Source organism: Citrus sinensis, chromosome 7, assembly GCF_022201045.2.
Source record: "Citrus sinensis cultivar Valencia sweet orange chromosome 7, DVS_A1.0, whole genome shotgun sequence".
Classification (NCBI taxonomy): domain Eukaryota; kingdom Viridiplantae; phylum Streptophyta; class Magnoliopsida; order Sapindales; family Rutaceae; genus Citrus; species Citrus sinensis.
This window is the reverse complement of record NC_068562.1, coordinates 16,708,484-16,778,642: the sequence shown is the minus strand read 5'-3', so window position 1 is coordinate 16,778,642 and position 70,159 is coordinate 16,708,484. Positions and strand designations below refer to the sequence as shown.

General features: G+C 31.5%; 4 protein-coding genes and 1 pseudogene across 4 annotated transcripts; 1 reads left to right on the top strand and 4 right to left on the bottom strand.

Annotated features, from left to right (window-relative positions):
* Positions 1–23,153: 23,153 nt before the first annotated feature.
* LOC127903668 (probable disease resistance protein At5g63020) lies at positions 23,154–26,021 on the bottom strand. The gene has a single exon (XM_052444043.1). The coding sequence runs from the start codon at positions 25,946–25,948 to the stop codon at positions 23,282–23,284; it is 2,667 nt and encodes an 888-aa protein (XP_052300003.1). The 5' UTR covers positions 25,949–26,021; the 3' UTR covers positions 23,154–23,281.
* Positions 26,022–40,624: 14,603 nt separating this feature from the next.
* LOC127898843 (disease resistance protein RPS5-like) lies at positions 40,625–42,401 on the bottom strand (annotated as a pseudogene).
* A 3,271-nt stretch (positions 42,402–45,672) lies between these two features.
* Positions 45,673–46,728, top strand: LOC127898842 (uncharacterized mitochondrial protein AtMg00820-like). Its single transcript, XM_052431335.1, has 2 exons — positions 45,673–45,973; positions 46,670–46,728. Exons 1-2 carry the CDS (start codon positions 45,673–45,675, stop codon positions 46,726–46,728), a joined length of 360 nt encoding a protein of 119 aa, XP_052287295.1.
* Positions 46,729–59,365: 12,637 nt separating this feature from the next.
* LOC127898841 (probable disease resistance protein At1g62630) lies at positions 59,366–60,350 on the bottom strand. The gene is made up of 2 exons (XM_052431334.1): positions 59,943–60,350; positions 59,366–59,767 (listed from the first exon to the last, which is right to left on the bottom strand). Exons 1-2 carry the CDS (start codon positions 60,348–60,350, stop codon positions 59,366–59,368), a joined length of 810 nt encoding a protein of 269 aa, XP_052287294.1.
* A 3-nt stretch (positions 60,351–60,353) lies between these two features.
* On the bottom strand, positions 60,354–66,670 carry LOC127898840 (probable disease resistance protein At5g63020). The gene is made up of 3 exons (XM_052431333.1): positions 65,838–66,670; positions 64,795–64,800; positions 60,354–61,217 (listed from the first exon to the last, which is right to left on the bottom strand). Exons 1-3 carry the CDS (start codon positions 66,606–66,608, stop codon positions 60,354–60,356), a joined length of 1,641 nt encoding a protein of 546 aa, XP_052287293.1. The 5' UTR covers positions 66,609–66,670.
* Between the last annotated feature and the right edge of the window lie 3,489 nt (positions 66,671–70,159).

The window sequence follows — 70,159 nt, the reverse complement described above, 5'->3', positions numbered from 1 at the left end:
AAAATAAAAAATGTATTTGGGCTTTGCCCACCCCTCTTATTTTTATTTTTTAAATAAAAAACTAGCTCCTTTAAAGCCACATAAATGTTTATGGTTTGTGGTTAACTATTATAAGAATATATGTCTTCTGCCTCTAATTGCCGTTATGTTATTATTATTATTATTATTATTTATTCAATGGGGACTCTATTAAAAGAGCTACAAGGACACTATTCGGGGGTGAGCCGCCCCATACATGTCGTGAAGAGAAAAGGAATGACACAAGCCGGGGAACTACTCAAATTGTGAAGGCCAATCAGAAGGTTGGAAGCATAATTCGCAATTGAGTCTGTAACAAAATTTGCCTCTCTGTAAACATGGTTCACAGAAATGTGCCAATTCCTGTGTATAAGCTCTTTGATGGATGATACCAGCAGAGAGTATTCATTAGTCATTTCTTCAAGATTATTCAACATTTGAACAATGCACTGGCTATTGACCTCAACAAGAAGCCAACGAATACGATGGTCCCAAGCCATAACCAAACCTTGATAAACCTCCCATAGTTCTGCAACTGTGATCGAACAATATCCAATGTTCATTGCAAGGCCACTAACCCAATTCCTGTTAGAGTTCCGAAGAATTCCTCCAGCAAAAGAACCCCCATTTCTTTTACATGCACCATCTGAGTTAAGTTTGCACCAAGGCCATACAGGGGTTGCCACCCAATCCATTTTTCCACTTTTCTTGTCCGACCATTTAGGCCAGACTTGTTCGAGCTAGTGATTGTTGTGCAAATTTTAATGTACTCACAAGCGCACGATTCTATTGTAGTATAGATCAATGGTGACGAGTGTCGATCCCACGAGGAGGTGGATTTTAATTGTGTATATAATTAATTTTGCAAATGGTTGATTGGATTTGTGGTGGAACTTATTTGGAATATGCTAAAACTTAAATTAAAATGGCGAGAATAAATTCTAAAATTGGAATTGAAATGGCGAGAATAACTTGAAAAGGAAATCTATTAAATTGACGTACTTGGGTATCTGGATCCGTATCAACATGCATCATAAGCTAAATAATCCGTATTAATGCCAATTAAATCATGAGGGGAGAATCCACACCTCATGAACCACGCTCTAATCAATATGGTGCTAAGGGCTTATCGTGCCAAATAATAATAACCTTGTACTAGAAGGCCGGTGAAACCAAGGCGGTACTAGACAAGATTAGTATTATTGGTAGACGAGAAGTCAAAACATCCACAAAAACTAGAGGGGAAGAGAAAATAAATTTACCAAATAAAGCCCATGACACATGTTGAGACTTCACCTTCAACCAAAGCTTGAAAGAAAATTAGCCGCTCATAATTGAACTAGGGGCAAAATGAGAATTTATTAAAATATGAAAAAAAATACAAGATGGAGAAGGAATTACAGAAAATGGATCCCAAAAGTAGATTCAGAGATATTCAATTAGGGGGGAGAGGCCCCCTTTTTATAGATACATGGAGTAAATCATGGCCATCGGATTAAAAACAGTTTGGACGCTCAGGATTGCGCCACATCATCAATCAACAGTACGTGGTTTGACCACGTGGATGAACAGTAACACGGTTTGACCTGGATGAACAGTAATGCAGTTTGGTTGAAAATAATCTTGTGTGATGCATGTACCGTACGTGAGATTTTTCGTCCATTGATATGCTGCCACGTCACCATCAACAGTACATAAGAATTTTAGCCCAACAGGATCGTGACACCTCATCAGTCAATGCCACATCATCGGTCAATGTCATGTCATCGATCCGTCTATGTGAACAGTGTCGTGAACAATATCGTACACGTGAATAGTACCGTACACGTGAATAGTACCGTACATGTGAATAGTGCTATTTTCCTTTTATGCTCCTCCTAAGGTTTTCGACCGTTCTGAGTTCAAAAATGATGTCCGTTTTGCTGTCTGATCTCTCCATTATTGTGAAATGACTATAATGCCCCTAAAATACATAAAATACTTAATTAAAATAAAAACACGTAATTAAATCACAAGAAGGTTAAATACATAAAAGTAAAGGTTGTTAGTAAGACTTGAAATGTAAAATGACGGTTTTCTCCTTTATAAATATACATTTTTCTAACACTCAACAGTGATCTCTTCTGCACGAATAAGAACATCTTTAGCCATGCCAAGTGAGTTCGTTGAAACCTTATTAAACTGGTACTGATTCCACCAAAACCATAGTCTCCATATCGCGACTCCTAACATACAAGACCACTCCAAACCATTCTCCATGCATTGGTTACTTCTTAAATTAAGAGTTAACCAGTCAATAAGATTTGAAGAGAAAAAAGCTTGACGCCACTCACTTGGGAGGAGTTGGTTCCATAACCTTCTTGCCATAATAATAATAATAATTATTAATTATCGTTATAATTATTTGTCTGGAGGTTAATTTAGTTTAATAGGAGAAAGAAGGACACGTGTCAGCTGGAAAAGACGGATCAAGAGGATGTGTCCGGTTAATTCTATTTAACTTCTTTATTTAATTTTCAATTAATATTTTAAATTATTTAGTCCTTAGTTTGTTCCTCGAAAGAAACCTATAAACTCCTGTTTAGGAGATTTTTATACCTTGCTTTCTTTATTTGACTAGATATTTTGATACAGAATATGAAATTCTAAAGAAACATGAACACATTATCAAAAAGTGTTTTTTGAATTATTTTATTTTTATTATGTTAATAAATGCTTATTTAAATTAGAAGTTTATGTAGATTTTTTTCTTTTTTTAAAAAAAACTCCTTGGCAACTTAGGTGGCGTCTATTTTTTTGCCTGAAATCTAAATAGACCTAAATTAATTTGAATTCTAAATAGAGATGAATGTGAATGGTATGTTTTTTTTTTTTTTTATCTGAATTGCTAAAAATAAATATTAAGTTGTTTTTTTAACTTAAAAGATTTGAAAAATAATATTTTTGGATTTATGTCCTTACAAATTATAAATGTTAAACAAATTATAAACATCTCAAAGAATATAAATAAGATAATTTATTATCATAACATAAATCATATTCAATTGAATACAAATTTCTCATATTCTATATCATATATGTTGATCAATTTTATTTTAGTTTATGATGTTTCTATATGAAAAATATTTTAAAAAATTATGAAGATAAATAATGCTAATTTTAAGAAAATAAAAAGATAAAAATAATAATAGTCTACCACTTTATATTATCATAAGTTATATGAAGATAGGTATTAGTGCTAATTATTAAATTTTATTTTGGTAAGGATGAAAAGTAATTAATTAGATAGAGATATTTTGGAAAATATAATATCTTTTAATGATATCATCTAGACTTTTTATACTAAGCAAAAAGTTAAAAAAAATTAACTTAATAACTTAATAACTGAAATTTTTCATTAAGTTGAAAAAACAAATAAACTTAATGACTTATGATTAATGTTAAAAATTGTATGTTTATTAAGGGGTAAAAATGTTATTTTGTGCTATTAATATAATTTATATTTGTAATTATATAATATATTGTGAATTTCTAATTATTTTTCTAAGTATTTGATTTTGTGTATTTTTGTGTGTTTATTAGGTAACGATAATAATTTCATGTAATTCGAAGATTCAAATAAATATATGGATGTCAAATTTGGATTCCGGAAATTCGAGAAATTATGTCATTGTCGAGAAGGATCCAAGACTTTTGCTGTAAGTTTTTAAGTTTTTACCACGATAAATGTGGTAATTATAAAATTATAAGTTTTTATCATGTTAGGTATGATAATTGTTAGTGGAATGTGTTGGATGTGCTTAGTGGATTAAGTTATGTTTATGTTTATGTTTTATTAGTGGGACAAATGTAAAGCTAAGACGTAGTTAGATTTATTTATTTGTATGGTGTGGATTTACTATGTTTTAGTTTAAATAGAGAGGGGGTGAACACACCTCTTCACACCTTCTCTTCTTTTCTTTCCCCCCAAATTCTTCTTCTCATCTCTCTTTGTAATATATTTTCAATCAATAAAATTAGTTTTATTTCAATTTTCAATTTCTATTTTTTAATTATGTGTTTTTCAATTTTAATGATTTCCTTTATTTAAAAAATGTTTAACTAAATATTCATAGTTAGGGGAAGGTGAAACTCTTAGTAAAAAATATGGTTTAATCAAATTCTATTTTTAATTTTATAAATTAAATTGTTTTCTATTTAATTTTATCCGTATTTTATATTTTGAAATTTTGATTTAGTGTAGACAAAAATAAGAATTTGGCACAATAAATTCTTAATATCTTAGTATAAAATATGGAAAAAAATGGTATTTTGATTTAGTGTAGACAAATTAAGTTTTGGCACATTAAATTCTTAATCCACAATAAAATAAATGGGAAAATAATTTTAATTTATACAGTTAATCTTTTGGGAAATAAAATAAAAATAAAAATAATTTGTTAAATTGTATTTATTATTAAGAGTGGATTCATAACCCTAATTAATTCAATTTTATACTTTTTAAAATAAATTACACATTTATAAATTTTATTTTTATTTGGATAAACTTAAGTAAACAAATTAAATCTTTTCTATGTGGATCAACCTCAGACTCACTGAGATATATTATAACTATGCAATCTTATACTTGGGAGAAAATCAAACGCTTTTAAGTCGTGTCAACTTAACTGATTAAAATTAAATCAATTAAGGTATTAAGTCAAAAAACAAATGGTCCCATGGTGAAATCTAACAAATGGTTTGAAGATGGTAGGTTTAATATGCTTGAGACTATTTGGTTTATCGCTATAAGTCAAATCAAATAAAGCTCCTGGGAAATTACAAATTCCAAACTAGCAAAGAAATTAAAAGGGATAGCAACAAAATTATCTTATTTATTTATTTCTTTCTTTTTGGGGGGGGGGGGGGGGGGGGGAAATTAGAAGAAGATTTCAAAGATGGAAAGCTTCTCCATCTTCATCACCACCAACACATCCATAATCTCTCCTCTTAAGTCTAGGACCCGGTAACCAAATGTACTTGTTCTTGCTGTCTCTAGCCGCCTCCGTCTAGATGTGTTAAAAGTCTAACACCAATTTCATGACCCAATCCAATTACACTTATCCAAGCCCAATTTCAAAGCACAATCCATGGAAGTTTCAAGAATTGTATAGAGAATGGGAGATGACTCTAATATATAAAAAAAAAAACTCTAATAGAGGTGAAAATATCTAAAATTAGAAAACTCTTGAACATTTGATGATATTTATAAAATGTGGTTATTAAATTTTTGTAATTTAATATTTGAGTGGTTTGTATTAGCTTTCAATTACTATAAATACCTCTAAACTCTCTGTTGTGGGTATTAAGTGAAGAGTGAAGAATTAGTAGAGAGAAAGAAGAGTGAGTTTCCAGCATGTTAGTGTTTCTTTTGTAAACTATCAATAAAGTCTTTTAATTAGAAAATTCTTCTGTTGCCTTAATAGTTTTATTCTTGAGCAATTTAGTCCTCCTCTATTTTCAACAATTATTACCATAGCGAGGTTGGATGGGGACTACTGTAGTAGTGTTACTAGAAGTTCACAACAATCAAGGACTATCATCGAGAAGTTGTAAGAGTACAATGAGGATGATCGAGGATCGTTTGGTGAAGCTTTGTTGCATCGTGAAGAATTCAAAACTCTACAAGTTTATTAGTGAAAATCAACCTTGTTTGGCATTGTCAAAGTCCTGGAAATATAATAGTTGACTGTCAAGCAGTTAAAGGAGTCAAACAGCTCAATAACAAAAGCTACCATACGTGGGCAATATTGATAAAGTCCTACTTGCAAGGCCAGGATCTTTGGGAGGTCATTTGTGATAACGATGTGAAACTACCAATTGATGATGCCACTTTGAAGAAGTGGAACATTAAAGTTGGGAAGGCCATGTTCTCCATCAAGAGTACAATTGAATAATAAATGCTGCAACACGTAAAAAAGGCTAAAGCGCCTAAGGAAGCTTGAGACACTTTTGCAACGATTTTTTCAAAGAAAAATAACAGGGCTACAACTTCTATAGAATGAGTTATTGTTAATATCACAACGAAACATGACAATTGACGAGTACTTCAACAAGGTAAGTTATCTATGGTGTGAAATTTTTAAGTTTGATCCTACAATTATAATTTTTAAATCTAAAATAGAGAGAATTATTATACATGATTTGAGACTTGAGTTTAGGAGCTTTGTTACAGTTGTCCAAGATTGGCCAACTGAATTAACCATTAAGGAATTTAAAAACTTATTTGTTGATCAAGAAATGATTGACAAACAAATAAATGGGGGCTCAGTAAAGATCGACGAGGAAGCGCTCTCCATTGATGAAAAGAGATATCGATTAAAAGGACATAGTGGTGGAGGATCTAAAGGAGATGTTGATAAGTTAAGAAATCATCAACAAGAAGGTAGCTCACAAATAAAGGAAGCGCAATGAAATTGCGACAATGGTGGCCAATATCAACTAAAGAAAAAGTTTAAAGGGAATTGCTATAACTGTGGAAAGAGGGGCCACATGGCAAAAGATTGATAGTCTAAGAAAAAGTTTGAGGAGAGTAATGTTGCTACTCCAATCAAAAGAAGGATAATGATGAACAATGGAGAGTTAAGGCATCAATCATCATCGAGGAAGAAGAGCTAGCCCATGTAGTTGCAATACCTGACCGGATTAACTACGAGAGTGATTGGATCATTAACTTAGGTTATTCAAATTATATGGCTGGTGATAGAGAGATGCTACATGAAATGATCAAGTACAAAGGAGGTCGCGTGATAGTAATAGCAAATAACTCGCGATTGCCAATAGCTCATATTGTCACTATAGTACTTACACTTCGATATAGTCTGCACAAAGTATCACTTCAAGATGCGTATTATGTCCCAAATATCAATAAAAACTTACTCTTAATATGAAATCTTGAAATACTATTTAAGCAACCCAAGAAGAGGGGTGAATTAAATTTCTAAAAATTTATGCAATGCTTGAACAAAACTTATTGGAAATCTTAAACGAATTTAAAACAATAATAAATAAATAAACCAAAATGTAAAAAGATAAGGGAAGAGAAATTCAAATACAGAGATTTTTACGTGGTTCAGCTAACCTTGCCTACCTTCACGGCTCCAAGCTTGCCGAGTTTAGAGGATTCCACTAGTCAAGCCTCCAAGGCTTTAAGAACACTTACAATTGACTTCACATGTGTCAATCAACCTTTACACCAAGATAGGCTTGGCAATTTAGCCCGACCCTATTTTGGCCCGATTGACCTAACCCGAACCCCAACGGCCAACGTACAAGTTCCTGGCATTAGCTATTAGCTTTGGTAATTTTAATTTCATAAATATTTAATTAATGTTTTCCATTTAAGCTTATAATTTAATCTATAATTTAATAATTTTAGCTAAATATATTCATGTTAATTAATTAATTAATTATGTAGTTGATGTGAATATTATATTGTGGCTACATATAAGGCTATATATCGGGTTTTTTTTAATTATTATGTTATGATTGTAAATTAAGTTTAATTATATCATAAGTTTATAACTTCATAAATATAATTAATTTTTTTCATTTAAGCTTATAAATTTATTTATAATTTTAGCTAATTATATTCATAATGATTATGTAGTTACTATAAATATTATATTTTAGCTAAATATAACCTTATATAACATTGTAAATATTAATTATTATGTTGTAATTGTAAATTATGTTTAATCACATTTTGAGTTAATAAATTAACTTAAAATTTATAAGTTCAATCATATTTTACGTCTATAAATTAATTGCAACTTGTTACACATTTAATTTAGGTCATTACTTCAAATTCATGTGAGGATTCTCATGTTGGCGAAGAGAATAGAAATGATGCCATTCCTCTTGAAGGGGTCCAAGAAATTGAAGGAATTAAAGAGGCATCCCGTTGTGATCATGGGGTACAACAAAGTAGTAATAAAAAAAAAAGCAAGGTGTGCAATAACCTTCTTATGTTTGGGGACACTTCACCAAGGTAACCGTTAATGGTGAATTGAAGGCGAAATGTAACCATTGTCAAGCTAAGTTGGTAGCATCTAGTCATAGTGGAACCTCACATTTGGATTGACATTTGAAAAGATCATGTAAGGCAAAGGGTGTTCCCTCAGTTCTTGATAGCTTACAAAAAACTCTTAGCATGACGAGGAAAGATGATGGAACAAGTTGTATTGAGATAAGAGAATTTGATCCAATTGTTGCTCGACAAAAGATAGCAACCTTGGTTGTAAAGCATAAGCTACCACTTAATTTTGTGGAATATGAGGCATTTAAGGATTTGATGTCTTATGCCAACCCTTTGGTGAAGAATATGAGTAGAAACACTTTAAAGAGTGAGATTATTAAATTGCATCAAGTTGAAAAGGCAAAAGCAATGACTTTGTTGGAGAATAATGATAGTAGGGTGGCAATTACTACAGACATGTGGACTGCGAGTAATCAAAAGAAGGGGTACATGGTTGTTACGAGACATTTTGTGGACAAGTCTTGACGGTTACAAAGTCAAATTTTAAGGTACTTTTCTTATTAATTGATATTTATTTTAATTCAATTTAATTAATTCTAAAATTTAGATTTTTGGTGATGAATAGGTTTATATATTTGCAAAGTCGATATTATGTTTACTTATTTCTAATTCAATTTAATTAATTCTAAAATTTAGTTTTTTGGTAATTAATAGGTTCATATATTTGTCGGTTCCACATACCACTAAATTTCTTTTTGAAGCATTTTTTAAATGTATGTTGGATTGAAATGTGGATAGAAGGATATCGGTTGTAACTTTAGATAATTGTTCCACCAATGATGCTATGGTTGATAGGTTGATGGGATTGATTCCAGGTGATTCAATGTTAATGGGTGGGGATTTTTTTCATATGAGGTGTGTGGCTCATATTTTAAACCTAATTGTGAAAGACGGGATGAAAATGATTGAGGAGTGGATTAAAAAGATTAGGGATGGTGTGGCTTATTGGACGAGCACACCAAAGAGGGTAGAAACTTTTGAGATGGTTGCGCGGCAATTACAAGTTAAGTGTGAGAAAAAGTTGGTACTTGATTGTATAGCTAGATGGAATTATATATATGTTATACTTGATGTTGCTGTGAAATATAAAACAATCTTTTCTAGACTGCAGCAGAGTGACAAACACTACACCTCTTTACCAACAGATGAGGAATGGGGGATGGCAGAAAAGATATTGGAATATTTGCTGCCGTTTTACACGATGACAAAGTTATTTTTAGGTACACAATATCCCACATCTAATCTTTTTTTTCCAATGATATGTGAGATGAGGATTAATTTGGATCACTGGGAACTTTCTGATGTGCCTGTGTTTAGAGAAATGGCTGGTCAAATGATTATGAAATTTGATAAATGTTGGGCCCAAATTCATGGGATTTTGGTGATGGCGGTTATTCTTGATTCGAGGTTTAAGATGCAATTGGTTAATTATTATTTTCCACAACTTTATGGTGAGTGTGCTGCAAATGAGATTCAAAGGGTACGCAATTTAAGTACGATTTAGTTAAGTTTTATGAAGGTAAGAATGGGAATGTAAGTGATGCGGTTGTTGGTGAATCTTCTTTGGTCAATGTTCGTTTTAATTTTAATATAGGAATTGGCCTTAAATGTTTTGATATAAGAAAGTTTGAGGCATTTGCAAGCCAAAATAGTGAGATCATAGTATCGAAGTCCGATCTTGAGAGGTATTTAGAAGAACCTTTAATCAAATTCACTCCGGACTTTGATATTATGAATTGGTGAAAGGTGAACCAAGACAAATACCCTATTTTCGCTCAAATGGCCAAAGATATCTTAGTCGTTCCCGTGACAATCATTACCTCTGAATCTGCATTTAGCACTGGAGGTAGAGTATTGACCCCACATTGGAGTAGACTTCATCCTACGACATTAGAAGTGCTTATGTGCACTCAACATTGGCTATGGGCAAACTCCAAAGGTATGAATACAAATAATGTACAAAATATTTAAATAATTGGTTCAGTAATAATTTTATAAACCTAAATTATTTTCTCACTTTCTTTTTCTTTTTTTATAGGTAAAATTCTCGAAAGTGAAATTTTTAGTGGACATGAATTTGTGGATGAAGATGAAAGTAGCCCACAAGTGTTGGAATAGTTCTTTTTTAAAAATGTTTGGTTGTGGAATTGAATTATGAGTTTTTATTTGTATAAGACATTTTTTTAATGTTGGGTTATGGTACTAAATTGTGTGTTTTTATTTGTATAAGACATGAATTTTTTATTTTTTATGTTGGGTTGTTAAAAATAAAAAATAAAAAATAACTATTTCGGATGTTGACCCAATTCAGGTCGGGCCTAACTAAAAAGTGTTTGGGCTTTTTTAGGGTTAGGTTTCAAATTTTTTTGATCTGGTCGGGTAGGGCTTGGAAAAGCCCGAGCCTAACCTGACCTTTTGCCAACCCTACACCAAGAAATTATCCTCAATCTCTTAACTCAAGTGTCTCCTAACACTTAATCACTCAAAACAAAGATTATAAATGTATTTTTCTCTCACACAAAATATATGATTAAAAATCAATGCTCAATGTATGAATAAATCAAATAAGAACAAATTTAAGGCTCAATGAATATTGTATTCTCAATTACAAGCTCAATGATAATATTTTGATCAACCTTTGTTTAAATTTGATTGAACTTATTTATAGTTGGAGCTGAAAACTATCTATTATTGACTTTTTGCACACTATTGGATCGTCGTTTATCACTTATCGAATCGCCATTTTGACTTTGGCAAGTTACCGTTGTGTCAAAATTAAAATTGTCAGATCACCATTTGCAGAATTACCAATGTCGTTCCAAAAATTGGCTTAGAGATGTCAGTTATCTGTTTGACATAAATGGTTTACCGTTTGCAAGATGATTGTTCTCTAGAATGTTATCAGTGGACCATTATCAATAAACGATATGCCGTTATCTAATATTTACTCTCTAGAATGTAGTTGGATTACTGTTATCCATAAATGGTTTACTGTTATCTGAGATTTGCTCTTTGGAATTGGTTTACCATTATCCATAAATGGTTTACCATTATCTGAGATTTGCTCTTTGGAATGAAATCGGTTTACCATTATCCATAAACGGTTGTCCATTATCTTTGATTTGCTCTCTGGAATGAAATTGGCTTACCGTTATTTGTTAACAGTTTGTCGATATTTGAAATTTGCTCTTTGTAATGTTTTCGGTGTACCGTTAGCCATAAACGGTTAATGCAATCGGTTTATCATTTTCTGGAAATTTACTTTTTAGAATGTAATTAGTTTGCTATTTTCTGTAAATGGTTTGCAGTTTGTTTCCAGAAGGTTTTACTTTGGTTTGAATAATATATGGCTTAAAAAAGTGATCCAATTAACAACTAATTTTAAAACTTATTAATTAAAAACATGTTTGTTATCATCAAAATCATTATTATAAAAACAAAAGAGTTAACAATCTCCCTCTTTTTTATAATGACAAACATTTCAAGACTAGGCAAGATTACTCCCCCTTAATGTATACTCCCCATTAGTAAGTGACCAAAACATTTTAAAAAATAGTTTGTCACTAAATTTGTTTAGTGGCCAAAACATTTCAAAAACAGTTAAATAGTTTTGCATTCGTTTATCACAACAAAGATGTATGGTATGTATTTCTCCCCCTTTATCATTAAAAAGAAAAAGCAATGAGAAAATTTGGACAGAGTCTCCTCGTAAAAGTAAATATATCCTCAAATACAAAAAATTTTAAAAAGCACTCCTAAAGATGTACAAACCATCTCAACTCCATTACTACTACAAACAACCAACTCCTCAAAATCATCTAAATTAAGAAAGAAGGAATCGGTTAACTTACGAGTCATAAACCGAGTCTAGAGTCTCCTAGCAAGAGGAGGAGAAAGGAAGTGGACCCTTTCCAAATCAGGAACAGGAGGGGGATGAGGAGGACTCCTACTAGCCCTCTATTTGAATTGTTTCCTTGGTCTTGAAGGTCCTTCACCAGCCATGGATAACTTTGGAGGTACAAAAGAGTGTTTATAGACTTAATAGGATTAAGAAATAAATGAATTTTTGGCAAATTTGAGGACCTATGTTCGGTTTGCCCTAAGGCTTTGAAATTGGGAATTTGCAATTAAAGGCTTAAAAACATATTTGAATTAGATGAAAAAGTTCTAAACTAGTTAAAAAGGGTTTCTATGGCTTCAATTTGGAGAGAAATTGCAAGGAAAATGAGTAATTTGAGAGAGAGAAAGAGCTGTAACCACGGTTGAGGGTTAAACGGTCCAAGGGCAAAAGAAAATGAAAGAGAAAACAGTTTACGATGCTCTTATTACGTGATAATAGTGAGCTGTTATTAAGATATCGATAGGCTGATATCGTTTCAGAATGTAACTAATTTTTTTTTTGAAAATGGTGAACCGTTAGGGAAAAGCTGGCGAACCGTTATCTTCCTGAATATTTTCCCTAGTTTCTATCCCAAAAAGGGTTAACCGTTTATTGAATAAACAACAATCTGTTTTCTTTAACTAATGATTTCGGACATCTACTTTAGTTTTTGGTCAACAATTAATCTATTTCATGATCATTTCATTGATTTAAAATGTCTGAATGACTAGTTTAATGCATGATTCATGAACTCACATGTTTTCAAACAACCAATTCATATTTTCAAACACATCACTCATCCATCATACTCAAACACTTTATAAACATAAAAAATCAATCAATTTTAATAGACTCAATAACATGATTAGAGATATTAATGTAAAAATTTCATCATTCCAAGTTCATGTTGAATTTTTGAAAATTGTTATTTACAAAGAGGTTTTGTAAAAATATCTACAAGTTATTTTTCTGTAGAGATAAACTCTAATGCAATATCTCCATTTTAAACATGATCTCTCAAGAAATGATGTCTAATTTCTATATACTTGGTTCTAGAGTACTAAATGAGATTCTTTGATAGATTTATAGCGCTAGTATTATCACACTTTATAGGAATTTGTCCAAGATTAATGGCATAGTCTCTAAGTGTTTGTTTCATCCAAAAAGCTTGTGCACAACAACTACTTGAGACAATATATTTAGCGTTAGTGGTTGAGAATGCAACCGAATTTTGTTTCTTACTAAACTATGAAACAAGTGAATGACCTAGTAAATGGTAAATTCCACTAGTACTTTTCCTATCGACTTTGTAACCAACAAAATCCACATTCGAATAACAAGCTAAATCTATATGAGTTCCTTTAGGATACTAAAAGCCAAGATCTATGATTCTACTCAAATAATGAAAAATTCTTTTCACAGTAAGCAAATGAGATTCCTTGGGACATGATGGAAAACTTGCACATAAATATACACTAAACATGATATCAGGTCTATTTGTAGTTATGTAAAGTAAAGAGCCTATCATACATCGATACATTTTAATATCAACTTCTTTGCCTTTTTTATCTTTATCAAGCTTGGTTGTTGTGCTAATTGAAATTCTCTTGGTCTTTGAGTCATCAATGTCAAATCTCTTAAGTAGGTCTTTCACACACTTGGCTTAATTTATGAAAATTCATTCCTTATTTTGTTTAATTTGCAGCCCAAAGAAGTACTTCAACTCTCCCATCACACTCACCTCAAATTCTTTACTCATACAAGATGAAAATTCTTTACACGACAATTCATTAGTAGAATTAAAGATAATATCATCAACATAAATTTGAACAATAAGTATGTCTTAGTTCTTATGCTTAACAAAAAGAGCAATATCCATTTTACCTATTAAAAAAATTGTTATCCAATAAGAAAATTTTAAGCCTATCAGACCATACTTTAGGTGCTTGTTTTAATCCATACAATGATTTTGACAACTTATAACATAATCTGAAAATTTTTCATTTTCAAAACCAAGGGTATGTTTCACATACACTTCTTCGATTATATAACCATTTAAGAAAGCACTCTTGACATTCATTTAAAATAAAATGAAATCTTTATAACATGTAAATGCTAAGAGCATCCTAATGGATTCTAATCTAGCTTCATATGCAAATGTTTTATCAAAATCAATTCCCTCTTCTTGGTTGTAACTTTTAGCCACTAATCTAACTTTATTTCTTACAACTACACTGGATTTATCCATTTTATTTCTAAATACTCATTTAGCAACTATAACGGATTGATTTTCTGGTTTAGGAACTAATCTCAAATTGATTTAACTCCTCTTGCATTGCCATAATTCAAGATTTATCATTTACCGCATCTGCAAAGGATTTTGGTTCAATTTGAGACATAAATGTAGCATGCTCACAAGTATTTCTAAATAATGATCTTGTTGTTATGCCTCGTGAGGGATCTCCTAAAATTAAGTCTTTAGGATGAGAAGAAACATATCTCTACTCCTTGGGGAGTGATTAAGAAGTATCTTCATTTTGCTCTTCATTTGTTTCTTCATGTTGCATCTTGATTTCTTGGTATTGTATTCTTTTGGTTATCCTTTGATGACTCTTCTTGTAGTTCTTCATTTGCATTATTATCAACAACAACTTTCTCTGTAAATGAGGGATTAGATTAATCAAACATAACATGCATAGACTCTTACACAACTAGAGTTCTTTTTTTATAAACTCTATAAGCTTTGCATGAGTTTGAATACCCAAGAAAGATGCCAACCTCAGATTTTGGATCAAATTTACCAAGATTATCTTTTGTATTCAAAATAAAACATTTGCATCCAAAAACTTTGAAATAACCAATGTTATGTTTTCTATCTTTTTAAAGTTCATAGGGAGTTTTATTGAGATGAGATCTAATCAACACAAGATTTAAAACATAACAAGCGGTGTTAACGGTCTCGGCCCAAAAATATTTCGGCAAAGAATTTTCATTCAACATGGTCCTAACCATTTTTTGAATCAACCTATTCTTTTTCTCAACAGCTTCATTTTCTTATTGAGTTCTAGGTGATGAAAATTGATGCACAATGCCTAAATTGTTGCAAAAGGTTTCAAATGCAATAACATACCCGTTTTCATTTTGAATTTTCTTACAAAACACTTTAAAATAATCAAGAGTATCATCCTTATTAGCTAAGAATAATACAATGTATATATTGAAAAATCATCAACAATTACAAAAGCATAATACTTCCCACTCAAACTAGCATACTTTTAAGGACCAAATATGTCTATGTGAAGTAGTTACAAAGGTTTTGAAATAGAAATATGATTTTTGCTTTTAAAAGGGGTTTTGATTTGTTTACCAAATTAGCATGTTTCACAAATTCTATCTTTTTTAAATCCATATTTTGGAAGACCTTTAACTAAATCGTTTTTGAAAATCTTTGAAATTAAACCCATGCTTGCATGTCCTAGTCTTCTATGTCATAACCAACCATCATCATGCAATGCGGAAAAACATTTATCATGGTTAGATGCACAATTTATATCATTGGTATAAACATTAACACATCTATTTCTTACAAATAAAATCTTGTCATCACATGCATTCTCAATAACACATCTAGTCTTATCAAAAAGTACTTTATAACCCTTATCACACAATTTACTAATGCTAAGCAAATTATGTTTTAAGTTTTCAACCAAACACACATTTTCAATAAGAGTAGAGGCTACATTACCGACATTATCAATATCAATTATATTTCTTTTTGAATTATCTCCGAAGAAGACATTTCCACCATTCTCGATCTTGGTAAAGCTTGAAAACCAAGAGTAATTCTCTGTCATGTGTCTTGAACATCCACTTCCAAGTACCACTTATTTTTCTTTTTCTTTGATCCCTGCAGAAAATGTTTCTATGTTTTAAGTACCCAAAACTTATTGGGTCCTTTAGTGTTAACAATGACTCCTTTTGAAACCCAAATACATTTAATACCATAATATGCATATATTTTCATTGGACATCTATTTTTCGTGTGACCATCTTGATTACAATAATGACATACAACTTGATTGTTAATGAAGGTACTCTTCACAAAGTAATTATTTTAATACTTTTGTTTCAAATTTGGCTTATAACCAATACCTCCTTTGTCAAACACACATTTTTGTGAATTAAGCAAGTTATCCAACACCTTTTGCCCATTTGTGAATTTTAGCACAATTTTATTTAGCTCATTATTCTTCTTCTTAAGCACTTCATTCTCTTTTACCAATTCATCAACATGTGATTTTTCATGCTCATATGAAGTACTTTGTTTACCCTTAAAAGATGCAATCCTATCATGCAACATTTTATTGTCTATTTCTAATTCTTTTATCTTTTCATTCAATGAATCATTGCATTTTTGCAGGGCATCCTTTTCATTTGTAAGTTATAGCATTTTCTTTTTAAGGCATGCATTTTTTTTTATCAATTTTTATCCACTCATAATGCAATTCTTTAAAGGCATTATATAACTCATCATATGTTAGAAGATCACTTACTTCATCCAGTTCATCAAATGATTCTTCTCCAATTGCCATGAAAGCTAAATTTGTCATCTTTTAATGCTCTTCATCATCACCTGTTTCCTCATCGCTATCAACCAATGTGGCTACCATTGCTTTTTTCTTGAGCTTGTTGAGAATAGGACATTCCAATCGTATGTGTCTGGGTTTCTTGCATTCGTAATAAGTAATTTGCTCCTTCTTCTCCTTTTGATTTTTGAGGTTTTTGAACTTTCTCCGCACTAGTTTTTTTTTAGAATTTTCTGAATTTCTTAGTCAGCATAGCCATCCCTCATCATCTAGCTCACTTTCCTCATCACTTTTACGTTTTGAAATTTTGAGAGCAATGTTTTTCTTCTTCTTCTCTTCATGTATTTTTTTTGCTGCCAAGTCTTCTTGCTTTTTAAATGGCAGTCCTCTTAGGTCTCCATTCTTTTGGAAGTAACCTAATGATTTTCTGGACTTTCTCGCTATTTGAAAAAAATTTTCCTAAGACTCCTAGAGTGTTCACTATGTCCATAAATCTTGTATACATAGAATATACACTTTCATTTTTGTTCCATTTGGAAAAATTCATATTGATGAGTGTATCTATTGATTTTAGACTTTAACTTGATTTGTCCCTTCATAGATAACCTCAAGTTTATTCAATATTTCTTGAGCACCTCTTACAACTAGGTACTCTATGAAATTCTTTATTATCAATAGCACAAAACAAAACATTCATTGCCTTGGAGTTTAAAGATTTTTTTTTCTAACTCACTCCATTGACTTCACGGTTTTGGAATATCATTTCCTACTTCATTTGTAGTCATAGGCATGAATAGACCATCACAAACAACTTCCCAAATTTCATAATCTAAAGCTTACAAATAAATTCTCATCATAGTTTTCTAATATAAGTAGTCATTACCATCAAAGAATGATGGCCTAGTTGTGGATTATCATTTCCTAAAAGTATAGTCATTTTAGGTTGTCATTAATATTTTACTCTAGACGGTTAAGTCCTAATAAGAGAACCTTACTCTAATACCAAATAAAATACTATTTAAGTAACCCAAGAGGGGGTGAATTGGGTTTCTAAAAATTTATTCAATGCTTGAAAAAAAACTTATTTCATCTTAAACGAATTTAAAACAATAATAAATAAATCAACCAAAATGTAAAAAGATAAGAGAAGAGAGATTCAAACGTAGAAATTTTTACGTGGTTCGACCAACCTTGCCTCTGTTCATGCCTCCAAACTCACCAAGCTTGAGGATTCTACTAGTCAAGGCTTCAAGGACACTTATAATTGACTTCACAGGTGTCAATCAACCTTTACACCAATAGATTATCCTCAATCTCTTAACTAAGTACTCCCAACACTTACAATCACTCAAAACAATGATTACAAATGTATTTTTCTCTCACACAAAATATATAATTAAAAATTAATGCTCAATGAAGCTCAATGAATATTGTATTCTCAATTATAAACTCCATGATAACATTTCGATCAATTTTTGTTTGAATTGATTAAGCTTATTTATAGTTAGAACTGAAAACTAACCGTTATTGATTTTCTGCATACTGTCAGATTGCTGTTTATCACTTATTAGATCATCATTTTAACTTTGGCAAGTTACTGTTGCGACGAAATGCAAATTGTCATATCACCGTTTGCAGGAAGTCGGATTACTGTTATCGTTCTAGAAAGGGAAATTATCAATTTGATTTAAACGACATGGTTCGATTGTTGTTTTGATGGCTAAGGCTTATACAAATGACACATGGAGCTTGGCTATTCAAATGGTTGTTATAAGCTGTTGAAAAAGGTAGAAAAGTTTTGGGTTTGTTACAAAACTAGGAACGGATGTTGACAGAAATATCCATATTTGATTGTCTATATAGCCTTAGAACTTGTTCTTTGGCTCATTCAGTTTCTTTACACTTCCTTGATAACATTGTATCTTGTATTCTCATCAAATAATGAAAACTCTCTTCGATTTTCACAGTAGATGTAGGTTGCTGATGGCCGAGTTACTCTAATCCTTTGTGTTGATTTTGTGATTCTTATGCTTCTTTGTGTTTAAATCTTATTAGTTTGCATTGATCATATTTGAGACACGTCGATTAGGTAATTAGGTTTTGAATTGGGAGATCTAAAACTTGAAATTGAATCTTAGAGGAGACTTGAATCAGTAGTTTGTGGGTTCAAGCTCAACATGTATGGAAAAAATATATTATATTCTTTTAATTTTTATTAAAATTATATTTATTATATACTATTAAATTTTATTTTATAATTATATTTTTTTAATATAATTATATCTTAAAAATTCGAACACTTTAATATAAAACACTACCTTAAGCGGTAAGCACAAGTTTATCAACAAAAATAATGGTCGCATTCAAGCAAATGAGACCTTTGGACATTAGCGGCAACTTCTAAAGTGGTAACAGTAACATACAGCTCAACATAGATAATTCCTGCACTTTCATTAGAAGATTGGAGAAGATGCTACTTGTAGCACGTTTGAAAGTGTAATGAAATAGTTGGGTTGTCAAAGTCCAGCTATTAATATATTTGGTAATACTTATACCTGGATTTTGACAACTTAACAAATTTTTTTTTCAACTTTTAATTCACAGTTGTAACTTTTACTTTACAGTAGCTGTACCTTAAAAACTACATCATCTCACTTTCAAAGACACCCTTAATTTGATCGCAAGAACGATAACAACTTCTAAAAAAACAAACCCAAAATAAAATCTTTAATTATTTCACAAAGTGGAGTAGTAATTATCGTCCACAATTCCCTTGTTTCAAACATGCATGGAAACGTGACACGTGCTTTTCCGCACATGACAAGTCAAAGTGTAGCTAAGGCCAAGTGTATCAATTTTCTACGAGTAGCGAATGAGAAAAATTGTCTTATTCTTGACTGCTAATCAGATCTCTGATTATTTTAAATTTAGTATGATCATTAATATTATACATCTTAAATTTTTATCCTAAAAATTTATTTTGAATAATATAGTATTTATTAATTAAATAATAAAATAATAAATCTAATTTATTTAAACCTTATATTAAATTATTAATTACTTAACAAATACGACATTATATATTCTATTATTTAAAATAAATTTTTAAGAAAAAACTTAAAATACTTATCGTCATTAAAAAAATATTTTTCTTTCACTAAAGTTATTTCACAAATATAATATAGAAATCTGTGATCATGCACACGGTAATAGGACAATCATTGAAGCAGAAATGATAGTTGTCTATTGCCCATCTAAAATCTATTACTAATAAAAAGGAAAATAAAAAAGCTTTAATTTTTTTTTCATATAGGGCCAGCCAAATGTTACCCTCCAATTAAATTAATATTTAAAAAGGAATATGCCCTTTTCACCCCAAAGATTTGATGTAATAATTCATTTCATCCTTATTATTTAAATAACAGCCTATTTCATCCTTATTTTTTAAGCAATAGCCCAAAACACTCTTTCATTAATTTACTACTATTATACTATATAATTCATTCAGGGTAAAATAGGATTTCTAAATAATAATGAATTATTTTAAAATAAACTCTCTAACACAAATAAAAAAATCTAACTTTAAGGATAACTTAATAAATAAACAATAATAACATTAAATAATATGTAAAATATATATTTAGGAAAAAAAACATGGATTTCACAGGCACTGGAGTAATTTTTTTTATCCTTTAGCTTATCCTTAACTTTAATATGGTCGAGATAAATAAATAAATAAATAATCAATCAGTGTTGTTATTCTAGCAAAAGTAATTACAAACTCCTTCATTTACTTAGAAAATATGCACTAAATACATTACAACATATATTTAAAAATACTACCAAATAAAATACACTACATTGAATTGTATTTTTTTAATCTTTTAGCTTATTCTTAATCTGACTATAGACAATGATTCCTGACTTAAAAGAATTATTATTATTATTATTTAGTTTACTTCATTAAAAAAATTAATAAACACACACACAAGTTACAAATTCTTTAGTATTATTTTTGTTTCATTAAGTTATCCTTAAATTTTAAATTTATACAAAAAGTCAGATGTTCTCTTCAAATTTATATTTTAAAAAGTTTTGTATTTATTCAACTGAAAATCCTATTTTGTCCTCAATAAATTATAGAGTAAACTAATTGTAAATTTATAGAAGGTTATTTTGGACTATTGTTTAAAAAATAAGGATGAAACAAGCTATTGTTTAAAAAGTAAGGATGAAATGTGCTGTTTTTTCAAACCCTAAAGATGAAAAGAGATTTTTTCCTATTTAAAATTATCCCATCAACTGTAATTATAATAAATTAAATTAATATTTATTAAACTTTCGAGTTCCCACTCCGTAAATACCCCTGGATTTAATCGATGAATACAACTTTGTCAACGAATATAAAAGTGAAAAGTCACGTTCCAGCCAAATGTCACCTTTGGACATACAGCTCAGCAAGACGGATGACCACCGATCACAAGAACAATATTTCAAACATGCATTGGAATCTTTAGTTATTTCACAAAGGGAAAAGGATAAACACACCCCCAACGTTTAACCAAAGGGATAAAAATCCCCTAATGTTTTAAAAAAGATATTTACACCCCCAATTTATTATAATTTTACCATTATACCCTTCTAGCATATAAAAAAAATTATTAGATTATCCAATTTGTCTATATATTGTTAATAAAATCATAAATATACCCTCATTTCCTCATTCCTCTATTTAAATTTTTATTAATAATTAATTTTCAAAAAAGACATCTACACACTTAAAAAAATTGTAAATAAATTATAATTTTAAAAATAAAATTGGTTATTAATACCATAATAAATAACATAGAAAATTGGTTATAAATGTACAAGTTTAAAAGATTGACATGTGGAGAATTGTTAAATATACAAGTTTAAAGTTTAAATAAAATTGGTTATTAATAACTAATTTTATTTTTAAAATTATAATTTATTTACAATTTTTTTAGATGTTTAGTTGTCTTTTTTGAAAATTGGTTATTGATAAAAATTTAAATAGAGGAATTGGGCAATGAGGGTATATTTATAATTTTTTTATAATATCCAATTTGTTTATTTATAACTTTATTAACAATATATAGACAAATTGAATAATTTAATAATTTTTTTTAATATGCTAGAAGGGTATAATAGTAACATTATAATAAATTAGGGTGTAAATGTCTTTGTTAAAATATTAGGGGGGTTTTTGTCCCTTTGACTAAACGTTGGGGATGTGTTTGTCCTTTTCCCTTTCACAAACGTAGCAGTGATGCCCACCAATATTTCAAACATGCATTGTGACTCACGCTTTTCCGCGTGACAAGTGAATTTTAGTTGAGGCTTGTGTAAATTTTCTACGTGATGTTGACTTTCTCTTAACTATTTTTTATAGAGAATTATCAATAACTTAATTAATAATACATTATATATTATACTATTAAAAATAAAATTTAAGATGCCTATTATTATTTAAAAAGAACGAATAATTTTATTTTGCTAAAGTTATTTCACAAAAATAATAAAGAAATTTGTGATCATGCACACTGTGATAGGACAATTATTGAAGCAGAAATAATATTTATCTGTTGCCCATCCGAAATCTATTATATTACTAATTTAAAGGAAAATAAAAAGTACCTTATATCTTTTTAATTATTATTATTTTTCAATGGAGAACTAGTCAAATATCAGTCTCTTGTTAAACTCTTGTCCCTTCGTATCTAAAAGTGAAAAATGTGTTTAATATTTTGTCTGTAAATATAATGACAAATTAAACTGAACCAGAACAAATCCTTTCACTGGAACCCATTATATAACAGATCAAAATAATATGTAGATATACCTAATTGTATAGCAATGAAAGCTTATTAAGTTAAAACAAAATAATGTTTTGTGACTTCGAAATTCTCCATTTGAATCTCCAACTTAACAAGATTCAAGATTAGCATTATAGACCCCATACTTTAGCTTCTCAACGAAGGGAAAAAAATAAAATAAAATTGAACAAATTGAGTCTGGTGATAAGAACTAAGAAGAATGAGATGATGTTGCCCATTTTTTTTTTTTAATAAAAATTTTAAGGAAGAAGCGAAAGTGAGAAAGAAAGATTTATGTTTGTGAAAATGGAAGAGACGATAACAAGGTAGGAATTGTATTATAAGACTGCAATGCTAAGTGGCTTGGTTCAGTAGGTGAGACAGTTCATCGAGCATCTTTGCATTTCCATCAAACCACTTGATTCTTTCTGTGTTGATTGTTCAGATTATGTACTGAAAACAATGAACAACAAAGGGTAATTTGTAATCAATTCAGTCATATAAACATTTAAAAACAAAAACCAAAAAAAAAAGGTGGCAGGATATTTATGGATGCCTGGCCTGGTGGTAAAAAGGATTTAGAGCCACAAACCTTTTTGACCAAACCAAAAATATGAGTTGATCTAATTAATCTCGGAAATAGTTATTGAACTTCATATGACCCCCCCAAAAAAAAAGGATGATTGTTAAAGTAATAAATCTACAAGTCATCACAATTGTGCAACTCTACAGCAAGCATTCTTTCCAATGGGCGATTCTAAAACCACAAATCCACTGCCGAAATTTTATTAACTGAAAATAGAGAAAGATTGACACACTAGATCACAAGAACAAGATGCAATTAAATCTAATAAAAAAAAAAGGAAATACATATTCAAACATATTAATAATCAAGATACTCCGGAAGTACGACATCCAGGGAGAAAGCATTTTGGGCGGCTTGATCCTCCCATTGTAGTTCTTCCCACCACTTTTTCGTTCCCTCGATGACAACTCGACGTTCCTTCGCACTGCTGGAATTGAGTGGGAGCTTCTTCAGCTCTGGGCAACTATATATTTGAATTTTCTTCAGCTTTGGAAAGGGCAGGGGATTCGGGTAAATGCTCTTCAAATTTACATTATTAAATATGTTTAGAGCTTCGAGTTGTGCGAAAAAGTTATGCTCTGATCCGATGATCTCTGAAATATCTCTCAATTTATCAACACTGATTATGTCTTCCACAGCATGACACCGACTTATTTCTAGCTCCTTGAGGTTTTGGACAAAAACTAGCCACGTTAAGTCCTTCATTTTTTCGCAATTTTCTACGCTAACTATGCTGAGACTGCGGAAACCACTTTGAAAAAGTTTCTTTACCTCTTCTGGGCCGTCAATCCTCATCTCTTCCAAGTCACTGTCTTCAAGATGCAACTCCTGAAGATTCTCCATGTATGCTAGATGTAAGACATTGAACAGTGGACATTCACATTGGTAAACCACTACAGATTGAGTGATGCTCACCAGCTTTGGATATTTAAAGAACTTTTGGACAGCAAGTGAACTCCGGAAGGACCAGCTTAAAAAATTTAAATGCTTCAAACCCAGCAATTCCTTCATCAAAAGTCCAGCATCATCACATAGAACGTTACCTTCTTCTTCTGTTACAGTTACACAATTAGAACCGCACCCAAGCAACCTGAGCACCTCCAACTTTGAAAAGCCAGATATCAACTGATGTGGAATTATAGACAACATATATGCGTGCTCCAAGTTCAAATATCTCAGCTTCTCCAATGCCTTCAGCTCTTGCGGCAGCCCAGTTATCTCAGTCCATGATAGATCAAGATGATGTAATGAAACCAGACTTGAAATCCCTGAAGGTAGTTTACTTAGGGCATTGCTTCCTAGACTTAATACTCTAAGAGAAGACATCGATTGAAAGAAGCCATCAGTGATCTCGTCAATCGAATTTGCAATCAGGAGTAAAGTTATGAGACGTGGAGACGTGGGAATTTCCGATAGGCTGTCAAATCTATTTCCCCTCAGAGATATCCGTTTGGCACCTTCCCATTCTTCAACCGCTGGCGCTTCGGTCAACCTAAATCCAGTGCGAACCAGATAGTTCTCCTTCTCCTTCTCTATCGTGCATGCTACCCATAACGACATCTCACGAATCATATCGTGCATTTTTACATGATCATCGCCTTCTTCCTCCAACAAACATGCATGAAGAAGATCATTAATAAATTCCCATCCATCATCAAAATCATCCACAAATCCTTCACTGATCCAATAATCAATCAGTTCCCTTTTAGAAATTTTGTAGTCTTCAGGATATAAACAACAATACAGGAGACAAGAACGAAGTTCATCCGACAAACTATCATAGCTGAACTTTAAACGCGAGAACACCTTTTCTTCCATACCTGAGAATTTAGAAGCTGATGTTCTTATTTTCTTAATTGCACGTTTCCAATCTCCAATGTTACTTCGGCTTTTCATGGCTCGACCTACTGTTTTAAGCGCTAGCGGCAACCCACCACACTCTCTTGCCAAGGTTTTGGCTAGCTCTGGAATACTGGCATGACTATCAAGAGTGGATCTTTCGACCATCTTCTGAAATAATTTCCAGGCTTCATCATGTGCCAAACACGACACTTCTACCTTTTCAGCGTCCATTTGATCGCAAACATCAACTGAACGAGTTGTCAAGACTATTTTGGACCCAGCGTTTAGATTTTGAAGAGGGACACCCATATCTTTTAAATTAATGGGCTTCCATATATCATCCAATAACAACACAAACTCCTTTCGGCTTAAAATGCTAGAGATGTCCACAGCCTTTTCTTCAGGACTTTTTTTCTTCCACCAGTTTTCTGAAAAGCCAATCCTTTTTCCAATGTCATCTTGAAGTGTTGACACAGCAGCCCAGATAACAACATCAAAATGATGCTGTTCATGGCAGAAGTTGTTATTGACTTGTGTTAAAAGGGTAGTTTTGCCGACTCCCCCTATACCGTACAAGCCAATAATTCCCCTGTTCTTGTCTTGATCAGTGATACATTTCCAAACTCGATAAAGTAATAATTCTTGACCAACAACCGTGTGATCAACAGGTAATTCAATTGCTGCACCATCTGGCGTTATCTCAACAAGGACTTCCAATTCTTCTCCATCTTTCTTTAAATTGGTCACTTGATCCGTCAACTCCACCACTTTTCTCCCGAAATTGTAGCTTGAAACCAAATCTCTGGAAAATAGGCCTCCAAGACACAATCTGTCCATTTCTTGAGCTCTAAGTTGTTGCAGCTCCGTAAATTCAGTTTCCAGTTTTTGCACATCTTCAAGCCACCCTACGACCTGGTTCGTTCGTCTGGTTCGAGGAGCTTGTTCATCAACCTCAACCCTGGTCCTCAGATCGTCCCTTGTTCGAGTCAATTTGTGAAATTCAGTCTCCAAGCCCCCAAGATTTTTTTCGAGGCCCCATATATATTTTGCTTGTTCACCAACGCAGTTTAAAGTTCGATCAAATAAGTCTGCTGGTAAGAAGGTTGAGACTAAATTACCCATTGTCGTCGACGAAAAGAGGAAGAGAAACAAAAGAGTACAATGGAAAGAATTAAGCTAATTTGGTGAGGGTTATATTTAGAGACGCACAATACTGAAATAAAAATATGCTACGTATGTTGCTTGATTCGTTGTTTAAATAGAGGAGTGCTTGCTACAGTCGTTATGGGCGACTGTGTCGCCACGTGTCATTATTTGATTTCCGTATAATTTTGAATTGATAATAAAACTAGAAAATAGAACCGCACTTCGTGCGGCTTTAAAAAAAATTTTTAGTCTTATTTTTTTTATTACTTTGCACTTGATGAAACTGATAAAAAATATGAATTATTTTTTTTAAAGATGACACAGCCTTATAAAACTAATGTTATTTATGAAAGTTAATTATTTTTTGTTAACATTAAAAATATATATTAATGTGTATAGTTAAGTGTACACTACCTTTTCATCAATAAAAATTATGTTCACACTAATCAACTCTCCATTTTTTTTTTGTATTAACAGACTCCCACATCTTACAAAGTCTAACCCTTATCATCTAACTATCTTTATCATTGTTTAACTCATGAAGAAAATAGTACTCCATGAAGCACACAATACTAAAAATTTAAATAAGTCAAAAAATAAAAACACAAGAACATTTCTAAAGAGGATGTTGGTTAAATAATAAAAAAAAACTCAAACATAATAAATCTTAAATGCTTAATATTTATAGAGTTTGAAGAAGCCAAAAGACACTAAATAAAAGGTTGCATAATTAAATATGGGATTATGACATTAAAATTATGTCCTAGTGGCATTGGTGAGAGAAGATGAAGGAACATTCCTTCCTATATTAATTAGTTGATATATTTTAAACCACTAAAGTTTAGTTGTTGGCTTAATAAAATAAATGAATGTTTCAAAACTTATAATTAATTTATTATTAATAGTTACATATTGTTGAATTTAAATAGAAAGAGGAAGAGACATGTAATCTTTTGTAATCTATTAATTATTTTCTATTTTTAATATTTTGTAATGTAATCATTTTTTAATCTCAACCAATATATTAGATAATAGAGAATATAAAAAGATGAGAAATAATAATGCCACAAATCTTAACTACTTAATATTTATAGAGTTTGAAGAAGCCAAAAGGCACTAAACAAAAGGTTGCATAATTAAATATGAAGTTATAGCATTAAAATTAGACCCTAATGGCATTGTTGAGGGAAGATGAAGGAACATTCCTTCCGATATTAATTAATTGATATATTTAAGCCACTAAAGTTTAATTGTTAGCATAATAAAATAAATAAATGTTTCGAGATTTATAATTAATTATTATTAATGGTTACATATTATTGAATTTAAATAGAAAGAGGAAGAGACATGTAATCTTTATAATCTAATAATTATTTTTTATTTTTAATATTTTGTAAAGTAATTATTTTTTAATTTCAACTAATTTATTAGCTAATAGAGAATATGAAATGATGAGAAATGATGATGCCACATCACCTCTTGTAGTCCGAACTTTATATATATATATATAGATAGATAGATAGATAGATAGATAGATAGATATATAGATAGATAGATATAGATTTTTTAATATTTTGTAATGTAATTATTTTTTAATCTCAATCAATATATTAGATAATAGAGAATAAAAAAAGATGAGAAATAATGATGCCACAAATCTTAAATATTTAATGTTTATGGAGTTTGAAGAAGCCAAAAGGCATTAAACAAAAGATTGAATAATTAAATATGTGACTATGACATTAAAATTAGGCTCTAATGGCATTGTTGAGGGAAGATGAAGGAACCTTCCTTCCTATATTAATTAATTGATGTATTTTAAGCCACTAAAATTTAATTGTTGGCATAATAAAATAAATAAATGTTTCAAGACTTATAATTAATTATTATTAATGGTTACATATTGTTGAATTTAAATAGAAAGAGAAAAAGACATGTAATCATTTATAATCTAATAATTATTTTATATTTTAATATTTTATAATGTAATTATTTTTTAATTTCAACCAATTTATTAGATAATAGAGAATATGAAATGATGAGAAATGGTGATGCCACATCACCTCTTGTAGTCCCAACTTTATATATATATATAGATATGAGTAACTTTTAATTTATTTTAATATTATTATCTATATGCTGAGTGAATATACCTTAATATCCTCATCTTCTCTCTGCAAATTTTTTTCCTTCCTGCCCACTGCAACTTCTTCAATTTCTTTGTCAACTTCTTTTCTGTTGAGGACATTGATGGATGATTTTAGTAGAGGATTTTGCAATAGGTTCACTGGAAATTCAATCTCTAAATGGGTCAATTGCCTTCTTACAAAAAATAAAATTTTAAAAAATATTTTGTTTTAAAAAATAAATAACAAATTTATCTTAATCATGTAGATAGAACCGTTTACCCCTAGAAAATATCATATCAGTATTTTCTATTTTTTCAATCTTTCAACAAATAAGCAAGAAAGAAAAGAAATTGATGAGGAAATTGAAGAAGAAGTTGCAGTGGTTAAGAGAAAAAAAAAAAAAAAAAAACCACTTGGAGAGAGGCAGAGGTTGAGGACATTAAAGTAAATTTACTCAATATAAAAATAATAATATTAAAATTAAATTAAATGTTATTAATATTTTATTATTTAATTTAAAATTACACATAAATCAAAATAATAGAACATGTGGCAAGAGGGTAAACTAGCGACTGGTGCACCTTTCCATAGCAAATTTAAAATTTAAATATCAACGTTTACACGTCATACAAAATTTATTTTTCAACCATGTAATGACATAATTAATATTAAACCTTAAAATATTATTTAAAATAAAAATTTTGTATCTTTAACTTTGGATAAAAATTTAAAATACTAAATCAATCATTATTAAGTAAAAAATAAAAAATAAAAACACAAAATAAAATTTGTTACTAATTTTTACTTAATAAAAAATAAACACAATGCTCAATTCTAATCCCTTAAATTTACAAGTGTAATCATAACGATGTGAAGAATCATTTTTTTTTTTTGGTGAAAACAACAGTGCAGAGCCAATGAATTAATGTAAAATCAAAATCATCTATTTGACCAAAATGCTAACCTACCAAAATAATAAAAAAGTTGAAAAAATAATTATTTTTTATTGTTATTATTATTATGTGTCCAGTTGGTGTTGACAATCTATTGCTGGCCGCGATCTGTGTATGGGTTTTGATGGCCATATTTTAAGAGACGACCAAGAAATCAGTCTTAATGAAGATTGCAAAATTAGTAATCATTCAGCAAAATATAATACGTCGCAGTTTATTTGTTACTGTGAGTTTAATTGGGATTCAAATACTAAAAGGATTTTATTGTTGTTGTTAACAAAATATTAAAAGCAAATTTATACTTTTCATTGCCTGGAAAACAAGAACAGGTCAAAGAAAATGAGAGTTCAAAAATAGTACTAATTAGACATTAGACATCATTAATCGTAAGAATAGAAATCTAAATACATTACTACAATATTAAAAAAAAAAGACTTTAGGCTTGTTTTGTTAGTTATTTGAAATCTAAAATTTTATTAACTTCATATTCTTTTTTTTTTAAAAAAAATTAACTTACATCTGATTTTAAGATATTTGCATTTGAAAAGAAAAAATAAACTTTTGAAACTTTTATCTTAATAAAAAAATGTCTGAATGTGAAGTATATATTATATCCCAAAAATATCTCTATGAAATATACTTATTTTCTAAACTATAAAACTTATTTTTTATTTAAAAAAACATAGATGTTAAATAACCATATTTGAGATATTTTTTATTTAAAAAAACAAATAAGATATCACTTATATTCAAATGTATAAAAAAGAAAAACAAACATGTTATTTACATGTCTATATTCAAAATCATTCAGACTTTAAAAAAATTTAAACTTATTCAAATTTCAAATAAAATAAATAAATAAATAAACGTTACCTTCAAATCATAATATTTTATATGCAAAGTTACAATTCAATCCTTCTAGCCTAATGATATTATGGAAAATTAACTTTTAGCAATGGACGAAGATAACCCTAAATATATAATTACAAAAGCGAGATAAAAATGAATTCGAAATAGGTTACCGTTCACCAGAATCTAATGGATATGGATGCAGCTCGCATTTTGAATTTTGGCATGGGAATCTAATGTATTGATACGAAAGCGTTCAAAATAATCAATTAATTATTTGCAAATAATTCAAAAAAATCAACAAATACATTAATAATTGTGTATTAACTTAATACTTACAAAAAAATGTTAAATAAAAAAGAGTGCAAGGTAAAATTTACAATGTATTGTGACAAAACACAATAAAAATTTACAATGAAGAGGTAATACGTTACTAGTGTTGCAGTATAGCTGGACTGGATCTGATATAAAACCACATTAACTTTGGATCAACATTGATGACACTTGTTGACATTAAATTGTTAATATTAGTACTGGACATTTAAAAATTGTATCAATCACTCAAGAAATAACATATTATATATTATATTATTTAAAATAAATTTTAAAATATTTATTGCTACTTACAAAATTAATTTTCTTTTCTTAAAGGACAATTATTGAACAAAAATGAAATTTGTCTGTTTCCCATCCGAAATCTATTACTAATATAAAGGAAAAGAAAAAACTTTAATTATTATTTTTTTTCATGTAGGGCCAGGTAAATATCACTTTCTTGTTAAATTAATATTAAAACTATCCCACCAAATATCATGATAGCAAATTAAATAAATATTTACTATAAGACTTCAGCATCTTAAGTTCCCACTCCATAAATATGCCCGCATTTAAAACAAACAAGACTTAAGCGACAAATACAATTTTGTCGACGAGTATTAAGGTCACATTCAAGCCAGAGGAGAGCAGTTAAGGGAAGATAAAATATTACCTTATTGAACCGGTTGTTTCTCTCTCTTCTATTATTAGTTTGTTGTTAATTATAACCTTTGCGGGATTAAAAAAAAAAAAAGAGAAAGGCCCTTTCGTTTTCATCAAACACCTTCTTCTTTAACTGTTCGTGTGACATCATTTATGTCCGTCCATAAACATTACAATGCCAAATGTGAAATGGATTGAACCACATTTCCTTTATGCCGCCACTCCACAAATGTTTATTTTCCCCTCATTCTTCTTAGAAGCCGGAAGCAGAGTCGGTCCTGTTACGTGTTTATTTCTGTGTTAGTTGTGTAGAGTATATTCTGAACACACTGGCGAAAAAGGGATTTGTAATCAATTCAGTTATATAAACATTAATAAATAAATAAACAAATAAAAATGGTGGCAGTATATTTGTGGCTGCCTGGCCTGGTGTTAAAAAGGATTTAGAGCCACAAAAGTTTTTGACTAAACCAAAAACGAGTTGGATCTAATTAATCTCGGAAGTAGTTACTGAACTTCATGTGGGGAGAAAAAAAAAAAAAAAAAGGATAATAGCAAAGCAATAAATCTACAAGTCATCAAAATCGTGCAACTCTATAGCAAGAATTCTTTCAAGTGGGAGGATCCTAAAACCGAGAATCCACTGCTGAAATTTTATTAACTGAAAATAGAGAACGATTGACACACCAGACAACAAGAACAAGATGCAATTAAATCTAATGAATTCTCAGTAGGAGGATTATCTCACTGATTTTTCTTTTTTTTCTTTTTTCAAAACATCTTACCGAGTGTAAGTACAGAAAAAAAAAATTAATATTTACAAAAATTTCAGCGTATGAGTTCTCACTGTGACATTTAAAACAAACAAGACTTGAACGATAATCACAATTTTGTCAATGAAAATAAAGGTCACATTCAAGCAAATGTGGCCTTAGGACATTGGTGTCAACCTCCAAATTTTTATGGCATCATTTTAAATTTAGTCTATTTAGTAATATTATATATTTCAAAATTTTATCTTAAAAATATTTTTCAAATGATACAATATCTATTAATTAATAATGAGATAATGTAATTAATTTATTTGGATCTTATATTTTTTTTGAATCATTTAATAAATGACACATTACGTACTATATTATTTTAGATGAAATCTGATATAAAAATTTGAGATATCCATTATTACTGAAAAAAAAAGAATAATTTTTTTCATAAAATTATTTCACAAACGTAATATAGAAATTTGTGATCGTGCACACAATGACAGGACAATTATTGAAGCATAAATTGTATTCGTCTGTTGCCCATCTAGAATCTATTACTAATATAAAGGAAAATAAAAGTTTTAATTATTATTATTATTATTATTTTTCAAGTAGGGCCTGCCAAAAATCACTCTCTTGTTAAATTAACATTTAAGATTATCCCACCAAATATTGTAACAGATTAAGGTGGCTTTTTTTTTTTTTGTCTGAAATCTGAATAGATCTGAATTAGTCTGAATTCTGAATAGATCTGAATGTCTAAATCTGAATAATATATTTGTTTTTTTCGTCTGAATCTCAGAAAATAAGTATTTAGTTTTTTTTTTTAACTTAAAAAGATGAAAATATGTACTTTTACATTTGTATCCTTATTAAATTTGAATGTCAAATAAATAATATATTAAATACCACAATATTTTAATATTTATAAGTAAAACTATATTCAAGTAAATACATAATTATTTTAGAATTTTAATATATAAAATACCATAAATTTCAAATTTTATCGTATATAATATAAGAAAGAAAAAATATGGATATTTTTATGTGGGGTAAATATCTATAGGTGAGTTTTGGGATAGACATGAAAAATAAATTATAAAGCAGGGATATTTTTTACATTAGTAAGTAATTGACTTAATTTAGATTTCTCCATTAAGTAAAAAGCCAAAAAAAATGGCTTATTTTATTAAGTCAAAATTTTCTAAAAAGTCTCATTAAGTTATAAAAACAAACACCTCTAATTAACTTAATTAATTAAGTTAAGTCACTTTAAGTTATTAAGTTAAAAAACAAACGCCACCTAAATTAATATTTACTTCTATTTCATCATTTGATCTCCCACTTCATAAATATGCAAGCATTTAAAACAAACAAGACTTGTGCGACAAATACAATTTTGTTAATGAATATAAAGGTCACATTCAAACGTGGAAAAATATGTGAAAAAATCTTTAATTATTTCACAACTGTAGTAGTAACGTCGTCTTCTTCTAATGGGGATTTATTTGGCTCCCTACATTAAGAGTAGAGTAGTCCAAATATTCCTCCAATATTAAAGTGAGGGTTGTTCTTCAAACTGTGCCATAATAGAATAATATAAGAGAATCTTAACTGATTTCTGATGATATAATATCAATAGAATTTTAATTATAATATATCAATATATAAAAAAAAAATGTCGTCCAATATTTCAAACATGCATGCATGGAAATTGTGACTTATGCTTTCCGTATGACAAGTCAAATTTAGCTGAGGCCTTGTGTAAAATTTTTTTACAACATTTGAATGAAAAGTATTGACTTATTTCTAACTGGGTCCTGCCACTTTGCAACTTGTGTTCGGTCCCCTATTTTGTCATTTAGTGATTTAACCATTAAATCAACCAAACAGTTGCATAACGGCGCAGCTGTGTTTTGCGTGGTTATTAATATTAACTTCCCTGATAATTACTGAACAATTAGAAATGGAAAAAGTTTCTAAATGTTGACGTATATGTCCAGATTGTTTCAAATTTTTTTACACTCAAATCCATTGACCTAGTTTGACTATTAGAATGAGTATATGTAAATGGACAATAAAGTAATCTTTTGTAAAAATTTCAAAATGAATGAAAAATTAACATGCGTTAATAAATATTTTTATAACATAATATCTATTTAATATACAATAAATTATTTGAATTTGTCAATTACAAAAGAATACATAATAAAAATATATTAATTTGTTAATAATATAATATATGACCAAAATGAACATGTATATGCCTAAATTAAATGTTTCCAATAATATTATTAATGAACAAGTTGCGTAATTTCTAAGGTATATTTAATTAATTTTTTTTTGTTTTAATAGTAGTATCTTCATATGTACAATAACCGAACTTCATGTCTATTCTTTCTTTATTCTTAATTACCAGTTTAGCACCCATGAATTTTATCCTCTATTTGTTTTTCCTTCTTTTCATAAACTCTATCCTAATAAAATAGTTTTAATTAAAACCATCATATTTTATAAATAGATTTTTTTCATTGACAATCATCCTACTGTTGCTTCTTTTTCTTTGTAGTAGTGTGATTTAAAAGTATTATTATTTTTTCATAGATACCGTTGAATAAAGATTTATGGCTCTTAAAATTTTATTATTTATAAACTTATCATTCATGTTCTCTAAAATTCTTGAACTAAACCTTTTCTTGGGAACTTTTTTTTTTTGAATTATACAAATGACTATTTTTTATGTTAAATAAAGGATAACAGAGATAGAGAATAAATGGCTGTAAATTATAGATGTTTATTCTTTGTCCTTAGTAGTAATTTAATGAGTGAATATTTTTATAATATAAACAATTTGATTATAGTATGAGGTTATTTGAACCCACCAAATTACTCTCTGCACCAGTTACTCAAAAAACCCATAGCCTAAATTTGAAAACCTCATAATATCGAAAATAACCCCAATTTAATTCATTTTTTGAACAATAAATTATTCTCTTCTACTTTTTTTTTAGCAAAATTAACTGTTTATGGACTAGATAATCTTACAAATTTTGGAAAATCAAGATAAACAAAAAAATACTTTAAGTTTTGAAAAATTGAACTCTTAATTTGATAGCAATAAACATTAATTTATCTCTTTATTATTCTCTTTTTACTTGTAATGGTAAAAGAATTTCCCTGCAATTTTGTTGTCTTTTGTAAACTTACAACAATCAAATGGGGATTGGTGCTGACTATTAAGTAAGGATGCTCAAATCTTTTTTTCATTTTTTTTGGGGTGCTATTTGCCTTTGGTTTTATTGTTAATTCATGATCATTGTGTAATTCTTCATATATATACACTTCTAGTGTTTATGCAGATTTTAAATATTCCTCCTACTCCATAAAATCTCAATTCATGCGTCGTAAAATTAATACTAAAACTTGCTTAAATCAAAGGTCTCCCAACAACAAATGCAGAGAGTAATTCAATTTGATTCCTTTGTTTCATTATGTTCTTACACCAATTTTTTTTGTTTTTTTTTTGTTTTTGAATGAATTTTATTTGTTTACAATGAAATTATGTCTAGCTTAAAATAAATTGTGAATTTAAATTAGGATAAGAATAAAAGAAAAATATAATTAATTAAGCATATATCTTGTCCTTAATGGTAAATTATGTCATAGGCATTTTAGTAATTGAAATTGTAATAAAAAAATAGGTGCAAAAAGTATTTTGAAGTCAAATAGCCTAATCTTAATTAAAAGGCGAGGTACTACAAGTGTTTTTATGAGTTGAATATCTACAACCCTTAATTTATTTTTTTGTAAGGGTAAAATTTTGTTAATGGTCAACTCAACTGTATAAGTATAAAAAATTAAAGTCAATAAGACTTGAGCATCAAAATTTAGAAATACTATTTTAAAAAAAAATTAACAAAACATAGACTACAGTGCAATTAAATTAAAAAAAGACGAAGCAAGACGTTGCTTACCCTGTTGATGACGTAGTTTTACCAAGTTTGATAATCGAAAAGAAAGTGAAAAAGATTTGTGCAATCTATAAATTTGATAAGAGGAAAGAAAGTAAAAAAAAATTGTACAATATATTCTGGTATTGAGTTCTTAAACTTTGTTTGGGTTACATGAGCTCTATTCAAAATGCTACTTTTTAATATATTATAAATAATTCTCATTCCTTAAATTTAACAGTCCAAAAGTAATGTTAAATGGAGAAAAGTGGGCTGAGTATGGAGAAGAGGTGAAGAAAAATGGGAAAATAAAATTAACATTATACTTATAACTAAATTGTAAATAAGTAAGGACGCAACAGATTCAATCAAAAAAGGACAAAAGAGGGGTACGGTGTCACGGGGGGTACTGAAGCTTTGTCCTTCTAATTGTCACCCACATTATTTTAATTTGCAAATAAGATTTTTTTTTTTTATTTGAGCTCTACTGAATTTTTAAAAATCTCCTATCATACTTTTTTTTAGTGATATATAGTATATGAATAAAATTTAATTTATTATTATTTTTATTTATCAATTACCAATCAACATTGGAGTTATTTTTACTATGATCAAATCAAGAAAAGAATCTTGATCCTTTAATTTAAGTATGTACAATAATGTTATACATCTTAAACTTTTCTCAAATAATGTGGTATTTATTAATTAGATACTGAGATAACATAATTAATTTACTTGAATATCTTATCAAGAACTATCAATTACTTAATTAGTGACACATTACATACCACATTATTGAAATAAAATTTGAGATGGTATTATTACTTAAAAAGAACGAGTAATTTTGTTTTGCTAAAGTTATTTCATAGATGTAATTAATGAATTTTTTATCATGCTCACAATGATAGGACAATTATTGAAGCAGAAATGATATTTGTCTGTTACCCATCGGAAATCTATTACTAATATAATGGAAAATAAAGATTATCCTACGTCTTTTTAATCACTATAATTATTTTTCCATGGAGAACATAGCCAAAAATACTCTCTTGTTAAAATCTTTTCTCTTCCGTATCTGAAAGTGAAAAATGTGTTTAATATTTTAAGTATAAAGAGAAATTAAGTTAAATTAGAACAAAAAGTATTTCACTGGAAGTGAAACCCATTATATAAAAGATCAAAATAATATCTAGATATACTTAGCTAATTGTATAGCAACGAAAGCTTACAAGTTAAAATAATATAATCTTTTGTGACCTTCAAGTTCTCCATTTGATTCTGCAACTCATCACAATTAGCTTTATAGACCTTATATATATATATATATATATTAACTTTCCACGAAGGGAAAAATATATAATAAAATTGAACGAATTGAGTCTGGTGATAAGAAGATAAAAATTTCAAGTAAGAAACGAAAGTGACAAAGAAAGAATTACGTTTGTGAAAATGACTGGAATGCTAAGTGGCCTGGTTGGGTAGGCAAGACATTTCATCGAGCATCTTTGCATTTCCATCAAACACCTTGTTCTTTAACCATGAGTGACATCCTTTATACTCGTCCATAACATTAATATAAAGTACATTACTTTTTTTTTTGTGTGTTTTAATTGAAATAATTCAAACTCAATAATTGGAAGTGAAGCCACTTGATTGAGCAAAGGAGAGCAGTAAAGGGAAGAAGAAATTTTGCCCTATTGAACTTCTTGTTTCTCTCTCTTCCATATTAGTTTGTGGTTAATTATATACTTTGCAACAGAATAATGTAGAATTAATGTATACAACGGTAAGAAGATTACCATGGGGAATTCAGTGTCCTATTTACACTGCACTGTTACAGTTTATCTACATTAACTCCCGCAGAAACAATGCTGGAGGAAAATTCACTCTTATTTCTCATCTTTGTATTATTAAAAAAAAAAAAAAAAGCTCCCCGGGAATTGAATTGGAGCTCTCCATTAGATTACAAGCACACTGCCCATGGACATAATCTAATAAAGTAATCGTACCTAATTAACTTTTGTTTTCAGTCTTGATAGTGATGCAATTTAATTAAAAAAAATGATATTCGTCCGTTATGATGACGAATGGTCTATAATATATATATACACACACAAATATAATTATAATTTGTTAGTCAAAAGTGGGCGGCATTTTATTTAATAAAAACATAAAATAAAGATTAGAAAAAGAAAGAAAGATAGAAATTGGGAGACACAACTTTTGTTTGTCTACCATTTGCATTATTTAAAAGGAAAAGATCGGGTCGGGGTTTTGCATAAAAAACGAAGAGAAGAGAGCAGAATTGGGGAAGAATTGGAGAGGAGAGCCGTGAGAGAAAAGAGCCAAAGACAGAAGCTTAAAAGAGCATTTTAATTTTTTTATTCAAATTTTTTTATTGTACTTTATAAATTTATTAAATAAAATAAATAATTTCTTTTAATCAATATGAGTAGTTAAATTTCTAAAGTAAGGTGAAAAGTGAAGCTCACCAATCATAATTACTCTTTCAAATAAGTTTATAATTTATTATTTAAATTATATATTTATAAGGTTTATTTTTCACTAGTTATTTTTATTTCATTTTAATATATAAATTTAGATCACTTTGGATCTATATGGTATTCAGACACAATGTCAACACACCAATATGGTTGTTTAACATTATATATTTTATTCCATATTTATTCATAAGTGGTTAATTAAGAACTGAGTCATGTAATAATTAAACTAGTGCAATAAATATAAAATATAAATAGGAGAGAGTATTATAACCATAAGTGGAATGCTAACAATGGATCCCGAAATCTTAACACTTTTTATATCATCAATTTCTTTTTATATAATAATTTTTATTTAATAATTGACTACTAAATTTTTAAATTCCTTTTGATTCACCTAGACTTATCAAATTATACTATAATTAAACACTTTTACACTTAAGAGTAATTAACTATTTTTGAGTCACGTCATTTAAAAAAACAACTAATAAACTGTATTTTTAACAAAATTATAATTCAAAAATCTTTGTCAAAGTTGATTCACAGAGTCATTTCATCGAACATCTTTGCATTTCCATCAAACACCTGCTTCTTTTCCTATTTGCGTGACATCCTTTATACCCGTCCATAAACTTTACTATGCCTAATGTGAAATGTATGGATAACCGCATATTCTTTATACCACTCCACAAATGTTCATTTTAACCTAGCCAGAAGAATTATGCCTTACAGAATCAAACCTGTACCCCTTTACATAAGCCTTGGACAATAAGGCTTATATAGATTAACAAAAACTATTAGTATGTTACATGTTTCGAGCATATACCGAGAACACTGGACAACAAAGTGTAATTTGTAATCATATAATTTTTTTTTTCAAAAAAGGTGGCTGCAGTATATTTGTGGATGCCTGGCCTGGTGTTTAAAATGATTTAGAGCCACAAAAGTTTTTGACTGAACAAAAAATGAACTAGATATAATTTAGGAAAAATGACAAACACACCCCCAACGTTTAGGTAAAGGGACAAAAATTCTCCTAACGTTTTAAAAAAAACATTTACACCCCAATTTATTATAATTTTACTATTATACTCTTCTAGCATATAAAAAAAACTATTAGATTATCCAATTTGTCTATTTATTGTTAATAAAATTATAAATATACCCTCATGGCCTCATTCTTCTATTTAAATTTTTATCAATAACCAATTTTCAAAAAAGACATTTACACACTTAAAAAAATTGTCAATAAATTATAATTTTAAAAATAAAATTGGTTATTAATACCATAATAAATAACATAGAAAATTAGTTATAAATATACAAGTTTAAATGATTGATATGTGGAGAATTGTTAAATATACAAGTTTAAATTTTAAATAAAATTGGTTATTAATAACCAATTTTATTTTTAAAATTATAATTATTTACAATTTTTTTAGGTGTATAATTTTTTTTAAATTGGTTATTGATAAAAATTTAAATAGAGGAATTGGGCAATGAGGGTATATTTATAATTTTTTTATAATATCCAACTTGTCTATTTATAATTTTATTAACAATATATAGACAAATTGGATAATTTAATAATTTTTTTATATGCTAGAAGGGTATAATGGTAAAATTATAATAAATTGGGGTGTAAATATTTTTTTTTAAATATTAGGGGTTTTTTTGTCCCTTTACCTAAACATTGGGGGTGTGTTTGTCCTTTCCCCTATAATTAATCTCGGAAGTGGTCACTGAACTTCATGTAAAAAGAAAAGAAAAGAAAAAAGGATAATAGCTAAGCAATAAATCTACAAGTCATCTCAATCGTACGTGCAACTCTATAGCAGGAATCCTTTCCAGTGGGACGATTCTAAAACCAAGAATCCACTGCTGAAATTTTATTAACTGAAAATAGGGAACGATTGACGCACCAGACAACAAGAACAAGATGCAATTAAATCTAATGATAATTAAAAAAGAAAAAAGAAAAAGGAAATACATATTCAAACATATTAAAAAAAATGCTCCCTAAGTACGACCCCGGAAGAGAAAGGATTTTGGGTGGCTGGATCCTCCCATTGTAGCTCTTCCCACCATTCTTTCCTTCCCTCGATGACAACTCGACGTTCCTTAGGGCTGCTGGAATTGAGTGGGAGCTTCTTCAGCTCAGGGCAGTGAAGTACTTGAATTTTCTTCAGCTTTGGAAATGGCAGGGGATTCGGGTAAATGCTCTTCAAATTTCTTCCATACAGTATGCGTAGATATTCGAGTTGTGCGAAAAAGTTATGCTCTAATCCGATGATCTCTGAAATATCTCTCAATTTATCAACAATGATTATGTCTTCCACAGCATGACAAAAACTTATTTCTAGCTCCTTGAGGTTTTGGACAAAAACTAGCCACGTTAAGTCCTTCACTTTGCAACCGTTTACGCGAACTGTGTTGAGACTGCGGAAACCACTTCGAAAACGTTTCTTCACCTCTTCTGTGCTGTCAATCTTCATCTCTTCCAAATTAGTGTTTTCAAGTTCTAACTCCTAAAGATTCTCCATGTATGCTAGATCTAAGACATTGAACGGTGGACTTTCATATCGGTAAGCCCCTACAGATTGAGTGATGCTCACCAACTTTGGATATTTAAAAAACTTTTGGACAGCAAGTGAACTTCGGAAGGACCAGCTTAAAACATTTAAATGCTTCAAACCCAGCAATTCCTTCATCAAAGGTTCAGCATCGTCACATAGAACGTTACCTTCTTCTTCTATTACACCCCCAGAACCGCACTCAAGCAACCTGAGTGCCTCCAACTTTGAAAAACCAGATTTCAACTTATGTGGAATTATAGACAACTTATATGCATGGTCCAAGTTCAAATATCTCAACTTCTCCAACGCCTTCAGATCTTGCGGCAACCCAGTTATATTAGTCGATGATAGATCAAGATGATGTAATGAAACCAAATTTGCAATCCCTGAACGTAGTTTACTTAGGAAAAAATTTCTTCCTAGAGCTAATACTCTAAGAGAAGACATAGGTTGAAAGAAGCCATCAGTGATCTCCTCAATCCAATTTTCATACAGGAGTAAAGTTATGAGACGTGAACACGTGGGAATTTCCAATAGGCGTAATATTCTATTATCCATCAAAGATACCCGTTTGGCACCTTCCCATTCTTGAACTTTTGGTGCTTCGGTCAATTTAATTCCAGCGCGAACCAGAAAGCTCTCCTTCTCCTTCTCTACCGTGCACGCTATCCATAATAACATTTCACGAATCATATCGTGCATTTTTACATGATCATCGCCTTCTTCCTCCAATAAACATGCGTGAAGAAGATCATTAATAAATTCGCATCCATCATTAAAATCATCCACAAATCCTTCACTAATCCAATAATCAATCAATTCCCTTCTAGGAATTTCGTAGTCTTTAGGATATAAACAACAATAAAGGAGACAGGAACGAAGTTCATCCGTAGACAAACTATCATAGCTGAACTTCAAACGCGAAAACACCTTTTCATCCATACCTGTGAATTTAGATGCTGATATTCTCATTTTCTTAATTGCACGTTGCCAATCTCCAACTTTCGTTTGGCTTTTCATGGCTCGACCCACTGTTTTAAGCGCTAGCGGCAACCCACTACACTCTCTTGCCAAAGTTTCGGCTAGCTCTGGAATACTGGTATGACTGCCAAGAGTGGATCTATCGACCATTTCCTGAAATAATTTCCAGGCTTCATCATTTGCCAAACTATACACTTCCAACTTTTCAGCGTCCATTTGATCGCAAACATCAACTGAGCGAGTTGTCAAGACTATTTTGGACCCAGCATTTAGCATTTACAGAGGGACACCAATTCTTTTAAATCAATGCGCTCCCATATATCATCCAATAACAACACAAACTTCTTTCGGCTTAAAATGCTAGAGATGTCCGCAGCCTTGTCTTGAAGACTTTTTTCCTTCCATTTTTTGTCATCTGAAAAGCCAATCCTTTTTCGATGTCATCTTGAAGTGTTGACACAGCCGCCCAGATAACAACATCAAAATTATGCTGTTGATGGCAGAAGTTATTATTGACTTGTGTTAAAATGGTAGTTTTGCCGACTCCCCCTGTACCATACAAGCCAATAATTCTCCTGTTCTTTTCTTGATCAGTGATACATCTCCAAACTCGATAAAGTAATAATTCTTGACCAACAACCGTGTGATCAACAGGTAATTCAACTGCTGCACCATCTGGTGCCATCTCAACAACGACTTCCAATTTTTCTCCATCTTTCTTTAAATTGATCACTCGATCCGTCAACATTGATAAGAATATGTGTTAACTGTTTGGATTAGTTAAGTCAGTTATGGTGACGTGGCAGTTCAGTCAGCAAAGTAGTTGTTAGCTTGTTAAGTTTGTTATTCAGCTTCTCTGAAAGATGAAATACACGTGAAAATGATGTATGTGTTAAGTAGATTCTGGATAGCAATATATAAGCTTGTAATCTCATTATGTTATTGAATTGAATAAAATGAATTTTCTCAGCTAGATTTTCTCTCATTTTCACTCAGATTTTCTTTGTAAACAAACACTCTAAATCAATTGATCAAATTCTAATTTGGTATCAGAGCCTTGAATCACTTCTCGATCATGGCTTCTTTAAGTCTTAGTACAAATGTTTCTTCCGCAATCTCAATATTTACTTTCACCACACCAATCAAGCTTGACAGATCGAATTATACTTTATGGAAATCTTAGATCCTTTTAGCCATTCAAGCAAATGATCTGGAAGGCTTTCTTGATGGATCGCAAACTTGTCCAAACCAGCTGCTGACTGGTGAATCAACAAGCACAGATGCAGCAGTCATCTTAGAAAATCCTGCTTACACTACTTGGAAAAGGCAAGATCAGATGATTTTGAGTTGGCTTCTATCTTCAATCAGTGTAGAGATCTTAAGCATTGTGGTAAATTCTAAAACCTCTCGAGAACTTTGGATAAGTCTAGAGGAATAGTTTGGATTTGAAACAGCAGCTAAGAAAGTAAATTTAAAGATGTTGCTAAACAACCTTAAGACAGGATCCATGTCAATTACTGAATATTTTTGTAAACTGAGGTCAGTAATTGATGAATTAGTAATGGCTGGAAGTCCAATTAGTTCTCTTGACTTCATTACACATTTAATCTCAGCTCTAGGACAACCTTACTATCCTGTTGTGGTTTATATTGAGGCAAATGTTCTTAAAATGAGCATCAATAAGGCTTATTCTATGCTGTTATCTCATGAAGCTAGGCTTGAGAGTAATCATTCTAGTGTAGCTAAAGAAATTAAGTTGAATTTTAGTACTAATGTGGCTCAGACTGGTAATAATAAGAAGAAGTCAGGAAACAATGCTAATTGGAATACTAATAACCAGGGCAATTGGAATAGATATTTTGTGAATAGAAATGGAAATGGTAATTTCAACAACAAAGGAGGTTATAGATATGGCAGAGGTGGCTTTATGGATCAAAATTCAAGGAGAGGCTGGTTTGGAAATCAAGGAAGAGGTTTAAACTCTGGTGGTTTTAATGGAAATACTGGTAGATTTATTGGAAATGGTAGTTTTAATGGTGGAAATCCAAGATCCTCTAGTGGTTTTGGTAGAGGAGGTGGTAGAGGAAACATTACCTGCCAAATATGTTTTAAACCAAACCATTCAACTGCTGATTGTAGAAACAGATTTAACAGAAATTTTGTTCCAAATTCTCCAATGCAGAATTAAGGGCCAAGAATAGCTTATATGGCTACCTCAGAAGGAGCTGCTGATCAGTGGTGATATCTGGACAGTGGAGCCACTCATCATCTCACCAACAATGTGCAAAATCTGGTTGAAGGTAGTCCTTAAAATGGCACTCAACTATTGTTTGTTGGAAATGGTCAAGGTCTCACTATCACACATATTGGCTGCACTTATCTTTCTACTTCTTTTGGCATATGTTTATCATTAACCAATACTTTATGTGTTCCTAAAATAACCAAAAACCTCATCAGTATATCTAAACTTCTTTTGGATAATAACATAATCATTGAATTTTGTTCCACCATGTGCTTTATTAAGGACAAGAAGGAGGGAACTTTGCTGGCACAGGGGATTGTTGAAGGTGGTCTTTACAAGCTACTGTCACTTGATGTCTTCTCTCCTCACTCTGCAGATTGCAATTCAAATCTTTTTAAACCAAGTTCCATGTTGTCATTTTGTTTTGATAATAAAGTTGTAAACTCTCTACCAGAGTCAAATAATCATGTGTCAAAGTTGAACAATGTAAATACTTCTGAAACTTTTGCATGTTCTGTTTCTAGAAATTCATCTAGAACTGGAAAGATATCAGTTCAGTTGTTACATAATAGATATGGTCATCCCAATAAACATGCTTTGCAAACAATTATTAAAAGCCTTCCCACACATTGTCATTCAAACCAATTCATTAGTTTCTGTGATGCTTGTCAATATTGCAAAATGCATTAGCTTCATTTTTCTGTTACTACTACTAAAACAAAAGCACCACTTGAGCTTCTATATACAGATTTATGGGGACCAACTCCTGAATATTCAATGAATGGATACAGATATTATATCTCCTTTGTGGATGATTTCACACGATATTCTTGGATTTTTCCTCTCACAGCAAAGTCAAAAGCCTTAGAAACCTTCAAATACTTCAAACTTCTTATTGAAAAACAGTTTTTTTTTGTCTATCAAAACACTGTAGTCAGATATGAGGGGTGAGTTTATAGCCTTTAAAACATTTCTTCAGCAAGAGGGTATTTGTTTTATGTATAGTTGTCCATACTCACACCATCAAAATGGTGTTGTTGAGAGGAAACACATGCACATTATTGAAACAGGTTTAACACTTCTAGCCCAATCACAGTTACCTCTTTCTTTTTGGTGGGAATCCTTTCATACTGCCTCTTTCCTCATCAACAGGATGCCCACATCAGTTCTAAATAATCTATCTCCATTTCAGAAATTACACAATCAACTACCTAACTATCAGTTTCCCAAAGTTTTTGGTTGCTCCTGTTTTCCATTACTTAGACCTTATAACCAGCATAAACTTAACTTTCGCACTCAAAAATGCATTTTCATTAGTTACAGTCCACTTCATGAGGGTTATAAGTGTTTAAATTCCTCTGGTAAAGTGTTTGTTGCTCGGCATGTTGTCTTCAATGAAACTGATTTTCCTTAAAAAGAATTGTTTCTCAAACACTCTACCTCAAAAGTCTCAAATGTTGATGTCTTATCTTTACCAGTACAATTCTCTTTCCTTCAAAGTTCTGCTCAGGTTGACAGTAGCAATGTAGAGTCATCATCTCATAATTTTCATCCAGCAATGTCTCCTCCATCAAGTTCTAATTCAGCACAGACTTCTCCTTCTTCTTTTTCTCATCCTTCAGCTGAACCAACTCACTCATCTTCATTACCATCTCACCCAATGATTATTAGAGCTAAAGCTGGTATTTTCAAACCCAAATCATAACTAGCAGCTACTGAAAATCTTGAGCCAACCAGTGTGAAAAGTGCCTTGCATGATCCCAAGTGGTTTCATGCTATGAAGGAGGAATTTGATGCTCTGCAAAGAAACCAAACCTGGACTTTAGTACCCTCTGAAAGTGCTGTTAAAATAGTTGGCAATAAGTGGGTATATAGGGTGAAGTATAACCCTAATGGCAGCATTTCCAAGTACAAAGCTAGGTTGGTTGCCAAAGGTTACCATCAAACTCAAGGGGTGGATTTCTTTGAGACCTTCAGCCCAGTTGTGAAACCTTGCACAGTCAGAGTTGTACTAAGTCTAGCAATGATGCATCATTGGCAGATTAGACAGCTGGATGTTAATAATGCGTTTCTAAATGGTATGCTTGAAGAAGATGTGTTCATGCATTAGCCATAAGGTTTTATAGACTCTGCACATCTATCTTATGTTTGCAAATTAAACAAAGCTTTATATGGTCTCAAACAAGTTCCTAGAGTTTGGTATGAGAGGTTAAAAGGTTCCTTACTCAATAAAGGATTTCAATCTTCAAAATCTAATACATTTATATTTATTCAACATATTGGCCATGATATTGTACTCATTCTTATATATGTTGATGACATTTTAGTTACTAGTTCTAATTCTCAACATATTGAGGCTGTAATTCAATATCTTCTTTCAGAATTTGCACTCAAAGATCTGGGAGAATTTAACTACTTTCTTGGTATTGAAGTGACACCCTCTGTTCAGGGATTGCATTTATCTTAGACCAAATACATTGGTGATATCTTTAGAAAAGAAAATATACTTGATAGCAAAGGTTTGAACACTCCTATGAGTCCAGGTGATAAGCTTAAAAAGGACAGTGGTGCAGCTTTTGATAATCCCTCATTGTACAAAAGTATTGTGGGCTCACTTCAATATGTGTTGCTAACATGACCTGACATAGCTTATCCTGTAAACAAACTCAGTTAGTTCCTAGCTCATCCAATCATTGCACACTAGCAAGCTTGTAAAAGGGTTCTTCGATATCTACAAGCTACTTCACACTTTGGGATTCAATTCTTCAATTCAGGCTCTGTGACTTTAACAGCATTTTCTGATGCTGATTGGGCAGCTGATCCAGATGATTGAAAGTCTACTAGAGGGTATTGTGTATTCTTAGGAAACAACATTATTTCTTGGTCTTCTAAGAAACAAACTATTGTTTCTCGTTCCTCAGCAGAGTCTGAATATCGAGCTCTTGCTTCGACAACCTCTGAAATTCTTTGGCTTACTTATTTGCTTCAAGAACTGAGAATTCAGCCAACTTAAAGTCCTGTTTTGTATTGTGATAATCAGAGTGCTGAGGCATTAGCTAGCAATCCAAAGTATCACTCTCGTACAAAGCACATTGAGTTGGATCTTTATTTTATTAGAGAGCATATTGCACAGAAACAACTCACTATCAGTCATGTTTCCAATTCAGAACAACTTACAGACATCCTCACCAAGCCCCTCTCTTTTGATCAGTTTGCTTATTTTCGTACCAAGCTTAATGTTCTCCCTCGAACTTAAGCTTGAGGGGGGATGATAAGAATATGTGTTAATTGTTTGGATTAGTTAAGTTAGTTATGGTGACGTGGCAGTCCAGTCAGCAAAGTAGTTGTTAGCTTGTTAAGTTTGTTATTTAGCTTCTCTGAAAGATGAAATACACGTGAAAATGATGTATGTGTTGAGTAGATTCTGGATAGCAGTATATAAGCTTGTAATCTCATTATTTTATTGAATTGAATAAAATGAATTTTCTCAGCTAGATTTTCTCTCATTTTCACTCAGATTTTCTCTGTAAACAAACATTGTAAATCAGTTGATCAAATTCTAATTAACATGACCACTTTTCTGCCGAAATCGTAGCTTGAAGCCAAGTTTACGGAACAGAGGCCTCCAAGACACAATCTGTCCATTTCTTGAGCTCTAACTTGTCACAGCTCCGTAAATTCATTTTCCAGGTTTTGCACATCTTCAAGCCACCCTGCGACGTGGTTCGTTCGTCTGGTTCGAGGTGGTTTTTCTTCAACCTCAATCTTCTTCATCAGATCGTCCCTTGTTCGAGTCAATTCGTGCAATTCAATCTCCAAGACCTGAAGTTTTTTTTCGAGACCCTATACTTATTTTGCTTGTTAACCAACGTAGTTTAAAGTTCGATCAAATAAGTCTGTTGGTAAGAAGGTTGAGATTAAGTTACCCATTCTCGTTAACGAAAAGAGGAAGAGAAACAAGGAATACAATGGAAAGAATTAAGCTAATTTGGTGAGGGTTATATTTAGAGAAGCACAATACTGAAATAAAAGTATGCTACGTATGTTGCTTGATTCATTTTTTAAATAGAGAAGTGCTTGCTACAGTTGTTATGGGCGACTGTTTCAGTCTCGCCACGTGTACATTATTTGATTTTTGTATAATTTTGAATTAATAATCAATTATGGGTAACTTTTAATTTTATTTTAATATTATTATCTTTATGCTGAGTGAATTTACCTTAATATCCTTATTCTCTCTCCAAATTTGTTTGCCTTTTTTCTAGGGGTGGCAATTTGCGGGCCTGGGCCGGGCTTTTTAAAGCCCAGGCCCAAGCCCACATCATTCAAACGAAGTCTAGGCCCTTCAAAAGCCCACCCAACTTGGACGGGACGAACTTGGGCCGGGCCTAGACGGGCCTGGGCCGGGCTTGGGCTTTTTAAATTAATTATAAAATATTTTTTAAATTAAGAAAAAATATTTAAATTAAAGATAATAATCTAATATATAAATAGAATAATGGTCAAATACATGAAATATTAGTAATACAACCTAATAAAATAATAAATACTAATATAAAAAATTAAACTAATTTAATATTTTCAATATTTTCTTTTTTATTTAAATTAAATTTATTTTTTATTCATAAATTTAAAAAGCCTGGGCCAAGCCCGGGCTTTTTTGCTAAGCCCTTGTCTAAGCCCAACATATACGGGCTTTGTAATTTTTAGGCCCATATCCAAGCCCACCCGTGCGGGCAGGGCTTTAGGCCCGTGGGCCTGGGCCGGGCCAAGCCCAGGCTTTTTTGCCACCCCTACTTTTTTCCCTCCTGCCCACTCAAACTTCTTCTTCAATTTCTTTGTCAACTTCTTTTCTGGTAAGGATGGTGATGGATGATTTTAGTATAGGATTTTGCATTAGGCTCACTGGAAATTCAATCTCCAAATGGGTCAATTGCCTTTTTTTTTAAAAATAAAATTTAAAAAAATATTTTGTTTTAAAAAATAGATAACATATTTATCTTAATCATGTAGATACAACAATTTACCCCCAGAAAATACCATGTCCGTATTTTTTTTTTCAATCTTTCAAAAATTAAAAAGGAAAGAAAAGATTGATGAAAAAATTGAAGTAGTTGCAGTGGGTAAGAGAAAAAAAAAAAGAAAAACACTTGGAGAGAGGCAAAGGTTGAGGATATTAAAGTAAATTACTCAATATAAAAATAATAATATTAAAATAAAATTAAATGTTATTAATATTTTATTATTTAATTTAAAATTACACATAAATCAAAATAATAGAACACGTGGTAAGAGGGTAACATGGCGACCCGCGACTGGTGTATCTTTCCATAGCACTCCTCTTTTAAATATTAAGAATATAATAATACGTTTACACGTGATATAAAATTTATTTTTCAACCATATAAGGACATAATTAATATTAAACTTTAAAATATTATTTAAAATAAAAATTTTGCATCTTAACTTTGGATAAAAAATTAAAATACTGAATCCATGATTACTAAGTAAAAAATAAAAATAAAAACACAAAATAAATTTTATTATTAATTTTTTACTTAATAAAAAATAAACTCAACGCTCAATTCTAATCCCTTAAATTTACAAGTGTTATCATAATGATGTGAAGAATAATCTTTTTGGTGAAAACAACAGTGTAGAGCCAATTAATTAATGTTGAAACAAAATCATCTTTTGACCAAAATACTAACCTACCAAATAATAAAAAGTTAAAAAAAATAATTATTGTTTATTGTTATTATTATTATGGGTCCAGTTTATGTTGACAATCTATTTCTGGCCGCGATCTATGGGTGGGTTTTGATGGTCATATTGTAAGAGACGATAAAGAAATCAGTCTTAATGAAGATTGCAGAATTAGAAAGTATTGAGCAATATGTACTACGCGGCAGTTTATTTGTTATTGCCAGTTTAATTGGGATTCAAATACTAAAAGGATTTTATTGTTATTGTTAACAAAATATTAAAAACAAATTTATACTTTTCATTGCGTGGAAAACAAGACCAGGTCAATGAAAATGAAAGTTCAAAAATAGTACTAATTAGGCTTTAGACATCATTAATTGTAAGGGTAGAAATCTAAATACATTACTACAATATTAAAAAAAAAAAAGTCTTCAGGCTTTTTTGTTAAAAATAAATCTAAACACATTCAGATTTCAAATTAAAAAAAAAAAAAGAACGAACATTACCTTCATATCATAATAATTTATATGAAAAGTTACAATTCAATCCTTCTAGCCTAATGATATTATGGAAAATTAACTTTTAGCAATGGATGAAGATAACCCTAAATATATAATTACAAAAGCGAGATAAAAACGAATTCGAAATAGGTTAACGGTTCACCAATCTGACTTAATTTTATTAACAACAAGTGGATCATAAGAAAATCATAACTATACACCCGTGTATATATTATGTTAACTTGTTTTGTTTCTCTGTAAATAAAATTACTTGATTTTTAATTTGCTAGGATCGATCTCTTTTTTCCCTTTATGGCTGTATTAGTTTTAAATGTTATAACAATATTTTTTAAACTTATTAGTTAGAATTTTGTGCTACCATTAAATTTTTTTATCAAAATTTTCCGAATTAGTATTAAGGCCCAGGCATGGGAAACTTTGTGAGCACTTTCTAGCTTGCAACCACATATAGTTAAATTTAGTATGTTATTTACGAGGGTTTGTAATTTTAAAGAAATTTGTAAAGGAAGAAGATAGATCCTAATCTTATTGATTCATGAGTACAAAAATTTAATTTACAAAAATTGAAAACATAAAAAAAGAAAACCATACAATTATGATTGAATTTGATGAATTGATCAATCAATCTTTTTATTAGTTATTAAAGATGGAGATAATCATTTTAATATTTTATTTTATTTATATCCTTATTTAATTCTTCTCTATTTACATAAATATCCCTTACGATATCCAATAACAGTTTCAGAAAGACCATAGACTTCATGAATTTGTGACAATCTAAATCTTACAAATCCCGTCAATTACTGATTTTGGAAATATTTTGTTAAACTTGTTCATTATAAGATATAGAAAAATCTGAGTTTGGTTGGCATGTCCCTTTCCTGAAGTTTATCAACATTATGGTTAGGTACAAAATAAAATATTTAAGAATAAATCTTAAAGTCGCGACTTCAAAAAACGGAAAAAAAAAAAAAGTAATGGATCATCCACATGATCTATGACAGTAAGGTGGCGTTTGCTTTTTAACTTAATGACTTAAAGTGACTTAACTTAATTAATTAAGTTAAGTAGAGATGTTTGTTTTTATAACTTAATGAGATTTTTTAGATAATTTTGACTTAATAAAATAAGCCAATTTTTTTGGCTTTTTACTTAATGGAGAAATCTGAATTAAGTCAATTATTTGCTAATGTAAAAAATATCATTGCTTTATAATTTATTTTTCATGTTTATCCCAAACTCACCCATAGACATTTACCCCACATAAAAATGTCCATGTTTTTTCTTTCTTATATTATATACGATAAAATTTAAAATTTATGGTATTTTATATATTAAAATTCTAAAATAATTATGTATTCACTTGAATATAGTTTTACTTATAAATGTTAAAATATTGTGGTATTTAATATATTATTTATTTGACATTCAAATTTAATAAGGATACAAATTTTAAAGTATATATTTTTAGCTTTTTAAGTTGAAAAAAACAAACAACTTAATACTTATTTTCCGAGATTCAAACGAAAAAACAAACATATTATTCAGATTCAGACATTCAAATCTTTTCAGAATTCAGATTAATTCAGGTCTATTCAGATTTCAGATAAAAAAACAAACGCCACTTAAGTCCACATGATTAACTTTTGTCAACCTTTTATTGTTTAGAAGTAGACAAATATAATGTTTGTAAATTACAATAAATTTGGTTAATTTTGTGCAATTCAATGAAATATAATAAATGTAAACCCTTGCACATGGTCCCACGTGTTAAACCTACCTAAATAATATTGTTTTTATGTTAGTCAAATTCATTAGACTTGCTATACAAATTAACTTTCGGCAACGATGTCCTATTTATAATATTTGAGTCTACTTAATTAATTATTATTGACTTGTTTAATAATGAGTTGGTGTGCTCAATAATATTGCAGACACCGATTTGAACCTCTATTAGTGGGCATGGTAGTTAAGGCTGGGCAAATTTGGCTTGGATCAATTCAATCGAGTTTTTGGATTAATCGGATTGGAAAAAAAGTAATCCGAATTGAATTTAAATTTATAATCTAATTCGAATATAGTTCGGATAGGATCGGAAGTTTGTGTCATAGATAGTTTCTTTGTGTATTGTTCTCTTCAAATTTTTAGATCAGATCGTGTGGAATCCTCACCCACATCCAATCTGAACCCAAATTTTTTAGATCAAGTCGAATCAAGTTATAATTTACACACTACTAATGGCGGCTAGACCAGTGTATAGCTCAGCCAAGCCCCTTTTTTTTCTAATGTCTTTAGATTTTTATGATTTATTTTATACAAGATTAGAGTTTTTACTTTTCTCTTAATTATGCCTCTGAAATCATCTACACTAAATTATATTATGGGGTTGGGTCGATATAGCGCCAGAATCTAAATGGATATGGGTGCAGTTCGCATTTTGAATTTTGGCATGGGAATCTAATGCATTGATACGAAAGCGTTCAAATTAATCAATTAATTATTTGTAAATAATTCAAAAAAATAACAAATACATTAATAATTGTAAATTAACTTAATACTTATAAACAATTTTTAAATAAAAAAGAGTACAAGGTAAAATTTGCAATGTATTGTGACAAAACACAATAAAAATTTACAATGAAGAGGTAATACATTACCACTATTGCAGCATAACTGGACCTGGATGTGATATAAAACCACGTTAAATTTGGATCAACATTGATGACACTTGTTGACATTAAATAGTTAAGATTAGTACTCGACATTTAAAAATTATATTAATCACTCAATAAATGACACATTACATATTATATTATTTAAAATAAAAATTTAGAATATTTATCATTACTTAAAAAATTAATTTTCTTTTCCTAAAGTTATTCCACAAACATAATACAAAACTTTGTGATCACGCACACAGTGATAGGGCAATTATTGAAGCAGAAATGAAATTTATCTGTTTCCCATCCGAAATCTATTACTAATATAAAGGAAAAGAAAATGCTTTAATTAATTTATTTTTTTTTATGTAGGGCCAGGCAAATATCACTCTCTTGTTAAATTAATATTAAAATTACCCCACCAAATATAATTATAACAAATTAAATAAGAGTAATGATACATCCACAAACTCTTGTACAAACTTATTTTGTACAAACTGATGTGGCATTAATTCATTGGTTGAATGAAAATATAAAATAATAAAAATAAATTATGTGAGTCAAATGATATTTAATTCAACTAATCTTATCATACCCCGTCAGTTTGTATAAGAATATATTACCATATTATTACTCATTAAATAAATATGTTCTATGATTTCAGCGTCTGAGTTCCCACTCCATAAATATGCTAGCATTTAAAACAAACAAGACTTAAAAGACAAATACAATTTTGTCAACGAATATAAAGGTCACATTCAAGCCAAAAGGAGAGCAGTTAAGGGAAGATAAAATATTACCTTATTGAACCGGTTGTTTCTCTCTCTTTATTATTAGTTCGTTGTTAATTATAACCTTTGCGGGATTAAAAAAGAAAAAACAAAAAGGCCTTTGCTTTTTCATCAAACACCTTCTTCTTTAATTATTTGTGTGACATCAATTATATCCGTCCACAAACATTACAATGCCAAATGTGAAATGGATTGTGAACCACATGTCCTTTATGCCCCACTCCACAAATGTTTATTTTCCCCTCATTCTCCTTAGAAGCAGGAAGCAGAGTCAGTCCTGTACCCCTTTACATATATGCCTTGGACAATAAGCCCTATGTAAATTAACATAAACTATTAGCATGTTACATGTTTGTTTCTGTGTTAGTTGTGCAGAGTAAATACTGAACAAACTGGACAAAAAGGGTCATTTGTAATCAATTCAGTTATATAAACATTAATAAATAAATAAATAAAAATGGTGGCAATATATTTGTGGCTGCCTGGCCTGGTGTTAAAAAGGATTTAGAGCCACAAAAGTTTTTGACTAAACCAAAAACGAGTTAGATCTAATTAATTTCGGAAGTAGTTACTGAACTTCATGTGGGGAGAAAAAAAAAAAAAAGATAGTAGCTAAGCAATAAATCTACTAGTCATCAAAATCGTGCAACTCTATAGCAAGAATTCTTTCCGGTGGGAGGATTCTAAAACCAAGGATCCACTGCTGAAATTTTATTAACTGAAAATAGAGAACGATTGACACATCAGAAAACAAGAACAAGATGCAATTAAATCTAATGAAAATGTGAAACAACCCGGAAGAAGAAACACTAATTTGACTAAAAATCTGATTTTTATTGATAACTTTTTTTTTTCCTTTACAACAGCCAACTCGGTTCTTTTAAAAGTCAAAGCCAAAGAGTCCACACTGATTAAGCCACCATTCCAGGAAGAAAACACTCCAAACAATTTTAAATTAAAAAAACAGTAATTCAAAACTCCTAAAAAATAGCTAATGGAAATAATCCCAAAATAAAATATTGTCAAAAAATAAAAGGTCGTTACATTCCCTCCCCCTTTATAAAAGCCTTGACCTCAAGGCTTGAACAAAGGAAACTTCTCCTGAATCTTAAATGCATCCTCCCAAGTTGCATTTTCGGGAAAGGAGTTAGACCACTGAACCAACCACTGCACGTACGGACGATTGCTTCGCTTGACTACTCTCCTGTCCAAAACAGAATCAGGTACTAACTGTAGGTGCCCGTCTTCCCGTATTGTTGGTAACTCTGTAATCGGAGTGACAGCCTCTCCAACCTTTTTCTTTAAACACGAAACATGAAAGACAGGATGAATTTTGGACTCTATAGGCAACTCTAACTTATAGGCAACCTGTACAATCTTTTGTATAACCTTATAAGGCCCATAGAATCTCGGAGACAACTTCCTATTGCTGTGAATTGACAAGCTTACTTGTTTATAAGGCTATAACCGTAGAAACACCATGTCTCCCACCTCAAATTTCCTCTCGGATTTCTTCTTATCAGCGTATAGCTTCATTCGAGCTTGTGCATCCACCAAATTGGCTTTCAACAGACACATCATAGCATCCCTATCCTTTAAGCTCACATCAACAGTTGCTACAGTAGATGTTCCAGGAATATAAGCAATATACGAAGGAGGTGGCCTACCATAAACAACTTCGAACGGTGTCATTCGAGCTGATAAATGATAAGAAGTATTATACCACCATTCAGCCAAAGGAAGCCATTTCACCCATTCTTTCGGCCTATCACCTGTCATGCATCGCAAATATTGTTCTAAGCACTTGCTAACTACTTCAGTCTGACCGTCAGTTTGCGGGTGGTATGCAATACTCATTAACAAGTTCACATTCAACAAGGAAAATTGACTTTGCCAAAAAGTACTAGTGAAGTCTTTATCTCGGTCACTAACAATAGAATTTGGCAAGCCATGCAACTTATACACATTATCTAGAAAAAGTTGTGCAACATCAAGAGCAGTATATGGATGACTTAAGGGCATGAAGTGTGCATACTTACTCAGCCTATCCACCACCACAAAAATAATTTGTTTACCACTAGACTTTGGCAGTCCTTCTATGAAATCTATAGAAATATCAGTCCAATTATGCTCAGGAATTGATAAGGGCTGCAACAGACCTGGAGATAACACATTTTCATGTTTATTTCGTTGGCAATTATCACAAGCTGCCACATAGGAACAAATTTCCCTTCGCATCATTTTCCAATAAGAAGACTGTTTAACTCTGTCTAAGGTTTTTCTAACCCCCGAATGCCCACCTTCTGTTCCACCATGAGCCTCAGACATAATTAGCTGCTTCAAAGCTGAATGTTTGCCAACCCAAAGTCTTCCCTTATACTTGAGTAAATTGTTTTCCCAAGTAAATTTAGAATGTCGAGCATTGTTGGTAACTATTTCTTGAATCTATTTCTGAATTTCTAGATCCTGTTGCCATTCTTGTTTGAGTTGTTCCACCCACACACCTATAGGAAGGGAGATTGCCATTACCATCGCATTCTCAGTGGATTCCTATAACCGAGATAAGGCGTCAGCTGCTTTATTTTCTCTTCCACTTCGGAAAATAATTTCAAAATCATAACCAATTAACTTAGTAAGCCATTTTTGCTGCATAGGTGTTGATATGCGCTGCTCCAACATGTATTTCAAGCTGAAATGATCAGTAATAACCTTGAAATGCTTCCCTAGTAAGTAAAGCCGCCATTTTTGCACTGTGAACACTACTGCCAACATTTCCTTTTCATAAGCAGACAAGCCCAAGTTTTTTGGTGACAGTGCCTTACTCAAATATGATATGGGTCTGCCTTCCTGTGAAAGCACTGCTCCTATGCCTTCCCTTGATGCATCACATTCAAGAACAAAGGTTTTTTAGAAATCGGGCATGGCTAAAACAGGTGTTGTGCACATTGCTGACTTCAAGTTATTAAAAGCTTCTTCCGCAGTATGATTCCATAAAAAATTATTTTTTTAAGCAAATCTGTTAAGGGCCGACTAATCTTCCCATAATCTTTTATAAACCTCCTGTAGTACCTAGTAAGACCCAAAAACCCACGCAACGCCTTCAACGAGTTGGGAAATGGCCAACACTTCATGCTTTCAATCTTTGCAGGGTCAATAGCAACTCCTTGCTCAGAAATCAAATGTCCCAAATATTCTACTTGTTCTTTGCCAAAAGAACACTTTGATTTTTTGACAAAAAGATGATTTTTGAGAAGTGTCTCCAGTACTAACTCCAATTGCTTCATATGCTCAACCCAATTTTTACTATATACCAAGATATCATCAAAAAATACAAGCACAAATTTCCTCAGGAATGGCTGAAAAATTTCATTTATAAGGCTTTGGAATGTTGATGGAGCATTCGTAAGACCGAAAGGCATGACCAAGAATTCATAGTGCCCTTCATGAGTTCTAAAGGCAGTTTTAAAGATGTCATCTGGGTGTACCCTAATCTGGTAGTATCCCGAATGCAAATCCAGCTTAGAGAAAAACTTCGCTCCATGTAACTCGTCCAGCAGCTCATCAATAATAGGTATGGGAAATTTATCCTTAATAGTGATGGAATTAAGGGCACGATAATCCACACACACGCGCCAAGTGTCATCCTTCTTTTTAACTAAGAGAATCGGAGAAAAAAATGGACTTACACTCCTTTGTATACTCCCCACCGCGAGCAACTCCTTAATCATTCGTTCAATCTCTGCCTTCTGCACATATGGGTACTTGTAGGGTCTTATATTTGAAGGAACACTATTAGGTAACAAGAGAATTCGATGATCTTGAGCCCTAGGTGATGGCAAACCTTTTGGTTCCATAAATACGCCATGATATTTTTTTAATAAATGTTGCAACTCTGCTGGCTCATCTGTAATGATTTCTGTAGTAGTAGAGTTAATACATGGCTCTAATAAGAGTGAAAAGATATGGGCAGCAGCAGCAACTTGAGGAACTTGTTTAAGATCCTTTTGCATATGGACTGCTGAAACTAGCTTCAAGGGCCCCGCCGTAGAACCCCTTAACACCATTCTTCTTCCTTCCCACTTGAACTCCATCCATAAATTCTTGAAATCCTACAATATTGGGCCCAATTAAGATAACAATTGAATTCCTAATACCATATCACATCCCCCCAACGGAATCAGTCTCATATCTGCTCTGAACTCTCTCCCTTGCATACTCCAGACCAATTGCTTACATGTTGCAGCACTAGCAATTTTGGAGCCATTAGCCACTGCCACCATTAATGGTTTATCTTGTCGTACTTCACACCCTGTCCACTTGGCCACCGACACATCCAAGAAATTATGAGTACTACCAGAATCAATTAAGATGATAATTCCCTTCTTCTTTATATTTCTTTTAATCCTCATAGTTTGATGAGAGACAGCCCTAGACATAGCATGGAGAGACACCAAATGATCCTCTTCATCATCCCCAATTTTGTTGCCTTCATCACTGAGTTCCTCATCGTCTTCTCCTTCCAACAAGTAAATCTGCCGCTGTTTACATTTGTGCCCGGGTTCAAACTTCTCATCGCAGTAGTAATACAACTTCTTAGCCCTCCTCTCTTGCATTTCTGCAGCAAATATTCTTCTGATTGGAAGAATTTGTCCCATAGAATTGCGTTTTGATTCTGCTGTAGGGATTACATGGGAGGAAATTGTCCTTGTTGAAGCCTTGGCTTCTTTGGTCATTGCCTCCAAGGTACTCTCTTGTAACAAGGCTAACCCAACTGCTTGAATTAGTGTTTTCGGCTGAAACATGGCTACTTGATTCTTTATGGCATCTCTCAATCCGCTCACAAAGCATTGCACAAAAAAATCTTCCGGTAATCCTCGAGTTCTGGCCACCAATGCTTCAAACTGTTCTTGGTAAAGCCTTACTGTTGAAGTCTGCCTTAACTTACTGAGCTGTCCAACCGGGTTATCATAGGTACCCGGACCGAACCGCGCCATTAAATCCATAGAAAATTGCCTCCAACTAGGTTCTGCAACAGCCACCTCATATCCTTGGAACCACTCTAATGCTTTTCCTTCCAAATGAATGGTTGCCAATCCCACCATATCAGATTCTTCTACCCCGTTGTATTTGAAAAACCGTTCACACTTGTAGACCCAACAACTAGGATTTTCTCCCTTAAATGTTGGAAAATTCAATTTTGAAAATCTCATCTGTGAGTTATACATACCAGAGTTCGACCCGGTTCTTGGCTTTGTGGGAATACCACTCCCACCTTCCGAACTTGCTCCTGAAACCCCTGATGTGCCCATCATCTGATCAAGTTTGAGACTGATCGCTACCATCATCTGAGAAAACTCTTTCAATTCCATTGCCTACTGGTTAGAAGCCTCTTGCAATTGATGTACCAATTCTTCTAAACGTCGCTGATCGTGTGCTCTAGTTCCCTCCGCCATTTTTTTACAGTGCCAGTTCGCTGCTCTGATACCAATGAAACAACCAGGAAGAAGAAACACTAATTTGACTAAAAATCTGATTTTTTATTGATAACTTTTTTTTCCTTTATAGCAGCCAACTTGCTTCTTTTAAAAGTTAGAGCCAAAGAGCCCACCCTAATTAAGCCATCATTCCAGGAAGAAAACACTCCAAACAATTTTAAATAACAAAAACAGTAATTCAAAACTCCTAAAAAATCGCTAATGGAAATAATCCTAAAATAAAATATTGTCAAAAAATAAAAGGTCGTTACAAAATGAAAAAAAAAAAGAAATACATATTCAAACATATTAATCAAATTAATCCCCCCCAAGTATGACACCGGAAGAGAAAGCATTTTGGGTGGCTTGATCCTCCCATTGTAGCTCTTCCCACCATTCTTTCAATCCCTCGATGACAACTCGACGTTCCTTCGCGCTGCTGGAATTGATGGGGAGCTTCTTCAGCTTTGGGCATCCATATACTCCAATTTTCTTCAGCTTTGGAAAGTGCAGGGGATTCGGGTAGATGCTCTTTAAATCTGGTCCATACAGTATGCCAAGAGATTCGAGTTGTGTGAAAAAGTTATGCTCTGATCCGATTATCTCTGAAATATCTGAAACATCCCTCAGTTTATCAACACAGATTATTTCTTCCATTTCTGTACAAACAATTATTTCCAGCTCCTTGAGGTTTTGAACAAAAACAAGCCACGTTAAGTCCTTCATTCCACAATTAACAAGGCTAACCGTGTTGAGATTGCGGAAACCACTTTAAAAAAGTTTCTTTACCTCTTCTGTGCTGTCAATCTTCATCTCTTCCAAGTTAATAAATAAGAGATCTAACTCCTGAAGATTCTCCATGTATACTAGATGTAACACATTGAGTGATGCTCACCAGCTTTGGATATTTAAAAAACTTTTGGACAGCAAGTGAACTTCGGAAGGACCAGCTTAAAACATTTAAACGCTTCAAACCCAGCAATTCCCTCATCAAAGGTTCAGCATCGTCACATAGAACATTACCTTCTTCTTTTGTTACACCCTCAGAACCGCACTCAAGCAACCTGAGCACCTCCAATTTTAAAAAGCCAGATATCAACTGATGTGGAATTATAGACAAATAATGCGTATACTCCAAGTTCAAATATCTCAACTTCTCCAACGCCTTCAGCTCTTGCGGCAACCCACGTATATGAGTCAACGATAGATCAAGATGATGCAATGAAACCAAACTTGAAATCCGTGAAGGTAGTTCAGTCAGGGAATCATTTCTTCTTAGACTTAATACTCTAAGAGAAGACATCGATTAAAAGAAGCCAACAACGATCTCCTTAATAAAATTTTCATCAAGAAGTAAAGTTACGAGACATGGACGCGTGGGAATTTCTGATAGGCTTTCAATTTCATTTGCCATCAGAGATATCCTTTTGGCACCTTCCCATTCTTTAACCTTCGGCGCTTCGGTCAATTTAACTCCAGCGCGAACCAGAAAGTTCTTCTTCTCCTTCTCTATCGTCCATGCTATCCATAATGACATCTCACGAATCATATCGTGCATTTTTACATGATCGTCGCCTTCTTCCTCCAATAAACATGCATGAAGAAGGTCATTAATAAATTCGCATCCACGATCAAAATCAGCCATAAATCCTTCACTAATCCAGTAATCAATCAATGACCTTTTAGGAATTTTGTAGTCTTCAGGATATAAACAACAATAAAGAAGACAGGAACGAAGTTTATCCATAGACAAACTATCATAGCTGAACTTTAAACGCAAAAACACATTTTCTTCCATACCTGAGAATGTAGAAGCCGATGTTCTCATTTTCTCAATTGCACGTTCCCGATCTCCAACTTTCTTTTGGCTTTTCATGGCTCGACCCACTGTTTTAAGCGCTAGCGGCAACCTACCACACTCTCTTGCCAAGGTTTCGGCTAGCTCTGGAATACTGGTATGACTGTCAAGAGTGGATCTTTCGATCATCTCCTGAAATAATTTCCAAGCTTCATCATGTGCCAAACTATACACTTCCAAATTTTTAGAGTCCATTTGATCGCAAACACCAGCTGAACGAGTTTTCAAGACTATTTTGAACCCAGCATTTAGCATTTGAAGAGGGACACCCAATTCTGTTAAATCAATGCGCTCCCAGATATCATCCAATAACTGTTGAGATATAATTAGTAATCTAGTAAATTGAGCAAGAAGTTTGAAGGGTTATTTGGTTTGTTTTTCAACGTGAAGTAAAGGGTAGAATTGATGTTTGCAATGTGGCTTTGGAAATGTAAAGCATGATTAATGTAATCTCCAGAGTTGTCTATAATGCATATAAATATAGAACTCTGGTTGTATGAAAAGCAAGAGAGAAACGAAAAAATGAATTAAGCAATAAAGTTTCATTAATTTCCAGCAAAATACTCTGTTCTTAAATAAAAAGATTTTCTGCACTTCCGCTTGCACCCAACAAATTTGCTATCAGAGCTTTTCCAAAACACCCTCAAAATGACATCAAATACCCTACCCACATTATTTTCATATGCTCCCAGTCAAGTTCCAATATTTGAAAGGGTACATTATGAATACTGCAGTAATCAAATGGAAACCTTTTTCCTCTCTCAAAATTTATGGGATGTTATTGAAGATGGATATGCTGAACCACCAGAATCTGCAAGTTCTTCAGATTGGACTCCAGCACATCAACAGCAGTAAGTCAATTTTCCCCAGAATATTTGGTGCCAAAAAGGCCAAAAATGCTTAGAAAATCCTAAAACAAGAATTTCAAGGTTCCGAAAAGGCAATCACCATCAAGTTACAAACTTTGTGGAAAGAGTTCGATAATTTATCAATGAAAGACAGTGAAGGAGTTCAAGATTTTTGCAGTAGAGTTACTGAGATTGTGAACCAGATTAAAGGTTGCGGGGACTCTATTGAAGATAAGAAGGTGAACGAAAAGGTGTTGAGATGTCGTCCTCCAAAGTTTGATCATGTAGCAATAGCCATTGAAGAATCAAGGGATTTATCCAAGATGAATTTTTCAGATTTGTCAGGATCTTCCGGTCTCATGAGCAAAGAATCAATCGACCTTCAAGTCAGCCTACAGAGTAAGCTTTTCAGTCAAAGATTAATAATTCAGATCAGAATAAAAGCAGCAAGAAAGACCAAAAGAATGGAGGCTCGTCTCAAAGAAACGGACAGCGTGGCAAAGGGAAAAGAGAATAGAACGACAACCGCAACAAGTGAAAAAATGACAGAGGGAATTCACAGCAAAATTCATATTCTCAGTGCATCATTTGTAATCGGTCTAATCATGAATCAAAAGATTGTCGTTATAAATGCACAAGGTGTCGCATTCCTAACCATTCTCAAAGGGATTGCTGGTATCAAAATAAGAAAGGCAAAAATGAGGCAAATTTTACAAAAGAAGGTGATGGAGATTACTTGTTTTATTCAAGTAAAGGTGCTGAACGTGAATCATATAATTTGTGGTACTTGGATAGCGGCTGCAGCAACCACATGACTGGAGAACGTGACATTTTCATCAGCCTTGACCAAAGTTTTAATTCGCAAGTGAAGGTTGGAGATGGAAAGATGCAAAAAGCTGTGGGAAAAGGCACTATTACCGTCCATACAAAGGGAGGTAACAAAAAGCTCATTTCTGACGTTCTTTATGTTCCAAATTTAACTCAAAACCTCTTGAGTGTGGGGTAGCTAATTCAAAAGGGTTTTTCAATTTATTTTGATGATGAAAAATGCAAAATTATTGATAAAACTAATAATCACGCAGTGGCCGTTGTTGAAATGTCAAAGAACAAAGTTTTTCCTTTTGTTATGCCTCTTGATGAGAATGTTGCTCGCAAAACTGAAAATTCAGATTTGTCAAATTTATGGCATCTCAGATATGGCCATTTAAACTATAAAGGGCTGAATTTGCTCAAGCAAAAAAACATGGTGATTGGCTTACCCGATGTTGGAAGATATGAAAAAGTTTGCGAGGGCTGTATATATGGAAAAATGCATAGAATTCCATTTCTTAAAAATTCATGGAGAGCCAAAGCTCCGTTGGAGTTGGTGCATGCTGATATTTGTGGTCCTACAAGGACTCTCTCTCTCAATAACAGGAGATATTTCATTCTTTTTGTTGATGATTATACAAGGATGATGTGGATTTATTTTTTGAATGAAAAATCAGAAGCTTTCTCAACTTTTCTTCAGTTTAAAGCTCTTACAGAAAGGCAAAGTGGATGCAAAATGAAGACCTTGAGAACTAATCGTGGTGGTGAATTTATCTACACTCCATTCATGAATTATTGCAGGGATAATGGAATTCAAAGACAACTTACTGTCAGCCGAAGTCCACAACAAAACGGAGTCGCAGAACGGAAGAACCGTACCATTGTAGAGATGGCAAGAAGCATGTTAAAAGGCAAAGGCATTCATAACAAATTATGGGCAGAAGCATGTCATACAGCTGTGTACATCCTCAACAGGTCTCCTACAAAAGCTGTTAGAGACAAAACTCCATTTGAAGCTTGGCACAACTGAAAGCCAACTGTTGATCACTTGAAGATTTTTGGGAGTATTGCTTATGCTCTTATTCCAGCTCAAAACAGGGAGAAGTTTGATGAAAAAGGTGAAAAATATTTGTTTATTGGCTATAGTGATGATTCTAAAGGGTATCGGTTGTTGAATCATACAACAAATAAGCTTGTTATCTCAAGAGATGTTGTATTTGATGAGGCATGAGCTTGGTAGTGGGAAAAAGATCAATCGCAAGCATCTAGCTTTTTTGAAGCTCCTGTATCTCCACCAAATTCTTCACAACAAAATAATCTGGAACCAAATTCTCCAAATTCAGCAGCAGAAAGTTCTTCGGCTGATGAAAGCCCTCTAAAGAAAATAAAGTCAATGAGAGAAATTTATGAGTCATGTGAACTTGCTTTATTTTCTTGTGAGCCTCATGACTTTGAGGAGGCCTCAAGAAATGAAGATTGGATCAAAGCAATGAACGAGGAAATGGCCACCATTGTGAAAAATAAAACTTGGGAGATGGTTAATTTGCCAAATGAAAAAGAAACAATTAGGCTAAAATGGATCTTCAAAATTAAGTACAATGAAGATGGTTCAGTTCAAAAATATAAGGTGCGGCTCGTTGCCAAAGGATACTCTCAGCTGCCTGGAGTTGATTTTACAGAAACGTTTGCTCCCGTAGCTCGAATGGAGACTATTCGAACTGTTCTTGCATTGGCAGCCCAAATGGAATTAAATGTGTTTCAACTAGATGTAAAATCGGCATTTCTAAATGGTGAAATTGAAGAAGAGGTTTATGTTGAGCAGCCTAAAGGATATGAAGTGAAAGGTGAAGAAAACAAAGTTTATCGACTCCGAAAAGCCTTGTATGGCTTGAAGCAAGCCCCTCGAGCGTGGAATAGCAGAATTGATAGATATTTCGTTAAAAATGGATTTGACAGAAGCTCAAGTGAACCTTCTCTTTATGTCAAAAATGAAGGTACTGATTTCCTTATTGTTTGCCTTTATGTTGATGATCTAATTTATTGTGGCACCAATCTGAAAATGGTGGAAGAGTTTAAAAAAAACATGCTAGATGAATTTGAGATGACTGACTTGGGCTTAATGAAGTATTTTCTTGGCATTCAAGTGAAGCAAGCCAGAGGAAAAATCTTCTTTTGTCAAGAAAAATACGTAGAAGATTTGTTGAAGAAATTCCACATGTTCAAATGCAAACCAGCACCTACTCCTATGGGTTTGAATGAAAAATTGAAACATGATGAAAAAGAAGAAAAGGCTGACGCAAGAATCTATAGAAGCTTGGTTGGTTCGTTGATTTATCTAACCAACTCAAGACCTGACATTTTGCACTCAGTTAGCGTTCTTTCTAGATTTATGAATGATCCAAGGAAGTCCCATTAGATTGCCGCAAAGAGAATCTTAAGGTATCTTCAAGGAACAAAAAAGCAGGGGATCATGTATGAAAAAGAAGACAATTGCAAGCTTGTTGGTTTTACTGACAGTGACTGGGCTGGTTCCCTTGATGACAGAAAAAGCACATCAGGTTATTTATTTTGTCTTGGTACAAATGTGATTTCATGGAGCTCAAGGAAGCAGAAGTCAGTAGCTTTATCCTCAGCCGAGGCAGAGTACATTGCAGCAACTGAATCAGCTTGTGAAGCCGTTTGGCTTAGAAGAATTCTCAAGGATTTGCAATTCAATCAAGATGCATCAACAACAATTTATTGTGACAACATGTCAGCCATTGCTCTAACAAAGAACCCCGTATTTCATGCTAAATCTAATCACATTGAGCTGTGTTATCACTACATCCGTGACTTAGTAAGCAAAGGAGAAGTTAATATGGAGTTTATCAGCACTAATGAGCAGCCAGCAGATTTTCTGACCAAAGCAATCATCATTGAGAAGTTTGAAAAATTCAAGAAGCAATTGAAGATTACTAAATAAGAGGGGGTATTGAGATATAATTAGTAATCTAGTAAATTGAGCAAGAAGTTTGAAGAGTTATTTGGTTTGTTTTTCAACGTGAAGTAAAGGGTAGAATTGATGTTTGCAATGTGGCTTTGGAAATGTAAAGCATGATTAATGTAATCTCCAAAGTTGTCTATAATGTATATAAATATAGAACTCTGGTTGTATGAAAAGCAAGAGAGAAACGAAAAAATGAATTAAGCAATAAAGTTTCAGTAATTTCCAGCAAAATACTCTGTTCTTAAATAAAAAGATTTCTGCACTTCCGCTTGCACCCAACAATAACACAAACTTCTTTGGGCTTAAAATGCTAGAGATGTCCACAGCCTTGTCTTGAAGACTTTTTTCCTTCCATTTTTTGTCTTCTGAAAAGCCAATCCTTTTTCCAATGTCATCTTGAAATGTTTGCACAGCCGCCCAGATAACAACATCAAAATTATGCTGTTGATGGCAGAAGTTGTTGTTGACTTGTTTTAAAAGGGTAGTTTTGCCGACTCCCCCTATACCATACAAGCCAATAATTCCCCTGTTCTTTTGTTGATCAGTGATACATCTCCAAACTCGAGGCAGTAGTTTTTCTTGACCAACAATTGTTTGCTCAAGAGGTAATTCAATTGCTGCACCATCTGGCGCCTTCTCAACAACGACTGCAATTTTTTCTCCGTCTTTGTTTAGATTGATCACTCGATCCGTCAACTCGACCACTTCTCTCCCGTAATTGTAGCTTGAAACCAAGTTTTTGGAACAGAGTCCTCCAAGACACAATCTGTCCATTTCTTGAGCTCTAACTTGTTGCAGCTCCGTAAATTCAGTTCCCAGTTTTTGCACATCTTCAAGCCACCCTGCGACCCGGTTCGTTCTTCTGGTTCGACGTGGTTGTTCTTCAACCTCAACCTTGTTCACCAGATCGTCCCTTGTTCGAGTCAATTTGCGCATTTCAGTCTTCAAGCCCTCAAGATTTTTTTTGAGACCCCATACATAATTTGCTTGTTCACCAACGCGGTGTAAAGTTCGACTAAATAAGTCTGGTGGTAAGGAGGTTGAGATTAAGTTACCCATTGTTGTTGACGAAAAGAGGAAGAGAAGCAATCAGTACAATGAAAATACTTAAGCTAATTTGGTGAGGGTTATTTTTAGACAAGCACAATACTGAAATAAAAATATGCTACATATTTTGCTTTGATTCATATTTCAAATATCAAGAACGTAATAATACGTTTACACGTCATAATAATTAATATTAAATCTTATCATTTATTATTCAAGTGATATATTTATATTGATAATATTTATTTAGAATAAAAATTTTGTATCTTAGCTTTGGATGAAGATTTAAAATATTAAGTCAATGATAGTTAGATAAAAAAATTTAAAAAATTAACATTAATTTTTTTTACTTAATAAAAAGTAAAATTCAATACGAAATTCTAATGCCTTAGATTTACAAGTGCAATCATTGATGATGTGAAGAATTATTTTTTTGGGTTAAAATACTAAATATTTAGAGCCAAATAATTAATGTAGAGACAAAATCATATATTTGACCCAAAAACTGGCCTACCAAATAGCAAACGGAGTCAACCTACCATGCAGCGCTGCATCCCATACAGCGCTTGCATGGTACCGGTACATCCGGTTTTTGACCGGTTAATAAATAAAAATTACATTTTTATTTTTATTTTTATTGTAAATTTTTTATTAAAAAGAGAAAAAAGTGAAAATTGCACTTAAATGAGGTAAAACATTGCAACAATTTTAAATTTATAAATTATATCAAAACTTATAAAAATACTATGAATATGTCACAAAGTAGTCATATTCCTTTTTTTTTTTGTTACATTCTAATAATTATATTGCATGTCTCAAGTTTACTTTTCAAATTCTTATTTTTCATTATGTTTTATCTAAATTTTCGTAAGTTGTTTCAACTCATTTTCACACTAGTTTTTTGTTCTATATTTCCACTCTTTTCATTAAATTCTAACTTTTTAAGTAAATATTTCAAGTTTGCTTTTTATATCTCTACATTCTGTTAGACTTTATCTAATTTTTAGTAACTTATTTCCTTTTATGTCTTATAATCCTACTATTTTCATTGAGTTTCAATATTTTGGATAGATATTTCTAGTTCACTTTTTAAATCCCTATTTCGCATTAGAATTTATTAAATTCTTTGTAAGTTATTCCAACTTTTAGGTTGAGGTCATCAACTCTTATTCCCACTACTTATAAATTCTATATTCCTATTCTTTTTATAAAAATTCTAACATTTTGGTTGGGTGTTTCAAGTTCATCATGAGATCCCTACTTTCCATTAGTATTTATCAAATTATTAGTGAGCTATTCCAATTTTTAGGTTAAGGTCATCAATTCTTCTTTCCACCACTTCTGAGTTTTATATTCCTCTTCTTTTTACTGAATTTTAATATTTTAGGTGAATATTTCAAGTTAATTTTATAGATCCCTACTTCTCATTAAAATTTATCAAATTCTCAGTAATTTATTTTAGCTTTTAGGTTAAGCTTTTCAAGTTTTATTCTCACCACTTTTTGGTTATTTATTTCTACTCTTTTTTATTGAATTCCAATATTTTAAATGGATGATTCAAGTTCACTTTTTCGATTCTTATTTTCCGTTGAGATTTATCAATTTTTTGGTAAGTTGTTCCTATTTTCATGCTAAGTTCTTTAACTTTTGTTTCCATCACTTTTTGTTTTTATATTCACACTTTTTTTTTATTGAATTTCGATATTTTAGGTGGAAGTTTCAAGTTTAATTTCTAGATCCATACTTCTAGTTGAAATAAATCAAATTTTTCGTGAGTCATTCCCATTTTGGGATAGGTTTTTCTTCCCACCATTTTTTGATTTTATATTCCTACTCTTTTTATTTAATTCCAATATTTTGGATAGAAGTTTTAAGTTCATTTTTTAGATTCCTATTTGCCATTGAAATTTATCAAATTTTTGGTAAGTCTTTTATAATTTTTAGGTTAAGTTTATCAGCTCTTTTTCCACTATTTTTTGGTTCTATATTCCAACTTTGTTTTTTAATGAATTCTACTTTTTTTTGTAGAAGTTTCAGGCTTTTTTTTAAATCCTTAATTTTTGTTGACATTGATCAATTTATTGAAATACAAGTCATGCAACTCAAGAGGGGGGTGAATTGGTATTTTAAAACTTGTCTTAACCAAATCACACAACAATCTAATCTAATGACTTGATAAATTCGACAACAATAAATTCAATAAAGCACAATAATAAATGAGTAAGGGAAGAGAAAACAAATATAAAGATTTTTACGTGGTTTGGCTATTCCCGTCTACGTTCACACCTCCAAGCAACCCAAGCTTGAAGATTTCACTATCCAAGCCTTCTAAGGCTTCAAAAGCTTACAATTGACTTCCAAGGTGTCAAAAAACCCTTACACCAAAGAGATTATCTCTCAATCTCTTCAACCAAGTGTTTCTCACACTCATACACTCACAAGTTTATGAGAAAATGAAGATTACAGTAAAAACTCTCTTAAAGAGTAGATATATAAAATCAAGTACAAAAATAATTCAAAGTACGATGATTTGCAAAATGAGAGCTCAATATTTGTTCTGTGCTTTTTGTTTTTACTTGCAAGAGAGCTTAAAAATGAATTGAATTTGAGTTTATAGTTTGAGCTCAAAAACTGGCCGCTATGAGTTTTCTAAAGATAATTGGCTTGCCGCTTTCGGAATCTGGTTAGCCACTTTTATGTTACCGTTACAGCAAATATTTGAATTTTAGAACATTCGGCATGCCGCGTTCAGAATCTGGTTAGCCGCTTTCATTTCAGTAAGCTACTGCCCAAAATCCAGTCTACCGCTTGTCAAATCTGGTTAGCCGCTTGCTACATTGAACTTTTTTAAATTTATAATTTTACCCTAAAATTTTATATAATTGTATTATGGCCCAAAATGTTATGAATCTTTTCAAATAGGTCCAATTTTAGAATTTCTAAATAATGTTTGTTATTCCCAAAACTTTCTGAAATTCAAAACAATATTTATTAAAAATCAAACTTTTTCATTTTAGTCTATATCTTGAAAAATAACTAATTTCATAAAATCATTTTCTTGTTATAAAAGCATAATGTATAATTTTTTGTCTATCTAAAATATGTGGTTTGTTACCATCAAAATCAATATTTATATCCATATAGGCTAACATTTATCGTTTAGTAGTTTTAACTTTTAAGTTGACTCTTCCACTTTGTTCCCACCAATTTTTGGTTTTATATACCTATACTTTTTATTGAATTCTAACATTTAAGTGAATGGTTCAAGTTCATTTTTTAGATTTTTACTTCCCATTGAAATTTATCAAATCATTGGTAAACCATCTCAACTTTTAGGTTAAGTTCTTCAACTCTTATATCCACCATTTTTTTGTTTTATATTGCAATTGTTTTCATTGCATGCCAAAATTCTAGGTAGTTGTTCCGAGTCTCATTTTATTAAGAGTAAATGATTACGACAAAGTAAATTATGTGTGACCCCCTCTTATTTTTATAAATATCAACTTACAATATAATTTAAAAAATCAACAATAAAGTCTATTGCTATTTTTGAACTATTTTTA

What these genes read in the sequence shown, in the direction of transcription:
- LOC127903668 (XM_052444043.1), bottom strand. Translation starts at nt 25,948, where the DNA reads ATGGGTAATTTAGTCTCAACCTTCTTACCAGCAGACTTATTTGATCGA.
- LOC127898842 (XM_052431335.1), top strand. Translation starts at nt 45,673, where the DNA reads ATGAAGGAGGAATTTGATGCTCTGCAAAGAAACCAAACCTGGACTTTA. An exon ending in TAATAATGCGTTTCTAAATG is followed by an intron (nt 45,974 to 46,669) that starts GTATGCTTGAAG and finishes TCTTCAATTCAG; the next exon opens with GCTCTGTGACTTTAACAGCA.
- LOC127898841 (XM_052431334.1), bottom strand. Translation starts at nt 60,350, where the DNA reads ATGTCTTCTCTTAGAGTATTAAGTCTAAGAAGAAATGATTCCCTGACT. An exon ending in TTTTTAAATATCCAAAGCTG is followed by an intron (nt 59,768 to 59,942) that starts GTGAGCATCACT and finishes TGTGGAATGAAG; the next exon opens with GACTTAACGTGGCTTGTTTT.
- LOC127898840 (XM_052431333.1), bottom strand. Translation starts at nt 66,608, where the DNA reads ATGGGTAACTTAATCTCAACCTCCTTACCACCAGACTTATTTAGTCGA.